This window comes from Vombatus ursinus, unplaced genomic scaffold (assembly GCF_900497805.2).
Source record: "Vombatus ursinus unplaced genomic scaffold, bare-nosed wombat genome assembly UNPS02014959.1, whole genome shotgun sequence".
Classification (NCBI taxonomy): Eukaryota; Metazoa; Chordata; class Mammalia; order Diprotodontia; family Vombatidae; genus Vombatus; species Vombatus ursinus.
The window spans coordinates 14703727-14775815 of record NW_020954737.1 but is presented as its reverse complement, the minus strand read 5'-3'; the positions used below and the strand labels follow the sequence as shown (position 1 = coordinate 14775815).

General features: G+C 37.9%; 2 protein-coding genes across 2 annotated transcripts; both read left to right on the top strand.

Moving 5' to 3' along the window:
• Positions 1–15699: 15699 nt before the first annotated feature.
• DBR1 (debranching RNA lariats 1) lies at positions 15700–24850 on the top strand. Its single transcript, XM_027845132.1, has 8 exons — positions 15700–16068; positions 17086–17210; positions 18212–18292; positions 18657–18742; positions 19533–19757; positions 21884–21961; positions 23016–23161; positions 23918–24850. The coding sequence occupies exons 1-8, from the start codon at positions 15872–15874 to the stop codon at positions 24609–24611; spliced, it is 1632 nt and encodes a 543-aa protein (XP_027700933.1). The 5' UTR covers positions 15700–15871; the 3' UTR covers positions 24612–24850.
• A 16464-nt stretch (positions 24851–41314) lies between these two features.
• Positions 41315–70968, top strand: A4GNT (alpha-1,4-N-acetylglucosaminyltransferase). The gene is made up of 3 exons (XM_027845313.1): positions 41315–41387; positions 65511–65948; positions 69796–70968. Exons 2-3 carry the CDS (start codon positions 65535–65537, stop codon positions 70420–70422), a joined length of 1041 nt encoding a protein of 346 aa, XP_027701114.1. The 5' UTR covers positions 41315–41387; positions 65511–65534; the 3' UTR covers positions 70423–70968.
• The last annotated feature ends 1121 nt before the right edge of the window (positions 70969–72089 follow it).

The following is a 72089-nucleotide window of genomic DNA, read 5'->3' as shown; positions in this document are numbered from 1 at the left end:
TTTTTCCCATTTGTTCTGTTTCTTCTTTTATGACATACCTAAGGTGGAAATATGTTTAACATGATTGCACATGTATAACCTATATCAGATTGCTTGCTGTCTTGGGGAAGGGGGAGGTAAGAGAGAGGGAGAGAAATTTGGAACTCAAAATCTTATAAAAATGAATGTTGAAAACTATTATTACATGTAATTGGAAAAAATAAAAAGCTAAAAAAAATTAAAACAGGAAACTGCACTAAGACTTTGGGACATCCTGTAGAGTAGAAAGTTTATTGGACTTGTAGTAAGGAGTTCCTTGATCTACCAGATAGATACTTGGGGATGGTCATGTCCCACTCCATACTCACAACCAATAAGTTTGAATGCTTTGATTTTCATTTGACAGGTGAAATAACAGACCTAGACCAAAAACAAACAAACAAAAAACCCAAAAGACCAAAAGTAGAGAACTGGCTAAATAATCAGTGGACACCCTTGATCAATCATGGTATAAAAGGAGATAAAGTGAATTCAATCTCTTAAAATCTTTTACTGGTGATTTTATTTTCAAAATTAAATTTTAAGGGTAAATTTTGTCATTCATTTTGAAGTAAGCCACTCCCTTCCATCTACGTTGCAACCTCCCCTATGACAAAGAATTGCAATTTAAGCAAAAAATGTCCAGTGTAGTGACCACACACTTGATTTTGTAAGGCTTTGATGGGGAATCTAGAAAAATTCCCATTCCCAAATTATCCTTTTAAATGGAGAGATTGGAGGAACTAAATCAAAGAACAGTAAATGGATACAATCTTCCAAACCAGAGTCACAAATTTAAAGTGGTTATATTACGGGATTGAATATCTGAAAGTTTTAGTAGAAATTGTGGAACTTTTGAACAAAATTATGACCTATTTAACTTTGACCTGTTATTGCAAATAGCCAATGGGTTAACAATTATGTCCATTCATAAATATGACATTTTGTAAGGGTGGCATAACTACAAATAGCTATGACAAATATTCATAAGAAGGGGCAGAACCTGGGAACTTCAAACCAATGAAGCTTACTTTCAAGTAAGGTGACCAAATCTATAGTAGAAAGCATACCACTGAACACAAGTATAAGTAAACTATTAAAGGAAATGTTTTCAGGAAATTTTGATACTTCCATGGATCTATGATCTCACTAATTGGGTACTCACTCTTCAGATCACAACACATCCAAGATTTTTCAATCTGTGTGAGTCTTGTCCATTCTTCTAGTGGTTTAAAAAAAGTTTTTTATAATTTGTTTTAATCAGCCAAGATCTGCCTTTTCACTCTCCCACCCAAATTGGCCCCACCACAGTTAGAAACATGAGAAAAACAAAATGCATTATAAAAATAAATAGTTAGCCAAAACAAATTTCCACATTAACCATATCTACCCTACACCCCCCCCACCCCAAGATGGTCTTATTCTTCATTCTGAGTCTTTCACCTCTGCATCAGGAGGTAGGGACCATGTTTTATCATTAGTCCTCTGGAGTCCTGATTGGTCCTTATGCTGATAAGAATTCAGCACGATAGTATTCCATCACATTTATATACCAGAATGTTCATCTATTCTGCAATTGATCCCTCAGATAATCCCTCAGCTTTCCATTCCTTCCACTTCAAAAAGAGCTGTAAATATTTTTGTACATCCTTAAGAGTTTGTTTTTCTTAGGACTAATCCCTCCCTAAATTGTCCCTCTGTCTAATTTTCCCTCTCCCCCACCCCCCACTTCTCTCCTTTTCCTATTTTCCTGTTGAATAAAATGTATTCCTTTATCCAAATCTCTGTATGTGTATGTCTGTATATATTCTTCTTTCCTTTGACCAGTTCAGATGAGAGAAAGGATCAAATGTTAGCCAGTGACCCACCTCATCCCCTCTTCTTGTATAGATGTCTACTTGTGCACCCTTTATTATGTGAAATAAATTTCCCTAATCTTCCTATTCGTCTCCACCCCCCCCCCCCACAGTGTATTCCTCTACCTTCTTTCCATTTCTTTTCTGGAAAATTGACAATCAACAACAGAACCACTCCCCAGCCTTGTTTAATTGGATTCCTTCTAAGAGTCCCAACTCTCCCATGATGATAGGGATCAAAAAGGACTCATATCATAACTCCCTATTTTAACATAAGCAGTTAGATGCACTCCCCATACCCAAGGGTACTGTGAAAGTTTTGGAGCTGTCTTTTATCTAATATTATCAATAACCTACTGTTCATATTCTCCACTGTTAGGAACCTGTGACAAGCATCCCATTCTACTTAACCACTTAACATTCATTAGATTTCAGAGGGGTATTTGCTTTGATGATATAGCATTAAAAAAGTACAAACATTCCCTCATGCATTCTCAGAGGCACACTCACCCTTGTACCACCTTAGTCCCTGAGGATAGTGGTCTCATATTTAGCATAATTTCTACATAACATTGGTCCCACCAAGTTCCTGTCTAGGTATGACATGATTGCTAGATGAGTCCTTGTCTCTGCTTCTGCTAGACTGGGTCGCAATGGTTACTCCTGATGGTCACTTCTTCCTTCTTGAGCAATTGATGCTCTGCCAGCTGCAAAACTTGACATTGTGATGTTGGGACAGCAGGAGTCCAGAAGTTCATTCTTCTTACCTTTAGACACTCACAATCTATTCACCTAGAATATAAAGGAACATTAGAAAGGCAAAAAGATTGAGAGCAGTTTTCATGGGACCACTTAGCCTTAGAGGGAGAAAGTGCAGGTCTCTTCCCTTAAAGCACTGTCTCTTACCAGACTCCATCAGGGAAGAGATCCAAAAAGAGAGGGCAGCAGAAGATAATACGATAGACTAACTGAAACTTTTTGAGACCCCCTTCCCTCAATTTTAGCTACTACAGACAATGGAAAGACTCCTATTCACCTTGTAGTTAGCAGATTCAAAGCAGTTACAAAATATCTAAACACATTGCATAGTGTCTCCATTATATCTCTCTGTCTCTGTCTCTCTCCCCTCTCTCCTCTCTGTGTGTATATGTGTGTATACATATATATATATATATACCCATATACATACACATATAAATGTATGTATGTATATATTTTAATAGACCTCAATCTCAGAATCAGTTTCCTAACAAACTTAGGCATTACGTTTGAAAGTAAAAGGTAGGTAATTAAGAAAGTAAAAGACATATAACTATAGTTAAGAACTATAAAGACCTAAAAGAATTCATGTTTTAAGATATACACTTCAAAAATCCTTTAGAATTAGGTTGTAGGGAGATCCTGCAAAGTTGAGTATTTAGGGTAATACATATTTTTCTTCTATGATTAATTAGGTTTTCATTTAAGAGTTTTCATAGGGTAATAAAAATAATCACAGTATTTTTGGTTAAATTTCTGAATGAAATAGCTGTGCTTTGGGGAAAAGAAATGATGGCAAAAAAATATGAGTGCATTATGAAAAGAGTATTACATATAAACAAAGAAAAAGCAGAAATAGGGTGAAGAATAAACAAAGATATGACAAATCTAAAATGAAGTTCCTAATACTTTAAAAAACTGTGGGACTTCTGGACAATATGGCTGCTAAATGGATGCAATTGTTGAGCTTCCTTACTATTCCCTCCCTGCTTCTACAAAACTCTGAAATATGTACTAGACTAAATAATGATCATGAAATACAATGAGAAAATATAATATGTGACTTCTTCCACCTCCAAACTGCACAAAAAAATCAGCCAGTAGCCCACAGGTTATAGAAACAGGGAACAGCAACCAAGATTGGGCTAATATAGGCAAAAAAGCTGGTAGCTTCTCAGATCAATCAGAGATAGGCCACAGACACTTGTAAATTATAAGGCTCTATGACTAGAAGCAGTAAGAATGAAGGATTCCCCAAGAAAGACTCACCATAGTCAGAATCCTCAGAGTTGTCAGAATCTCACTATGAGAACCTTGGAAGCCACCAGGGACTGTAAGGTACCTAGAACTCTGTCCTGAAATGCCATAATGGGCCCTGAAGATCTAGCACTCTGAATCTCAAAGATGTGAGGGTGTCTAATCCTTGCAGCTGAAGGCCGGAGCATGAACCCAAGTGACTAAGTGTAAGATGAGAAAGGGGTGACCATTCCACCTAAAAGTGCAGCAAAGGGTAAAATCTGGTTCTGCCAAAATTCAATAACTAAATTCAGAAACTAAAGCTAGAGAGCTGAGTAAATCAAAGAAGACACCAACCAATAGAAAATAACATTGTAGTTCTAAAATTTACAACCAAATATCCAGCCTAGGAGGGAATTTACTTTAAAACAACTGCAGGCAGAGACTCAAAGTGAAAAAAAAAAGGGGGGGGGGAGAACTTTCCACAATGACGTCATGAATACTTAGAAGAAATGAAGCAAGAGATAAAAAAAAGAAATAAATTTTAAGAAACCATAATTGAAAACTATTGGAAGCAGAAAACAAGGTGAAAACAGAAAGAACACATCAATTAATACCTGAAAAGAACTCCAAAAGGAAAAATACTAGGAATGTTATAGCCAAATTCAGAGCTTTCACAGCACAGCAAAATATTGCAAGTATCCAAAAAGGAGTTCAAATACCAGGTCGATTTTATATAATTTCACATATGTAACCTATATCTGATTGCTTACCATCTCAAGAGGAGGGAGGAATAGAATTTTAAACTCAAAACTTTAAATAAAAATATTTTAAAAAATCAAATATCGGGTCAAGTCCAGTCAGTGTCAGGATAAGAGAAAATGGGGCACTGAAAAAAAGGAGGCAAGACTTGGGGAAATGGTGGTCAGAATCAAAATGCTTGTGAAGAGGGACAGGGTAAAAGGAGAGAGAGAGAAACAGAGAGAGAGAGAGAGAGAGAGAGAGACAGAGAGAGAGACAGAGACAGAGAGACAGACACAGAGAGAGAGACAGAGACAGAGAGATAAAGAGAGAGACACGGGGCGGGGGAAATAAGATGGAAATGCAAAGTTAGTAATTATAACTGTGAATGTACATGGGATAAACTGACCAATAAAACAGAAGCAGATAGCAGAGTGGATTAAAAACCAGAATCCTACAATATGTAGTTTACAAGAAATACATCTGAAATAGATGCACATACAGTAAAGGTAAAAGGCTGAAGCAGAATCTACTATGCTTCAGCTGAAGTTAAAAAAATAAAAAAAGCAAGGGTAACAATCATAATCTCAGACAAAGCAAAAATAGATTTAATTAAGGGATAAGGAAGGAAACCACATTTTGCTAGAAGGTACCATAGACAATGAAGTAATGTCAGTATTGAATATATATGCACCAAATGGTATAGCACTCAAATTTATAAAGAAGTTAAATGAAGGAAGAAATAGAAAGCAAAATGGTAATAGTGGGAGACTTCAATTTTCCCTTTTCAGAGACAGACAAATCTAACCAAAAAATAAATAAGAAGTTAAGGAAGTGAATAAAATTTTGGAAAAATTTAATATGATAGACCTCTGGAGAAACTTGAATGGGAATAGAAAGAAATATACCTTTACCTCAGTGGTATATGGCACCTACACAAAAATTGACCATGTATTAGTGCATAAAAACCTCACAATCAAAGCAGAAATATTAAATGCAGCTTTTTCAGATCATAATGCAATAAAAATTACATTCAATAAAGTCCCATGAAAAGATAGATTAAAAATTAATCAGAAACTACATAATCTAATCTTAAAGACAGAATGGATCAAAGAACAAATCATAGAAACAATCAATAATTTCATTAAAGAGAATGACTACAATGAGATAATATACTAAAATTTATGTGATACAGCCAAATTAATGAGATACAGTACTTAGGGGAAAATTTATATCTTTAAACATTCATTATGATAAATTAAAGAAGGAACAGGTCAATGAATTGAACATGAAATTTTAAAAATCTAGAAAAAGAACAAATTTAAAATCTCCAATTAAACACCAAATTGGAAATCCTGAAAATCAAAGGAGAGATTAGTAAAATTGAAACTAAGAAAATTATTGAATTAATAAATAAATGAGGAGCTGGTTTTATAAAAAGACCAAGAAAATGGATAAACTATTGGTTAATTTGAGTTAAAGGAAAAGGGAAAATCAAATCACTAGTATCAAAAATGAAAAGTGAATTCACCACCAATGAAGAGGAAATTAAAACAATTATTAGAAGTTATTTTGCCCAATTACACGGCAATAAATTTGACAATCTAAGCAAAATGAAGGAATATTTACAAAAGTATGTGTTTTCCAGATTAACTGAAGATAAAATAGAATACTTAATAACTCCATCTTAGAAAAAGAAATTGAACAAGTCATCAATGAATTCCCTAAGAAAAAAATCTCCAGGGCCAGATGGATTCACAAATGAATTCTTTGAAACATTTATAGAACAATTAATTTCAATACTATATAAATTATTTGTAAAAATGGGTAATGAAGGAGTCCTACCAAATTCCTTTTACAACACAAATGTAGTGCTGATACCTAAATCAGAAAGAGCAAAAACAGCGAAAAAAAAAAAACAAAACTATAGACCACCCTAATGGATATGATACAAAAAAAATTTAAATAAAATACTAGCAAGAATATTACAGCAATACATCACTAGGATTATACATTCTGGCCAGGTGGTATTTAAACCAGGATTGCAGGGCTGATTCAACATTAGGAAAACTAGTAGCATAATTAACATATCTCTAACAAAACCAACAGAAATCATATGAGTATCTCAATAGATGCAGAAAAAGCTTTTGACAAAATACAATATCCATTCCAAGTAACAGCAGTACAGAGCATAGGAATAAATGTAGCTTTCTTTAAGATGATAAGTAGTTATTTAAAACCACCAGCAAGCATTATTTGTAATAGGGATAAGCTAGAAACCTTTCCAATAAAATCAGGGGTGGATCAAGTTTATCACCACTATTATTCAATATAGTACTAAAATACTAGCTATAGCATAATAGCAAAAATAAATTGAAGGAATTAGAATAGACAATGAGGAATTAAAGCCATCACTCTTTGCAGATGATATGATTGTATACTTAGAGAATCCTAGAAAATCAACTAAACAACTAGTTGAAATAATTAACAACCTTAACAAAGTTGCAGGATATAAAATAAACCCATATAAATCATCAGCATTTCTATGTATTACCAACAAAGTCCAGCAGCAAGATATAGAAAGAGAAATTCCATTTTAAATAACTGTAGACAATAAAAAAAATTTGGGAATCTACCTGCCAAGACAAACCCAGGAACTATATGAACACAATTACAAAACACTTTTCATTCACACATATAAAGTCAGATCTAAACAATTGGAGAAATACTAATTGCTCATGGGTAGGCTGAGCCAATATAAAATGACAATTCTGCTAAAGTGAATTTACTTATTCAGTGCCATACCAATCAAACTACCAAAAAAGTATTTTACAGAGCTAGAAAAAATAATAACAAAATTCGCCTAGAAGAACAAAAAGTCAAAAATATCAAGGGAATTAATTTTTTAAAAATGTGAAGGAAGGTAGATTAGCAGTAACACATCTCAAACTGGTAAAGTGGTTATCATCAAAACAATCTGGTACAGAGGCAGCTAGGTGACATGGTGGATAGAGCTCTGGTTTGGAGTCAGGAGCACCTGAGTCCTGCCCTCAGACTCTTGACTCTTACTAGCTGTGTGACCCTGGGCAAGTCACTTAACCCCATTGCCTCACCAAAAAGCAAACAAACAAACAAACAAAAAACAGCACAATCTGGAACTGGCTAAGAAATAGAGTGGTGGATCAGTACAATGCAAAGTAGTAAATGATCATATTTAAATAGTCATAAAGTCAAAGACCCAAGCTTTTGGGAAAAGAACTCACTATTTGACAAAAACTTCTGTGTGGCAGAAACTAGGTATAAAACAAAATCTTACACCATATACCAAGATAAGGTCAAAATGGATACATGATTTTGACATAAAGAGTGATACCATGAAATCTAGGAGGTTAGCCAGGTGGGAAATTATAAAAACATTTTTCCTGCTTCCTGAAAAAGGTGATGGACTCAAGGTACAGAAAGAAACACATATTTTTGGATATGGCTATTATTTGGATTTGATTTATTTAAGCATTCTTTTTGATTATGTAAAAGAAAAATGTTAATAGTATATTCTACATTTTAGATACAAGTCTGAAAGCAACATTTAATCTAATATTAGTATCTAAGCACTTTAGCTGAGAGACAGAGACATAGAGAGCAATAGAAGGAGAGAGACAAAGGTCCAAACTGACAAACTGACTTTATTCTTGTACGTGTCTCTACCCCAAAATTATTTGAGGTGTCATTTATAAAAATATTGAATAAGGAAAAGCTCTTAATATATTACAGTTTTGGTTAACATTCCAGAACAAGATTGAACATTCCAGAACAAGAGTCACTACTCAATTCCTTCCTTGACTATTCCACTCAAGGATTCTCCTGGGGTAATAAATGGGACCTTCTCATTTTAATCAATATCTCAATCCTTTCTGAAGCAGGAACTTCCCTTGGACAGGTTACAAGAAAGAGTGCTGATGCATCTTGGACCAGCTAGCAGGAGCCAATTGTTAATTTTTTTAATGTGAGCATTCACACCTCAGAAATCAAGAAATGCTACAGATCAGGGCTTGGTTTACTATTTTGTTGATTGTCTAGACTCAACAAAGTGATGGAGAAAATTCTAATGAAGTTGATTAAACTTAAAGAGTATCATGCATATTTCTTCCTTTCCTTTTCATTCTCCCCTCCCTACCCCTAGAACTGGTTGTGAAACAGTTACCAGCATACCCCAGATCACAGGCCAATTGCTTCAGGGGATAGGGAAGGCAATGATGAAAACAAGACAAAAGAAAAATTTGGTTAACACCACTAATCTACTTCCTCAAGATATTCCTTTTATTCTTGACCTAACTCACTTAAAAGAGATGTCAGGAACTTTTAGAGCAAAGAAGCAGAAAAGCATGGTTTTAATATGCATCTTCAATTCCTCCTTTCCGTGCTTCTCAGCACAATTATTTGAAGAATAATCTGTATTTATTAATTCTAGAATCTCAATTTTGTGCCTGCTAAGTAGAAAGATATATTACTCAAGTTGGTCCGAAATATGGACTTCTCTGGTCCCCCCCCTTTAATACAGAGAATGCAGCAAAAAATGAGATGACAAGTTTTTCAGATGTTGTAACAGTATGTCAAGTGACTAGCAGGCTAGATGGTATCATCTTGAATTGGGGTACAGAAAACAATGCAACAAGACTCAATGTTCAAATACACTTAAGCTTCTAGCCCTTTGTTTTTATATGGTAGCTAGAGGCTTGACAGATTAGTAAAGCTGTCTAGGATCAAGATGATTTAATTTAAAGGCAACTAGAACTTAGAAGCGACATTTTTTTGGTTATTTAGCCAGTCAGTAGTCTGATCCCTTTAGTAACAGGTATTACAGAAAAAGACTTGAATCTGTAAACAAATTGCTCCAATACAGCTATCTATAACTCATTTGTAGAATGTACTTCCTATTGTTTGTGAATACAACAAATCTTATTAAATATTGCAACTGCATCCTTATTTTGGATTTGTTTTTTGCACACTGCAACTTGATGGTTATAAAGCATAGAATGTATATAGCTGCCCTTTTCCATACCAGATATCTGGTGTTTTTCCGGAATCATTTACTAAGAATCAGGAAGGCTCCTCTGAGAATTTTAGATCTCACACATCATGATGGATTACTTAGTGTCTGAGCTAGGGCCCAGATTCTCTTCATGGGTAATGGGTATAAAAGAGACATTGTGAATAACTACACTCCTAATCTGAGAACCTCCAGGCATAATTCCAGGGGCAGAGGTCAGAAAAGAGTCTTAATTTTTTGAGCTGTCTGGACAATATCGACTAGTGAGTTCACCATTTATGGTCCATATCTTCCCCCTCAAGAAATTCTCAAACTCAGAGCTGGTTCTGTCCTGTTGGAGTATCTCAGCATGTTAGAGTCAATCTCGTTGATTAATGATGAGAGGTCTCCTCTAGTTGCCTAGTGCTGAAATCTGTGAGGCTCTCCCAAATCCACCTGGAGCTAATTCAATTAGACTCCTACTAAAGGATGGTTTTTCTAATTGTGTCAACTAGTGGTCTCTTTCTTGGCATTTATGTTCATTACAGATTGAAACTTCAGTTTTGGCTTTCCTGCAGAAAGTGTTTAATTAAATCTCCTTACCTCTCTGAGGTAGTAAAAACACAAAATTGGTAAGTTGTGTTAATAAGTCATCTGTGGTCTGAGAGGAAAACGTGTTAGTAGGAAGCAAAATGCTGTTTAAAGAAGGGATCATTCTAAAATTCTTGATATTGCATTTACAACCTTCTCTCCCAGTTTTCAATTTTGTAATAAGATAGCAACATAGTCCCATTCTCACTTAGAGACAGCCAGGTTGCATAGTGGATAGAATACTAGACATAAGGGTCAGGAAGATCTGAATTCGAATTTGACCTCAGAAACTTACTAGCTGAGCGACCCAGGGCAAGTCACCTAGCTTTTGTCTCTTTCAGTTTCCTCAACTGTAAAATGGGGGTAATAATAAAACCTAACTCCTAGGGTTACTGTGAAAATCAAATGAAATAATATTTGTAAAGTATAGTTTAATAATTGGCACTTGGTAGATGCTTAATAAAAAGTTTGTTTCCTTCTCTCACTAGTACCAGGAACCACAATTACACCTATTGCTTTACAAAATGGAGTGATAACAATATAAAAAAACAATATGGTTATCAATGGTAACAGTTAGTACATCAAACATTATAGATATTTTGTATATCAGTATGAACACTTAAAGAAGCCTTTTTAAAGCCTTTTTAAAGAATATATTTGTGGGGGCAGCTAGGTGACACAGTGGATAGAACACCAGCCTTGAAGTTCAAATGTGACCTCAGACCAAACACTTGACACTTACTAGCTGTGTGACCCTGGGCAAGTCACTTAACCCCAATTGCCTAAAAATAAAAAAAAAAATTTAAAAAAGAATATATTTGTGGAACTGAGTTACAATGTAGTTGGCAAAAGTATAAAATAGTAAGTGCAGCAGCCTGTTCCAAACAATTTCCCCATTCTCAGCTACATTTTTCACAGTTCCTTCCAGGAAGATATTCATCTAGAATTAACATATGCTTTTGTTTTTGTTTTCATCCTGGATATAGTAGACAAACTACTACAAGTTACAGTCATTTTCCTCTAGAGTGGCACATCCTCTTCTCCTGGACTGGGGGACATTTACCTTGTCCTCCTCCTCCAAATTTCATAGAAGAAAAAGTCCTTTTACAGCATAACAAACATGAACTCAGTCTTAAAGATCCTGGCTTTCAGCAGTGATTTGGTGTTTGACAGTAATCTAGTTATAAAAGTTTTCTAACATTTTCCCTTGTGACTGCCCTGGAGTCTACTTTGTGGTAGGGTAAACATCAAATTATTCTAAAAACATATATACTATAACAAGAACACATTCATTATTGAATAAAATTCAACATTGAATATAATCAACTTATGTGACAATAAGTATAATATTTCGGTGTAATGTGCCCTGAGAAAACAAATAGAGAGGTAGATCTATAATGGTTGCAAAATTTGAAGTTAGAATTTTTAAGTTAGATTTTAAGTTAGAAAATCCAGGGCTTGAATCCTGGTCTTTGAAGTTTTCTACTAGTGAAACTTTAGGTGGGACATTTCATCTTATTGGGCCTCCATTAAGACAATACATCCTGTAGTACCTACATCACAGGGTTGTTGTGAGGGTTGAGTAAGAATTTCTAATTTCCTTCAAAATTCATTTTGAATACTACCTCCTAAATAAATCCATTTGTAATTCTCCTTGTTGCTGCCATTCCCTTACACACACACACACACACACACACACACACACACACATTATACATTTACATATATGTATATGTGTGTGTGTCACATTTATATATGTAATAGGCCTTTGGAACATGTCCAAATAGCCTAACATGGATGTGCACCATGCTTCTCTATGTTCCCCTAGCACTTGGGTGAGAGTAGTCTCTTTCAAGCGACATGCAGCCAGAATAGTCTGAGTCTTTAAAACTGCAGCATTGGACTGCCTCACTCTCTTTTCTTCACGCTCTTTCCCAATGCCATCCAAAGGTTACTTTATCCGAATCCTGGGGGCTATGAACTGAATAGGGAAAAGGAGTTAATTTCTCCCCACTCCTCTTCTTTTACTTCATAGCTCTGAGAATTAAGCTGGGTTTTTTCCAGTTTCTGTTCTGTTTTGTTTCATTTGTTCTTATCAACTTCAAGTGCCAGTGGTAATCCCTATGGGACCGGGAGTGTGACCCATAGTTCGAGCCTAGAGTCAGGATTACAAGAGGGGTGTTGTAATGAGCCAGCCTGGCAGGGAAACCCTGAGAAGTCAAGGTGCCTGGGACTTGAACCCGAGAGTGGTTTTGGACTTGGAATCTGGGACTGTGCTCTATAAAACTGAACTAATCTATGAACCCAATCCTCTTCCTCTCCTAGAGACTGAGGGGGTAAGGGGTTGAAGTTATGCCTCCCACACATTGTGGAGTAAGTTTGTATATTTGGAATTATACCTTTGCAGTAAATGTTTGTAAAAGCTAATCTGACTGTTAAGTCATTAAATGGAACTGGGGTGGAGGGGACCCTTCTTTTACAATTGAGGGAACATCATGGGGGGATGGGCGGGGACTAGAGCCATTGGAAGAGAGCCTAGGCATCCCCAATTCCTCTTAATGGTACCAAAGAAACCTGGCTTTCATACCTGCTCTTCAGGCAGTGGGGGTCAGGGTAGTCATTGTTACATATGTTTTGTCTATATTCATATGTGTAGTAAGTACATTCTGTCATTCTAGAGTGAGGCTAGTTAATTCTCCTCCTCAAGGTTCTAAGGGTGACAGGAGGTTTCTCTTCTCCGATGCTGTCCACGTGATCCTCCACTGGTTAATAATAGTTAGCAGTTATATAATGTTCTAAGGTTTGCAAAGTGCTTTACAAATATTATTGCATTTTATCTTCACAGCAGTCTTAGGAGAAGGGTGCTGTTATTTATCCTCATTTTACAGTAGAAGAAGCTGAGGCAGACAGAGGTTAAGTGACCTGTCTAGGACTGCACATCTACTAAGTGTATGAGGCTGGATTTGAACTCAGATTTTCCTGTCTCTCTGTCCAGCACTCTATTTCCCCACCTAACTGATCTAAAAAAACAAACAAAAACATTGGTTGTATCTCCTCACATTGTTAGCTGCTAGTGAGTTGTGCCCTAGTTCCACTTAACTACTTAACATCAATTAGTAACAAAGGTATATTTATGTAAAAAAATAAAAATAAAAGCCCAAATATTTTTTTCCAATATCCCAGGGACACCCTCCCTTATACCATTTTGATCTCTGGGGAGAGTGGGCAGAGACTTAGCTGAGTTTTTAAAAAGGACCAGTCCCATCAAGTATGTGTCCAAAGGTTGACAAATGAATCTTAATGTCAGCAACTGCTGGGTTTAGAAGCCAAGGGCTCCCTGGGGCATCAATTATGAACTGACTGCACAGCCAGCATGGACTCACACACCTGAAATTTATGACATGGGGAGGCTTCCAGAGGCTCATTGACTTTTCAAAACTAACAAGATGATAGTTTCTGATCCCTTTACCTAAAATGGGAAAGAAGAAATATAGAAGCAAAAGACCGATGTGTTTCACAGGGCTACATCCAGGCCTCCGTGGGTACAGCCCAATGCCTTTCACTTTACAGCAGTGTCTCTCACTGTGCATTGTCAGTGAAGGAGTCAAACAATGAACGGAGATTCACTAGATCCACTAGCCAAAGAGAACCGATTAAGGCTCTGGTCAGCTAGTACTTTTTGAATGCTTCTATAGTCAAAAGGATCCTCTTCACCAGTTACCTGACCAGAACCAATTACAAAATGCTCTTACGTGTTCTGTTGTTTCTCCAAGGCATTTCCAGTAGGGAGAGCATTGGATCTAGAGTGAGGCTAGTTAATACTCCTCCTCAAGGTTCTAAGGGTGACAGAGGTTGTTTCATTTTTATGTTTGCATTCCCATGCACACCTCATTTACTATTCCTCCTTACGTTAAGGGGTGACTATCATGGACCCCTCCTGTATTGTAAGGGTTGGAAATATATCCCTATATACATTAATATTTATGCTAGTTATGGCTTTGTTTGGTGTGGCCTCCATCATTGAATACTCTGAAGAAACTGATTTTTCCGCTATGGGGGTGCCATAGAAGATTGCTTCTATTCAGGACTGACCCCCTTCCCAGTTCAGGCATTATAAGATACCATCCAGAATTTAGGCATTAGTTGAGTATATCAGATTTTCTATTATCCAGATACAAAAATCATCATGGAATAGTGGACTGGGTTGTTGAAGAAGAATAGTTGCCTAATTGACTCCACTTCGAAAGCTGCTTTGGACAACTATCCCACTAAAGCACTTTCTCGGTTGGAGAGACAACTTCAATAAAGCTTCAGTTTGTTGGATGACTACCTGGAGAGAATGAATGGATGATAAGATAGTCAATGAAGAGTTAAAGGGAATGGAAACAATGCTTCCTTTAGCATCCCTGACTACTTCGTGAAATAAAAATGAGATAGTATCTTTAATATCACTTTTGAGATCTTTGTGTACTCTTAGGAGTGATGGAGTCAGAGAATCAGATCAGAGAATTATAGATTCAGAGCTAGGAAGGACCTTAGAAGTCATCTGCTTCAATCCCTTAACTTTATATTTTATATTTATTTTATTTAATTTTATTATAATTATATAATTATATATAATAATTATTATTTAATTTATTTATATTCGTATATTTTATATTTATGCTTTGAGGCCCAGTTGGGTTTAGAGATTTGTCCAAGGTCACTTGAGTAATAAGAGGTGGAGCTAAGATTTAAACTCTGATCCTTGGACTCCAAATCCAGTGGTCTTTCCACTTCACCATGCTGGGTAAGAAGCTGCTCAGAGAAGGAAAGACTATCAAAAAAGAGCAAAGTATATCTCCCAAATGAATATAACCTAGAGATTATAAATAGACATGGTTTAGCTGGCCTGGGTAAGTTACTGGCCTCAACTCTAAAGGAGAGATTAGGATGATCCTACAAGAGGTTTATTTTATTTGACTTACAGCAGAGGAATCTTTCCAGATGAAGCTCTGACTATGGATGAGGCTCCCACCCGAGATTTTCTGAAAAGACCCAGGACTAACATGGCAGGGTAACAACACGTCTTTGCCCTGACCCCATCCATCAATAGCTATACATTTTGAGCTATCATCAGATCGAAGTCGTGATTCAGGACACAACTTGGAGCAGGGTTACACTGGACATTAAGAATGCTGATTTGGAGGACTCTGAATGGGGAGCTCAGACAATTCGGTGTACAATTCACTCAGGTTGCAAAAGATTCAGGCTATGTACTTGACTAGCTTGTTACAAAAAATTTTCTTTTCTTCTCTTTTCCCTTCGATGGGGTAGAAGTGGAAGACAAATGTATTTGTGTTAACTTTCAAGTAAATTAGGATGGTGGTGGGGCTGCTACAGATGTGGGGCGTTGCATGAGCTTTCTCCCTCCTCATCGCGAGACTTGCCGAGCAGGAAGTCCCGGGGCTTTTGTAGTGAGGAGGTGCGCCATTTCCGCTAGAGTTTGACTGGAACCGGGAGAAGGCGGTAGTCTGGCTGCTCCTGTCGGGGCCGTTCAAGGCCCGGGTGAGCTTCCGGCTGCGGCTTCTCCCCCGGGGTGGTGGACGAGGTCCCTGGCGCGTAGTTTGGTTGCTGGACGGGAGGGCGGAGATCGCAGATTAGGATGCGGGTGGCTGTGACCGGCTGCTGTCATGGAGAGCTGGACAAGATCTACGAAACGCTGGCGCTGGCGGAGCGGCGGGGCGGGGGGCCGGCGGACCTGCTGCTGTGCTGCGGAGACTTCCAGGCGGTGCGGAACGAGGCCGACCTGCGCTGCATGGCCGTGCCGCCCAAGTACCGGCACATGCAGACCTTCTACAGGTGAAGTCCGCCGCCTGCGTGGGGCGCTCCTGGGCCACCCTCCATCATCACCTGCTCACTCCCTCTCTCCTCCTCCGCCGCCGCCGCCGCCTCCTCCTCCTCGTCCTCCTCCTCCTCCTCCTCCTCCTCCTCCTCCTCCTCCTCCGCTGCTTGATCCTCTCGCTCTCCTCCTCTCTCTTTTTCTCTCCCCCTCCCTCTCCTCTCGCTCTTCCTCTCCTTCCCTCTCCGTCTACCTCCAGCCTCTTCCCCATTAGCAATTTCTGAGCTTTTCTGTCGTCTTCTTACCCGAAGATGCAGGTCAGATCGTTTATATCCCCTCCATCTTCCTCTCTGGCCAGAGAAAGACGTAATGACTTGTGCACTGATCACCCAGGTAGTCTGCGGGTGGCAAGGTCTTGTCTTGGATCAAGATACGGGGTCCGTCTGTAATCACAAAGATCCACCTTTGATTCCGTTTTTGCCTCATTTGTATCCCTGGTGCTTAGCACAGTGCCTGGCACATAGTAGGCGCTTGATAAATGTTTGAATTGAATTGAATTGTTGGACGATCATGGATAAGTCGCTTAACCTCACAGTCTCAGTTTCCTTATCTGTAAAATGTGGTTAATGATAGCATCTACCGTATTGGATTATTTTGAGGATCAAAAAAGATAGTGTCTTTGCAAAGTTTAAAAGGCAATGTAAACTTGAATTGTTTAATTTAACAAGCATTTCTTAAGTACCTTGTGCCAGATGCTGAGATTATAAAGAGGAAAACAAAAAATGGGCTTTGGCTTCCTAGAGCTTACGTTAATTTCACTCTATCCTTAAATGCAGGTTAAAATACCCTTAAAAAAACCACTTCCCATGTCTTCCTCTTACACACACTCCAGAATGACTTGTTTTTCATGTATAGTTGCTTAAGGAATGTTTGAATTATATTGCTATCATGGAAAAATTTCTAGTGTATTGGATCCATAACAAGCAGTCAATATGGGGTTATATGGTGTAATTGACAGATTTATACTTGTGTCATAGGTATTACTCTGGTGAGAAGAAAGCTCCTGTTCTTACAGTCTTCATTGGAGGAAATCATGAAGCCTCTAATCACTTGCAGGAGCTACCTTACGGTGGTTGGGTGGCACCAAACATATATTATCTAGGTATTTGCTCATTATTTTTTGTTATGTGGAATGGTGGGAATCATGCATATATCTTTATATGTACCTTCAGACAACAGAGTGTGTGGTGTTCTGTGAAATTCAAAGTAAGTCTGTATTCAATCAGTGATAGTCACCAATCTGGACAGTTGGACCCAGACATTGTAGTTCCAAAGATGAAAGGGTTAAAACTTTTTATGGGAAAAAACTTACATGTTCTAGCCGGTGGAATATTTATTTTGATTTGTATACAAAGGCAATTGGAAATATAGCTGGTGCTTTTAAAGGGATTAAGTTTTTTTTTAAGTTGAGCCGTAATATAACTGGAGGGGATCTGCTACTTAATAATTATGTTGTCTCAAATCCTTGATTTCCTTATCCATAAAATGGGAATAAAAGTAGTTGAGTAGTCTCCCACACAGGGTTGAGAGTCAAATGAAATCATGTATGTGCAAGTCTGCTTTTGGTAAATAAGTAAAGTCTGATCATTTCCCCAAGTAAATTTCCTGAGGGAGGACACCTTTTTTTTTTTTCTTTTTTTTCCTGTCCCTGACAGCCCAGCTGTTAAATAAGTGTTGGTTGATCTATTGATTTTGTTGTTGTTGAGCTCTAAGACAAATCAGTTCTAATGAGAATTCCTTAGAAGGCATCATTTCTTTTTCTTTCATATAAGCTCCAGAAGCTTTGTATTAGGGCAAGTTCTCACTTTGAACCCCAATCTCTGCCAAGACATAGACCTTGGGAATTTTATAAGGGGTTATTAAATTTTTGTTTTTCAGCAGATCTTGGTAATAATTTGCTTTATCTTATAATTCTTCATTATTGTTGCTGATTACTTTTCATTTTAAAGCTTATTTAAAGTAATTTTATCGTAATGAATTAATTGGCATTGTGAATTTAAATGTCATAAACATAATTAGCTCTTTTATTTAGATCTGAGGATATATTTCTGATGTGTAATATTGAAGCACATGGGGATTTTGCTTGCATGTATAATTTTTCAGGATATGCTGGAGTGGTTAAATTCCGTGGTGTAAGAATTGGTGGAATCTCTGGTATCTTCAAATCTCATGACTACCGCAAAGGTAATATGACTTCCAAAGTGCTACATAGAAACTTATAGGTAACATAGCATATTTCTTTGTTATTTTCATAGGTAACTTCTCTAAACTCTTATAACTTTAAAACAAGTACATACAACACAGTCCACAAATTACAAATCTTCTTACTCCACAAGTAATTCAATTTAATTTTTTACAGTAATTTCATAAGTCAGAAATGAATTTGTTATAACAATTTAAAAAGTGTCAGAGTCCCAAAATATAAAAGCAAATGTAGTGTAAGCAAACAACTGTAGTGTGTTTTAACATTTGAGAATTGTCTTGAAGAACAGGAAAGTATAATATTCTGATGATTTAAATGTGACTTATTTCACTTTATTAATTTCAGGACATTATGAGTGCCCTCCTTATGATCAAAACTCAGTAAGAAGTGTATACCATGTGAGAAATATTGAAGTCTTCAAATTAAAACAGGTATGGAAAAAAAAGTACACTAAAGCAGCCTTGGAAATAATTTTTTATAAAAATTAAAGTCCCTATAAATTTTTTTTGTAATCAGATTGGTGCAGCATCTCCTGCTGTAGTATTAGCTAAACAAACCTATTGGTGCTTACTAGTTTATGCTTTGTCTCTTCAGTTCTATTGCTAATAATGCCCTCCTTTTTTTTTCTGTCTATTCAAATCCACTCCAGCCTTATAGTTCATTTTTTCTTATTCCTAAGTGATCTCTTTTTTGATGTCCTTTAGTAATTATTATCTGTAATATGAATTGGGCAATTAATCCTACATTGTTGAAATCCTATAATTTTACTTTAAAATCTTAAAGTCTTGTAGTTGTGTTTATATGTATATATAATTTGTCTCTTCTGAACTTAGAATGTAAGTTGCTGATGGCAGGGTCTATATCTTAGACTTTTTTATATTCCCAGACATTTCCTAGCATGTTGCTGTTATGTAGAAGGTGCTCAGTAAGTGTGTGGCTATGATAAATTTCTAAAATAAATACCATAAATTTGCATTAGAAGTTGTGTGAAAGGCTGACTCAGGCTCCTCAGAACAAAGATTTCTATTTGCTTTGAACAGCTGAATAACATCTTCGACCACCTTAATGTTAGAGGGAAGATAAGGTCTTAATTCGAGCAGCAGTGGACAGAATGGCCAAATTGTTATGTGGCTAAGGGAGGGATTATGGAAGAGGAGGGAAGTGAGGGTCCTGATTTTTAGGTCAGGCTATCCTTAAATGTTGTACTGTTTTGTTTTACAGCTGAAACAACCTATTGATGTATTCCTGTCTCATGACTGGCCAAGAAGTATATACCATTATGGCAATAAAAAACAGCTTCTTCAAACAAAATCTTTTTTTCGACAAGAAGTCGAAAACAACACATTAGGAAGCCCTGCGGCTTCAGAGCTTTTACATCATTTGAAACCTACTTATTGGTTTTCTGCACACCTTCATGTGAAGTTTGCAGCTTTCATGAGACATCAGGTAATATATATCAAATATGTAGTTACTGTTGAGAAACATACTTACAAAGCCTTTTTAATGTCTCACTCCTAAATGGGCTTTCTCTCATTAATACTATAGCTCTTTCAAGCAGAAACTTTGTATTTCACTTATTCAGATTCGTTGGGAAAAAAAATAAATTAACCTAATTCCCTTGTTTCCTGGTGCTACTTTCTAGGCTGATTAATTGAATACACACTAATTATACACATCCCCTTGGCACAAAACTGATTTACTTGTTGTTCCCTGTACGCCATATTGCATTTCTTGCCTCTGAACCTTTACATAGGCTATTGACCATGCTTGGATGTTCTCTCTCCTTACTTCTTCCTCTTGGAACTTATGCTTGGCTCAAGTGACACTTCCTTCAAGAGGTTTTTTGTGATTCCCCAGGTTGTCATTCTCTTTCCCCTTGGTCCACACTTACTTTGATTATATTTGGCATGTTTCTTATAGTTTACTTTTCTTTGAACATGTTCTATCCCCTCAATTAAATATAATCTCTTTGAGGCAGATACCGTCTTGCTTTTGTATTTGTATCTCCAAAACCAGCACAGTGCCTGGCATATTGTAGGCACTTAATAAATACTTAATAATTTCTTATATAAATGGGTAATTATATGAAATAACCAGTGTTATCTGAGGATAGGGTTTTTTTGTTTGTTTGTTTGTGGGGTTGTTTTTTTTTTTTTGTGAGGCAATTGGGGTTAAGCGACGTGTCCAGAGCCACACAACTAGTGAGTGTTATGTGTCTGAGGCTGGATTTGAACTCAGGTCCTCCTGACTTCAGGGCCGTTGCTCTATCCACTGCGCCACCTAGCTGCCCCAGAGGGTAGGTTTTTAAGGAGAGTTTTTCCATGTTGTGCTACGGAAAGGTCAAAGTGGATGGTCCCTGAGAAAATGCCACTTCATATAGTGATGAATAGATCAATGGCGTCCCTTGATAGAGCAGTTTTAGTATTGTAACCTGGTTTGTCTCCATTACAAGGGGCAAAAGAAGTGAATGATGAGGAAGTAGAGCCATTGGATATAGATTACTCCATAGTGGAACAGAGAAAGGAGAAGAGATGGTGGGTTGAGATGATGCAGGGACTGAAGGAAAGTTTAAAGGATGGGGAATATCTAAACTTTGTCTTCCTAGCATCTAGGCACAGTGTTCTACTGAGTAGGCTCTTAATACATTTTTGATTGTTTTTTTAAGCTTTCTACATATACCCAGTTGAATCTCGTAAGATCTTCCTAGTTCTAAGGACCCAGACTGAGATCTTTTGTCCTGCCCTCAATGTCCATTCCCAGAGACTCCAAATGTTCATGCCCTTATTTCATATACTTCTGTGATTCTTTTCCTGTACTACCTGATTCCTGGTATTCCCAAAAGGATGATTGAAACTGGGATTACAGAGCTAGAGGGAGAAGCCATGTTATAAGAAAGGGGTAAATTTCAGGGGGACAAGGCAGCTTGGGTGGGAGAAAGGAGAAGAGTCCTGAAATGCACCTTTTGGTAAAGTAGGCAGCCTTTTTATTCTGAGAACTGTAGAATTTTTAAGACAAGAATGGATCTTAGACATGATCGAACTCCACTTCCTTACTCTAGAAGTAAGGAAACTGGGGCTTATATTTTTTACATCACCTTCATTTCTGAATGTATCCTTTTCCCCTTCTCTAGTTAGCAAACCATCATTCGTGACAAAGAATTTTAAAAGAGAGAAGGCAGTTCAGGGAAATCAACTGACCAGTAACATCAGTGGAGTCTGACATTAGATGAAGTGTTTCCTACCCGTAATCCCACACTTCTGGAAAGAAGAGAAGGAAGTGCATTTCTCAGTTCTTGTCCAGGGCTAAAATAATAGTATTCAGCTTCAGTTTTTTTGTTCTTCTTACATGTAATGTTGTAGACATTGTATATTTCTAGTTCTGCTTGTTTCACTCTTCCTTAGTTCATGTAAATCTTAATGAGGCTTATTTGAATTCATGTATTCATCAGTATCAATATATCATTCAATATGGCTCAGAAATATAGTTACGTCCATGTATCATAGTTTATTTAGCCATTTCTAATTAATAGATGTCTGCTTTTTAACAGTTAAACCATAATTTATGTTTTCTAGGCCAATGATGGACAGCTCCCAAAAGTAACCAAATTTTTAGCCTTAGACAAATGTCTGCCACACAGAGACTTCCTACAGGTAAAAATGAAATAAGATGATTGTCTTTTGTAGTGTTTATGTATTCAGAATATAAAAAGAATTTCATTCTTCTAATCTGTTAGTTTTTCCTGTCAAGAGTACATTTATGTCAGTTATAGTCATGCTTATTGGGTACATGATCTTAAGCAAATCATAACTTTAATTTCTCTAAGCTTCAGTTTTTATAATTGTAAAATACTTGTATTACCTGCTTCACAGTGTTGTTTAAGAAGAAGTTTTGTAATAATTTTAAGGTGAAAGTATATAAATGTGTGTTAATAATATGTATACTTTTGTGTTTATGTGTGTTTTGTCTATCTTATTTCTCTTTTTTCAAGTCCTTTGTTTTTACATCACAGTTATTTCTGGATATACTCCTCTTTCCACCATATTGAGCCTTCCCTTGTAACAAAGAAAAAGACATTTAAAATCAACATTGATTGTATCTGGATGGTTTAGTGGTTTTTCTTCTACAATTTCAAATGGTTTTCTAGAATAGTTGGACTAATTCATAGTTCTGGGAACAATGTATTAGTGTGCCTAAAAGATGAAATACAAAATTCGAACCTTTGGGGACAGTGACAAGATAGAATAACAAATTCTAAAAAAAAATTATATTTGGTGACTCAGGCTTAGATACTTTGTAATTACTATTATTTTAAAATACCACATACTATCATCATCATCCTCTTCTGTAGGGAAGAAGCATAGGTGATTGAGAAGCTGGATAATTAAATTGGAAATTATAATTATTACAAAATTTTGGAAATTAGAATTGTTGTTTTAGATAGTCCTAAAATAAGATGTTGCTTTAGGTAGCCAGGATATTTTTTAAAATGTTAGATAACTCTGTTACTGTGTAGCACATCTCTGCACCTTAATTTCTTATTTTTGGGTAATTAATCCTGAGGTCAGATAATTGATTTCTTCCTTGAGAACGTAAATATGGTTTATTAAGTAGTGAAAATAGAGAGCATACTATGTTTAATTTTAATGGCAATAATGTTAAAATGAATAGATCTTCCTAAAAGTATCCTTTTTTTTTTTTACATAGATAATAGAAGTAGAGCATGACTTGAATGCACCAGACTATTTGGAATATGACCTTGAATGGCTCACTATTCTAAAGGCTACTAATAGTCTTGTAAATGTGTCACGAGGCTCATGGACTATGCCTGAAAATAATGGCCTTCACACAAAGTAAGTCAAATCAGGTGCTATATTATTTTGTATTTATATTTTATATATGCTTATCTGTGTACATGATATTCCCCTTTTCCTCCACTCCTTGAAGTTTGGGCCTGTTTTTGTCTTTTTAATCCCCAATGCCTAGCACGCTTTAGGGATTCAAATGCTTGTTAAATAGGTATGGTTTTATTGAAAAAAGTTTTTCTCTTTCTGCCAAAAATGGAGGGAAATTATTCTTGAATAATCATCAAAATAAATTGAATTTTCCCACTGACTAGTATAAAAAAAAGAGCTACTGACATATAGAGTAGTCTAGAGACCTAAGAGCTTATCACCTAAAGGGAAAGATAGGAGATGACCATCACATGTATATTTTAAAAAGTGCCTTATTGGGGCAGCTAGGTGGAGCAGTGGATAGAGCACCGGCCCTGAAGTCAGGAGGACCTGAGTTCAAATCTGGCCTCAGACCAAACACTTGACATTTACTAGCTGTATGACCCTGGACAAGTCACTTAACCCCAATTGCCTCACCAAAAAAAAAGTGCCTTATAACTAGAGCATTCTGGAGGAAAGACTTTGTGTTTGGAATAACATGGACTTGTCTTTCATCAGTTAGAGATAGCTTTCTGGAATAAATTATTTTTAAAATTAATTATCTTTACAAAATTGAATGTATTTTCTATTTGTGAACCTAAAATTAATTTTTAATTAATGTTTAATTTTACCAAGATAAAAATAAATGATACTTTTTTGCCCAAACATTTCTAGGTGGGATTATAGTGCAACAGAAGAAGCAATGAAAGAGGTATTGGAAGAAATGAACCATGACCTGAAAGTTCCTTGTAACTTCAGTGTGACAGCTATATGCTATGATCCTAGCAAGCCCCAGAAACACATGGAGTTAGTTCATAGGATCAGTCCTCAGACCACGGAGTTTTGTGCCCAGCTTGGCCTCACTGATATCAATAATAGAATTCAACAGGTGATAGAAGAAAGTTCATTGCGTGGAGATTATGATGAAGAAGTGGACAGTAATGGATCAGGAGAAGAACCAAGTGAATATAACACAGATAACTCTGTTCTGTCTTCCTCTATTAATCCCGATGAAATAATGCTTGATGAGGATGATGAGGGTGAAGATAGTATTACAGGTCTACATGGTGACATCAGTGCTCCCTCAGTGGAGCCCTCATCTGAGCATCGCCCTCCTGATTTTTCAACAAGCTTCTCTGATATTAGGATCTTACCAGATTCTATGGTAGTATCTTCTGATGATACAATGAATTCCACAAATGAACTGGAGAAATCTAGTGAAAATCAGGAATCAGAAGGAAAGAACTTAAATGAGAAACCCTTTAAAAGACTAAGTGATGAAACTGGAAATGGAAACCACTTACAAAAGAAAATTAAGAGAAGGAATCAAGCTATCTATTCTGCAGAGGATGACAGTAATGTAGAATGAAAGAAATAGGGAAGACTACATAAATTTTGTTTTATACAGAATAAATTGTAGTAAATATAAGCAGTTTACTTTTTGTAGTCAGATGTCATTGAATTTGACTGTTTGTACTGGACTTAACCCAACATTTGTCAATGGAATCAACACAAGAAATCTCAGCATTTGCTTCTGGGGGTGGGAGTTTGTCTGTGTATGTGTTTAACTTCTTATGTATTCCAGATTAAATTCATTTTTTCTGAAAGCAAAAATATATGAACAATTTTTTTTTGCCATACTCAGTTTACTAAACTTTAATACATTTGAGCTATGCAGAAATAAGCTTATTTAACTGAGTTGAAGAAGCATTAAGAAGAGGGTTAGGTTAAACTGAAGAGGTTAGATCATTTTTAGGGCGATCTCATGAACCTGAGAACCATAAACATTAGACGTAGGACTAAGGGTGTAGTAAAAAGAGCATGGGATTTGCATTTAGGATACTTGAAGCCTGAGTTTGAAGTACTATTTGTTTGTGACTGTGAACAACTCATGTAGCATCTCTTAGCCCATGTTCCCTCACCTGTAAAATGAGGCTAGCACTTGTACTATCTGAAGTTGTTTTAGAGGAAAGCATTTCATAAACCTTCAAGTGTCTCTGGCCACTGCTAGTGGGGCCCCTGTCTCTGCTGCTCCAGGCAAAGTGCTCCTCCTCTGTGCTGGGGGGCTGTGTGCTGTCTCTGATTCTGTCACTACTGGGGCCTTAGCTCTGCTGCCCAGTGCTGGACCAAACGTTGTCCCCTTATTCTGGGGTCAGTAAACACTTATTAATCACCTACTATGTGTTAGATACTATGTTAAGCATTGGATCTAACTGACATGCTGAGATAGATTGTTATAGGCCTGAGATCTGTGGCCCTGCCACTGCAAAGGCCTGACTATTTTGCTCTGCCATACCTAACTCCTCCCACCCACCCCCCAGCCATGTGGAGTTTCTGCATCCCTGTATTGCTACTACCTTCCTTTTCCTGGCAGGAGTGCTGTGATAGCCTTACTGTCTTTTTATTGGTGGATGCTGCAGAGCAGAGTATTATGCCTTTAATGGTTCCTTGTACTTGCTGACGTTAGGAATTACTATGAGATGGTTCAGGCAACTCCAAAGGAACCTGGCCAATCATGTCATAGCATGAGTTCTTTTTCCTATCAGTCATTCTTTCCAGTGCAAGAAATTCCGCTTGCCAGTTGGCCCCCACAGAGGAACTCGAGCACCTGACATCTTACTTCACATGACTACCCCAAGACAAGGTGTATATAACTCAGAATTGCAACCACTCTTTATGCCCCTCTTCTCCTCCCCTCTATGTTCAGTGAAAGACAAAGCCAGAACCTCCCTTAGGCCAGTACATGTACAAACAAACTGTTTCTACTGGGATGAAGGAGAGTGTCTGGGGCACAGGCTCTTTAGTGGTCCCTCACTGAAAGCTGAAGAGAAGAGTTCTCTGTTTGAGAGAGAGTGGAAGCTTTATAAACTGATGCAGTTTAAACTGCCTGCCCTCAGCAAATTAACTGGGTTCTATTTGTGACATTTCTCCCTATTCTAACTCCCAGGTTCAGCTGCCCCAAAAAGCCAAACCAAATTGTCTCTCCCCATTCACACAAATATGACTCCCTTTAAGCTGAGAGAGACTTTCAGTAGGCTTCTGTTGAGGCAATTAGGTGATGATGACCCTCAATCTAAAGGCATCCAATCCCAGTAAGGGAAGAACAATCACTTTTCTGTATTTGTCTAGTAAGGAGAAATCTCAAACCCCATTCCTCCCCCCCGCCCATTCAATCCCTCTGGACTGCTTTGAAGGTAAACTGAATTCTGAAGAAATCCTCTAGCCACACTAGAGGATTAAAAAATAACTGAAATAATAACCATCAAAGTTGTAGAGTGTAAGACAAGTCCAGTTTGTACAAATGTGATCTATTTTACAGTTGAGGAAACAGGGCTTAGAGAGGTTTAAGTTCTATGACTAGCTCAGACTCATACAGCTGGTAAGTGTTAGAGACAAGTTTCCTATGCCCGTCTCCTAATGAGTTTAGCATTGTGCTTTGTCATATGGCCTCTTAGGATTCTGGTACTCAGTGAAATTAAACGAAATGGGTAAGAGTGTCAAAGCTTAGATCTGAATCCAAAATCATCTTCTTTCTAGTGAGTTATGCTTCCTCTACTTTCCACCCCTTCCTGCTGCCTGGGGACATGAGAGAGGTGAATAAGGTTTTGGTCTCCTCTGTGTTAAAGTTTGTTGGGGCTTAGAGGTTTTTACTTATAAAAACGTAGAGAGAAGGAACTGATGTTCATAATGAAACTGTGAGGATGGAGCCTCATGAAAAGTGGAACTGAATCCCAATTCTAAAGGTTGATAGAGGAAACACAGGTTTGCCTTGCTGCCTAGTAAGATAGTTGTGAAGTTGTCGTAACTAGCCAGCACCTGCCCAAATTACCTTGGCCCAGGGTCCTCAAGGGTTGATGTAGGATTTTATAAAATTCATTTGCATGTAAATTGACAAATTCACCTTGTACTTTGCTCCTACTCTGATCAAATTCTGGGGAAATCTCTATATATAACTCATTTCATTTCCCCAATTAAGTTCTTATCTCTCTCCTGGAATAGTATGATCCAAAAAGAAAACACTCACATTATAGTTTAGGCTCATTATTGCAAGATACTGAAAAATAATAGAGTACAGGATGATGACTAAAACAGAGAGAGACAGAGCACAAGACTTGGAATCAATAAGATCTGAGTTTGAATCCCATCTCAGACACTACCTGTGTAACCCATGGAAAGTCAATCAATCGGTCATTAAAGTTAAGTCACTTAACCTTTCTGTGCCTCAGTTTTCTCATCTGTAAAATGAGGATAATAGCACCTAGCCCACAGGGTTATTGTGAGGATCAAATGAGTTAACATATGTCAATTGCTTTGCAAACCTATAGTTCTATATAAATGCTAGTTATTATTATTAATGATAAATGTGGGAATCAAAATTTTAAGTCCGATTTTCCAACCTCAAGTCTTCCCACTATGCTGTGCTTGGAGTGGACCTCTACTAAGACACAGAATATGTCATTCCAGGGCATTTTGAAAACCAGTGGCAAGAAGTAAAAATTCAGGCCTGACTAGTGCAGGTTATCCTAGCCAATACCACCCCAGGTGGGTATGGAACCCAGGCCAATTATATTGTGTATTCTTACCCTCTCCTGCCGCTCACTTTTGTTCCCTAATAGTTTTATATGAATGAAATCAGACTAAAGTGAATATCAAAAGCAGCTTTGAAGGACCAAAGAAGGCAAAAAAGGGCAGTCTCAAGAGTATATACAGGAGAGGTTAGGAGGCCTGACTGCTTTGCCTTACTGAATGAAAGAGCATTTATGTAGTGTTAGCAGTATGTGAAGCCCCATGCTAAGTGTTTGGGGGTTATAGATTAAGCAAAACAGTCTTTGATCTCAGGGAACTCACATTCTAATGGGGGAGACAACACATATACAAAGTTTCAACTGCAGGTCAGATGGAAAAGGCCCCCATGCTCCTTAGGGTGTGGCAGTAAAACAGATGGCAAAATATCTTGTTCCGCTTCCCACTACTTAAACCATATCCATTTCTGATGATGAACGGCTTAACAGTGTCAAGCCTTCTGGCAGTGAGAACTTTCTTTTCTGGGTCTTCACTCACTATGGGGGCAGAGGAGGCGGTGGCTGCAGCATCTCCATCTCTACCAGGGTTGATTTCCTGGATGATGGCTGTGAAGGCTGGGCTGGAAGCAAGGCTGGTGGTATGGGGGATGCTGCTATTTCTGAGGCTTTTAGGTTCATGATGCTGGGCTATCTCCATCCTGGTCTGGATGGAGATAGTGGTCAACATAGTGGTGGAAGTTTGATTTACCTGGCACATGTCATGCCACCTCCTGTCTCTTCCTCAGGGTACTTTGTTGCTTTAGTAGCTTGCCTGCTCTATGGGTAACAGTTGGTTGGTAGTCAGAGATGGCTGGCCCTCTTCCATAAGGGTTCCTTCTTTGGATGATGACTTTATAACTGACGGGCCTCAAACCTTTTGGTAAGTTGGGGAGATGTCTACCCCAAGCATGTGAAAACTTCTGCTGGTGGAATGGGAACAATCTGTTCCAACAGCCATGAAGGTGGCTGAAGGAGGCTCTGTGGAGCACTTAGAGCTTGATCAGGCATCCAAGACCCCAAGGTTATCCATTGAATCATAGGCCATCATTAGTCGTCTTGACTTTTGTCCTGCCACTGGACTTGGATGACTGGAAGACAGCGGGAGACTGATGACTTTGTGCAACTCTGCCTTCCTTAAATCCAGTTCACCCGTGAGTCAAGATTTCACCCGTGATGTCATCAGTCCTCTTCAAAAGCAAAGGACAAACAGCAAACAACAGCAGTGGGGGCTGGGCCGGAAGCAGGACCAGTGATCTGAGGGCGTGGGGATTACTGCTATTCTTCAGGCTCTTAGGTTTACCTTCTCATCAATGGCAGTTGGGCAGCCGATGGCGGTGGTGGAGTGGTGGATCTCTTCCCCATAGTGACTATTCCCCTTGATGATGGCTACAAGGCCAGGCTGGCAGCAGGGCTGATGAACAGAGGGCACTACTTTTCCCTGGGCTATTTACATCAAGATCTGATGAGAGGTGGTCAAAGTGGTAGTGGTTGGACTTGTCAAGCACATGCCACCATGTATGTCTCTTCTTTAGGGTGCCTTGCTTCACTAAGCCTTGTTTGCCTGCTAGAGTACTATGAAGTTTGGTTCCTTTCTGGCACCAGCTGATAGGAATCACCTTATTCAGCTTACCCAATACTAAGGTGAGTCACTGACCATTCCCAGCAGTACCAGGTCCCCCTAAAGCAGTGCTTCTTAAACTTTTTCCACTTGCGACCTCTTTTCACTTTTCAATAGCATTTGTTGGCATCGTGTGGCCTGAGGGCATACGCAGTGCAAAGTGTGCATGCTTTGTGTTCAGAACCAAGGCTGCAGTGAAGTTTTGCAATGCAGCACAGGTGAGTGCTGCCAAAACACTCAGATTCATTATGCGTTTGATTTTGAATTAATTTTTGGTCTTTGTGTGTTCAGAAACCTTTTACTGTTGCTAAATTTTCCCCATTCACGACCCACAGTTTAAGAAGTGCTGCCCTAATTAAAAAAAAAAAAGGTGCTGCCCTAAAGCATGAGACCTATGACTATCATTCTGATTTGTTGTATCCTAAGGACAGCTCTGATGGTATTCTTAGCTAAGGTCACATAAGTGTAATTTACTTAACAGTGAATATGTTTGAAATTCCCTCACATAGGTCTTCAAGGGCCAAATGGCCATTTATTAAAGAAGTTATAAATGAGATTCCTATATAGGTATAGATTTGACTACATGGTCTTTGGGGCCCCTTCCTATTCTGAAATTCTGTGATTCTTTAATTAAACAATTTAAAGTTTAGAGTTATGTGTAAGAAAATGATGATTCATTTTGAATAAACTTTTTCCATTTTGCCTCCCTCCCAAAAAAAAAAAATCCCTCACATAGACGAATTTCTTAACCAAAGGAACAGAAAGGAGAATCAGAATTTACTTGGTTTCTTTTAAGCTCATTGCTAATTTATTTTCATGTCAGTCTGATTTCCTTTCAGATCCCAGGTGTGTTGATACTTTATAGTAACCTAGGCTTCTAAAACCAGAAAATGTTCCATGGCTCATTTGCTCTAGAAAAGATGAAGCCAGAACTTGCAAAGTTCCTACCAGGAAGGAAAACCCAAACATTATGTTTTTTTAGAAAACTAGCAAAGTTCTTAACCCTCCCCAACCTTTCCCCTGTAATTCCATTGATTGCACAAAGGACTTTCATGGTATTTACTGACAGATCTACAAGGGTTTATGCATAATCATATTTCCTCATGTGTTCTCCCTATTATGTGTTCCTCCTTCATCTTTTGAGGAGGAAATATGTAATACCTTTTCAAAACTTGTCATTGAGCTTTTTGAGGTTGAGCCGAGGGTTAGATTAAGCTTCTGAATGTGGCAGCTGAGTCCTATGAATAGTCTTCTGGGACCACTTCTCTGCCTTCCTATCCCTACTCTTATTTTATCATACAAGATATTCTTAAAAAGCAGAATAATGTGTGAACCAATACAGCCATCTCATGTGCAAACACCAGCTACATTGGAGGTTTTGTAAATAAGGTTACAATAGACTGGTGGTATAATAAAGAAGAGGAAATGGTGGGATCCTGGAGAATTAGCAAAGCTATTAATAAAAGAATGGAATCATTTCATCTCAGTGATGGAAGGTAGCATGGTATAGGAAGGGACCTCAAAAAACATCCAATTCAATAGTTTTCTATGCAATTTTTGTAAAAAGAACTGGGCAGATGGGGTTTTAGTTCTGTCACTGACTGTATGACCTTTATCCATCCATTTTTGCAGTGCTTCAGGGAAGGGAATCATTTTTCATAGATTCAGAGTTGGAAGGGACCATTTGGAAGTCAACCAATCCAGAAGTTTCCTATGAATTACAACATATGTGAAATGTGTGAAACGGTGAATAATAGATACTATGAAAAGTGCTGAAAATGAAAAGGTTCCACATCTGCCAAACATTGCATAACTAGCTGTTTTCATTTAAGATATTACGCCATGTAGTCTTCTTTAATGTAAACTAAACACACCACTCTTTGTCTTAGCATCTGACTTGAGGTAAAGTGAATAGGTGATATGGATAAGATATCATGCTGGATGTTTGTTTTGCCCTGTTAATAACTGAATACTGTAACAAGTGTATCAGTGTTTCTTGCTTAATGAGCATATTGAAAACCGGATCTATAGTGCTAAAAGCTTTAAAGGTAAATAGAGCAGTGTTGAGTCTTTCAACTCTTTAAGCAGTCTGAATTCAACAAAATTACCTTAGAGGTCACTTTAGCCTTTCCTTTTTCATACATCCTAAACAAAGCATGAGATGCTGCCATTTTAGGTTGGGTTATCTGCCTTTTGGAAAAGTATGTTGAAGTTTCCATTTGGAGCTCTTGACTGCTTTCATACTATTGCTGTAGCTTTTGCTATATTACATTGCTATTGTGAGAAACAATGAGCTATTGTTAACTATTGTCTCCTCAAATCCAGGAAGGTTATAATAAAGCCCATGTCTGCTGGAACCAAAAAATACAAGACATTCTAATTCTTTGAGGTGTTAGGCTTTGGGATATGCAAGAGTGTGGAATATCTCTTAGTAGTTTGGGCATTATGGTTCAGTGGCACAATGCCACCAATTGGTTGGCTGCTTAGGAGCAGTGAATTGTTCTTTGGGTGGCAACTCTCAGCCCAGGTACTATACCTGGGTTCTAATGGGCTGATCTCAATGATCAGCAGGCACAGGACAATGACATCTATCTTTCTTCATGCTGGTGGGCACTAGAAGACGCATGGGGGTAGTCTTGCTCTTCATCAGCCATTGTTTCAACATTTTTAGATACTCAACTTTATGAATATTGAGACTGGACTGCTTTGGGTATTAGATCAAATTGAAACATTTCAAATAGCTTTTGATGACATCATTTTATTTTACTTTGTCTTGGTTGCATATATCTTGGAAACGATCAGACATGGGGATATAAGGCAAAGTAATAATAATAGCTGATATTTCTATAGTGCTTACTATGTGTCAGGCACTATGCTAAGCACTTTACAATTATTATCTCCTTTGATCCCTACAATAACCTGAGAAGTACTATTATTGTGCCCATTTTACAGATGAGCAAACTGAGGCAAACAGAAGTTAAGTGACATTCAGGGTTACAGAGCTAATAAGTGTCAGAGGCCAGATTTGAACTCAGGTCTTCCAGACTCCAGGCTCAGCACTCTATCTGCTGAGTCACTTAGCTGCTGTACAATACTTATCCATATCCTCATATAAATTTTTCAAAGAGGATCTACCTATGCATTGTACTAGAGACAATTCTCTAAGGCTTTTAATATTTTGTTGACAGCAGTGCAATGCTGGGCCTGTGTACCAAGAACATTTTTGGTACATGGCCATCCCATTTTTTTCTGGTTATATATGTCCTTTAACACCATTCCTTACACATAAGCCACCACTGGTGATAGACCTCCTATAACTTATTTATACACACCACACATCTCTCCATTGTCCTTCTGGGCACTCACAATTTTGATTCTTGAGATTGTGATATAATGGCATCTTTGATGCTTACCTTTCTGACCTTTTGAAATTCCTAAGATTCTTCCACTTAGAATGGGAAAGAACAAATGTAGAGAGGCCGAGGACAAAGGCCATTTGGGGAGAGTCACATGGCCTGGGCAAAGAGAAGTTCCCAAGGCCACCCTTCTTTAAGCATTATCTTTTATTGGACAGAGTCATTGGACACAGGATGATTTAAATCATCAGAGGGCAGCTTCAAAGGACTAGACTAAGGCTGACTGAGGCCTTTTTGAAGATGCATCCTTGCCCAGTTCTGGTAACTCAAGTCAATCCAAAAGGCTTCTTATAATCACATAGTTAACAGAGCAAAACCCGTTACGGAATGTCTACATATGCTCCATTATCTCTAAGGCAAATCCATCTCATGTAATCATAACTCTTCCAGAAGGGGTTTCTCTCCTTCTCCATGTGGGGAGGTGCTGTTAGAAGGTGCTGTGCACATGCTCTTAACTCCTGTAACCTTGATGTTCCATGCTTTATATCAATGAAAGAATATTAGTGTTGAAAAGATAGGCTTTTGTGTCAGGAGCATCTTAGAATCACTGAAAGCACTGTTTTTCCTTTAAAAAAAAGTCTTATTTAGTCATGTTTTCTTTTTACATTGGATACCATGTCTGCAGATTTCTCTTTGAAAGATCCACCTAAAATTCCAACCACAACAACAACAACAAATTGTTTGCTATGGCTTATTCTTAGTGACCCCATACTGGCTACTTTTGATCACCATGTTTTTACAAATCATGCATTTAATAAGATTACAGAATTTTGACATGGAACAATATCAAATTTATAAGGCTACAATTTCTTTCTCTTTCAGTCTGTACTTTCCAACTTTTGAAGATTGGAAGGTATTTGGCCAACTTTCATCTTCTATTACTTCTCCCATCCTCCACAACTCTCCAGTATGAATAATAGTTCTGTAAATATATTTGGAAATTATTTCAGGACCTTGGGAGATACTGAAGCATCTTTACCTCTACTTATGGCTATTTTTTCACCCTATTATAGACATATCTTTCAGAGACGCAGTCCCATAAAATTCCTCCTCCTAATCCTTAGTAAGAAAAACTAAAGATCATAGTCCACTACGGTGGTGGGGATGATTCCAGGTAGTATCTCTGATCCATTTAAGAAATGGCGGGACCTGTATTTCATGTGCTTTGGGCACTTGCACCTTAGTAGTGGGAGCTGGACCCTAACCAATCTGAGTGTTACTTGAGGTTGATAGTCCCTCAATCCCACTCTCCACCACCCCTACTCCCCCAGCTCTATTCTGAAGGCCAAGGCACTGTCTGGTCTTTAGGTCTTTAGTATTACATTAGAGCAGAGGGTCAAATAGGCAGCCTTCTGGTCATGTGGCCAACATTCCCAAGTGTGGCTGAAGTCAGATTAAAATGTAATTGGGAAATATATAATAAAATAAATGAAAATACAACAAAACATAGATAACATTACATTTTAAAGTGAAGTCAAGATGCAGTAGCAGGGATTCTTATGCATATCTTCTACATGGATTAGTGGCTCTTGTTCCTATTTGAATTTGACACCAAGCAGTAGAGTGTTCATCTTGTGAGTTGAAGCCAGAGAAGATGCTCTATTTAGACCAGCTGTCTTCCAACAGGTAATACAGATATTCTAAGTAGAAAGACTTGAATTGGAGTGGGTATGACTGTTCTTTTTTATAACTATTGCCTCTGTGGGGTTAATTCTTTTATGCTAATTAATAGTTATGGAAACTTTTTTTATTAATTTATTTTGATTTATCAATAATCACTTCCATATGCTTTGGAGTTTAAAATTTTTCTCCCCCTTCCTCCCCACCACCCTCCCCAAGATGGCACACAATCTGATATAGGCTATACATTTACATTCATATTAAACATATTTTCACATTAGTGAGGTTGTAAGTAGGAATTAAAACCAATAGGAGGAACCATCAGAAAGAGGAAACAGAACTCAACAGAAGAGAAAAAAATTAGCAATTGGACTTCCCTAGTTCTTTTTTTGGATGTGGATAGCATTTTCCATCACAAGGCCTCTGGAAATGTCTTAGATCCTTGTATTGCCAGGAAGGGTTAAGCTTATCAATATTAGTTATCACACAATGTGGCTGTTATTGTGTACAACATTCTCTTGGTTCTGCTCACTTCACTCAGCATCAGACCATACAAGTCTTTCCAGGTTTTTCTGAAGTCAGCCTGTTCATCATTTCTTATAACACAATAGTATTCCATCACATTCATATGCTATAACTTGCTCAGCCATTCCCCAATTGATGGGCATCCTCTTAATTTCCAATTCTTTGCCGCCACAAAAAGAACTGCTATGAATATTTTTGTACATGTAGGTCCTTTCCCCATTTGTGTGATCTCTTTGGGATACAGCCCTAGAAGTGCTATTGCTGGGTCAAAGGGTATGCACATTTTTATAGCCCTTTGAGCATAGTTCCAAATTGCTCTCCAAAATGGTTGGATCATTTCACAACTCCACCAACAATGCATTAGTGTTCCAATTTTCCCACATCTTCTCCAACATTTATCATTTTCCTGTTTTGTCATGTTGGCCATTCTGATAGGTCTGATGTGGTACCTCAGAGTTGTTTTGATTTACATTTCTCTAATCAATAGTGATTTAGAGCATTTTTTCATATGACTATAGATGGCTTTAATTTCTTCATCTGAGAACTCTCTGTTCATATCCTTTGACCATTTATCAATTGGAGAATGGCTTGTATTCTCATAAATTTGACTTAATTCTCTATATATTTTAGAAATGAGGCCCTTATCAGAGAGAGTGGTTGTAAAAATTCTTTCCCAATTTTCTACCTTCCTTCTAATATTAGTTGCATTGTCTTTGCTTGTGCAAAAACTTTTCAATTTAATGTAATCAAAATTACCTATTTTGCTTTTCGTAATGTTCTCTATCTCCTGTTTGGTCATGAATTCTTCTGTTCTCCACAGGTCTGACAGGTAAACTATTCCTTGCTCTCCCAGTTTGCTTATAGTATCAGCCTTTATATCTAAATCATGAACCCATTTTGACTTTATTTTGGTATATGGTGTGAGATTTTGGTCTATGCCGAGTTTCTGCCATACTCTTTTCCAGTTTTCCCAGCAGTTTTTTTTTTCAAAGAGTGGGTTCTTATCCCAGAAGCTGGGGTCTTTGGGTTTATCAAATAATAGATTACTATAGTCATTGACTACTGTGTCTTGCATATTTAACCTATTCCATTGATCCACCACTCTATTTCTTAGCCAGTACCAAGCAGTTTTGATGATTGCTGCTTTATAATACAATTTAAGATCTGGAATGGCTAGGCCACCTTCCCCTGCATTTCTTTTCATTAGTTCTCTTGATATTCTGGATCTTTTGTTCTTCCAAATGAATCTTGTTATTATTTTTTCTAACTCTATAAAATAGTTTTTTGGTAGTTTGATTGGTATGGCACTGAATAAGTAAATTAGCTTAGGTAGAATTGTCATTTTTATTATATTAGCTCAGCCTACCCATGAGCAACTGATATTTTTCCAATTATTTAGATCTGATTTTATTTGCGTGAAAAGTGTTTTGTAATTGTGTTCATAGAGTTCCTGGGTTTGTTTCAGGAGGTAGACTCCTAAATATTTTATAATGTCTACAGTAAGTTTAAATGGAATTTCTCTTTCTATCTCTTGCTGTTGGGCTTTGTTGGTAATATATAGAAATGCTGATGATTTATGTGGGTTTATTTTATAGCCTGCAACTTTGCTAAAGTTGTTTATTATTTCAAGTAGTTTTTTACTTGATTCTCTGGGATTCTCTAAGTATAACATCATGTCATCTGCAAAGAGTGATAGCTTTGTTTCTTTGCCTATTCTAATGCCTTCAATGTCTTTTTCTTCTTTTATTGCTAAAACTAACGTTTCCAGTACAATATTGAACAACAGTGGTGACAATGGACATCCTTGTTTCACCCCCGATCTTATTGGAAATGCTTCTAGCTTGTCCCTGTTACATATTATGCTTGCTGAAGGTTTTAGATAGATGCTATTTATTATTTTAAGCAAGAGTCCATTTATACCTATGCTTTCTAGTGCTTTTAATAGGAATGGGTGTTGTATTTTGTCAAAAGCTTTTTCTGCATCTATTGAGATGATCATGTGGTTTCTGTTAGTTTTGGTGTTGATATGATGAATTATGCTGATAGTTTTCCTTATATTGAACCAGCCCTGCATTCCTGGTATAAATCCTACTTGGTCGTAGTGTATTATTCTTGTGATAAGTTGCTGTAATCTATTTGCTAATATTTTGTTTAAAATTTTTGCATCTATATTCATTAGAGAAATTGGTCTATAATTTTCTTTCTGTGTTTTGACTCTTCTTGGTTTAGTTATCAGCACCATATTTGTGTCATAAAAAGAATTTGGTAAGATTCCTTCTTCACCTATTTTACCAAATAGTATGTATAGTATTGGGATTAATTATTCTTTAAATGTTTGATAGAATTCGCATGTAAATCCATCTGGCCCTGGAGATTTTTTCCTTCATCAATGGCTTGTTCAATTTCTTTTTCTGAGATGGGGTTATTTAAGTATTTTACTTCCTCTTCTGTTAATCTGGGCAATTTATATTTTTGTAAATATATATTCATTTCACTAAGATTGTCAAATTTGTTGGCATATAGTTGGGCAAAATATTGATTGTTTCTATGATTTGTTATTTGACCCAAACATTTTTTAGGATTAGATTATTTAGTTTCCAATTATTTTTTAGTCTATCTTTCCATGGCCCTTTATTACATATAATTTTTATTGCATCATGATCTGAAAAGGATGCATTTAATATTTCTGCCTTTCTGCATTGGATTGTGAGGTTTTTATGCCCTAGTACATGGTCAATTTTTGTGTATGTGCCACATACCACCAAGAAAAGAGTATATTCCTTTCTATCCCCATTCAGTTTTCTCCAGAGGTCTATCATACCTAACTTTTCTAATGTTTTATTCACCTCCTTAACTTCTTTCTTGTTTATTTTGTGGTTAGATTTATCTAGTTCAGAGATGGGGAGATTGAGGTCCCCCACTAGTATAGTTTTGCTGTCTATTTCTTCCTGTAACTCCCTGAACTCCTCTAAGAATTTGGATGCTATACCATTTGGTGCATATATGTTTAGTAATGATATTACTTCATTGTCTATGGTGCCTTTTAGCAGGATGTAGTTACCTTCCTTACCTCTTTTGATAAGATCTATTTTTGCTTTTGCTTTGTCTGAGATCAGGATTGCTACCCCTGCTTTTATTACTTCAGCTGAAGCATAATATATTTTGCTCTAGTCTTTTACCTTTTATTATATTCCTTGGCATTTTCAATTTGGGATCTCTTTCAGGCGGGGAGAGGTGGATTCTTTCTAGTTATTTTACCTTCAGGTTCTAAGACTTCAGGGCAGTTTTCCTTTATGATTTCCTGAAGGATATTGTCCAGGCTCTTTTTTTCATCATGATTTTCAGGTAGGCCTACGATTTTTAAATTGTCCCCTCCTGGTAGGTCAGTTGTTTTACCCATGAGGTATTTTACATTTTCATTTATTTTTTCATTTTTTTTGTTTCTGTTTGACTGATTCTTGCTCTCTCATGGAGTCATTAGTTTCCATTTGTTCAATTCTAATTTTTAACATATTGTTTTCTTCTGTTAAATTTTGTACTTTCTTGTCCAATTGGTCAATTGTGTTTTTTAGGGACTTGTTTTCTTCAGTGTACTTTTTTGCCAATTGGCCAATTGTACTTTTTAAGGACTCCTCTACCTCTCTCATTTGACTTTTAAAATCCTTCTTGAGCTCTTCTAAGAAGGGTTTTTGGGCTTCAGACCAGTTCATATTCCCTTTTGATGTTGCAGATGTGGGTTTGATGACAATGTTGTCCTCTTCAGAATTTCTGTCTTGATTTTCACTCTTCTCATAATATGAATCTATCGTACCTTACTTTTTACTCATGGTGTTTCTTTATTCCCTGGCCTTTAAAGAGATTATGCTCTCCTGCTGGGTAGCAGAGGGCACTGACCCAAGCTTCTTATGTTGGGAGCCTAGGTCTTAGTCACTAATTTTGCATGCGCCTCTTACGTTGGCAATTGGAGGCTCTAGGGTTCTGGCAGCTTACCTGGTGTTAGGCTGGAGTCAGAAAGGCTGGGACTTTCAGGCAATCTGGGTTGCCTGCTTTTCCTTTCCTTTAGCTTTGTTCAACTGCTTTTATATGGATGCTGCCGGGTGTTTATCTGCCTGGGGCCCCTTGCAGTGCTGCCTCCCTTAGTTCTGTTTAGGCACTGGGAAACTCCTTTGCTGTAGAATGCTGAGGCACCTGGTGGTTTTCTGAGCTGGTTTCCACCAGTTCCCCCACCCTCACTGAGGCACTCTGAGGTCCAGCTGTTGGTGTTCGCCTGCTCGACCACCTGGGCTTCGGGATCTCCTTCTGGTTGGCAGTTGGAGTCTGTAGGGTTCTGACAGCTTACCTGGTGTTGGGCTGGAATCAACAAGACTGGAGCTTTTGGGCAACTCTAGGTTGCTTTCTTCAGCTCCTTTCAGACAAATGCTGCAGGGTGCTTCTCCACCTGGGGCCCTTTGTAGTGCTGCTTCCCTTATTTTTGCTGAGGCACTGGGAGATCTGTTTGCTGTAGAATGCCGAGGCACTAGAATCTCCTCCTGCTGTGCAAAAGTGGGTCTTTCCACTAGCTGGCTGGGTGACTCCTGGTTCCTTACTGCTCCCCTTCCCCCAGGTTAAGAGGGGCCTTTCCCGTTAATCCCTCTTGCTTCCTGGGCTACTGCACTGCTGCACCCCGTCTTTCTTCTGGTTCAGCTGCTCCAGGGTTTTTTCAGGGGTGATATTTTCTGGGTTTTCAGAGGTTGATAGGGGAGGGTGAAAGCGACTACCTTTTTACTCCGCCATCTTGGCTCCTGGAAGTGGAAGTCAGGAAAGACTTGCTAAGCACCAATTATGTGCCATGCTCTATGCTAAGCACTTGATAAATATTATCTCAAGGGAGAGCAGCTGAAGAGAATTCTGAGGCTCTGGTCACTAGTACTTTATCTATGGAAACTTTTAAATCAATTACATTATTACCTTTAGTCACAACTGGTCACTTCTGAGCAAAAACCTCAGCTCACAATTGGTTAGCTGGGAAATGACTGTGCTACTGTGGTAAGTGCTGAAAATAGGGAGAGGAATGCCGTGTTAAATCCACTAGTCAGGTCCCCACATGTTTTTAGGACTCTGTTATCTTCCCTAATCTCTAGCACATTGCTTTGCATACAATAGACACTTCAGAATGTTACTTGTAGTTTATTTCAATCCAATGCCCTGTCTTCAAAGATGAGGAAATCTGAACCAAGAAAGGTTCTACAACTTTCCCAAGGTTGCTATGGCACAGGTAGAAAGTAGCAGACTTAGAATTCAAGGCCATGCCTTCTGACTCTAAGACCAATGCTCTTACAGTGACTGCCGGTGAAAGTCCAACTCTCTTGTTTGTGGATCTATGTAGGCACTTTGAGTTTTGCTTTCCCTCAAGAACAAGATTGGCAGAATTGTGGGATTGTGCTGGTGCCCATGTTATAAATTACCTGGGAAGTCTTGCGTCTGCATTCCAAAGGAAAGGTCGGGGATGGAAACATATGCTAGGATCATCCTTAGTAGGACTGTTCAGTCAGTGCTTTGTTAGCATGACCTTCAATAATTTAGAACTCTGAGCTCACTGACAGTAGGTACTGGGTCTTTTTTCTTCTGCCTTTCTTTGTAACTCTAGTGTTTAGCATATAGTAAGCACTTCGTAAATGTTTATTGATTGACTGACCTCTAATACCCAAGGAGACTTCAGAATTTTGTTGAATTCAGGTCTGTATATCTGCTTCTGGTGGGGAGAACAGGAACCAGACCAGCTAACTGTGGGGCAGCTTATCCCCAGAAGTCTGGCCATAGGGTAATGAATATTTTTGGCCATAGTAACTAAATGAGTAGGAAAGGGATTTCCTCAGGTTGAATAGTTAAGCCAATAGGAACTTGACATACATGGAAAAGCAATCAAGCACCATGTTATTGTTAAGTGTTCTCCAGGCTAAATAATCTCAACTCCTATAACTATTTCTGGCAGGTCCTGTAAAGATTTAATGATGTTTTCACCTTCATCTTCCACTGTCATAGAATGTTAGACCTGGAAGGGACCTTCTCATCTCTTCCGGCTATCTCATTTTATAGAGGAAGAATCTGTTTGAGGCCTATAAAAGGGAAGTGAATGGCTTGAGGTCACACAGCTAGTAAGAAACAAAGGCAGATCAGAAGCCAAGCCTGACTCCAAATCTAATACCCTGTTTCAGCAGACTGTGTTCTGCCACCTTGGGAAAGGGAGGAGCATAGAGGGAACTTCTGTATTTAGCTAGAGACTGCTATCCCGGATTTGTTTAACTAGCTTTATTTCTTTGAAACTTTGGGTAGTGGCTTATCAGAAAGGAGAACAGGAATAAAAACTGTTCTCATTTTCAGCAAGACTCCAAATTCTGACAGATTACACATTCCTGCTTTTGAAGGTAGGTGCTTGTTTTTTTCTGATCTTGCTTCTTTCAGGGTCTTATGGTATGGAATATAATACAGAGAGCCTCAGAGGACTAATGCTCCTGCTGTTCCTGAAGTTAGCCACTTGTGATTTCTGTAAACTTTATTGATAGGGTATAGCTTTTGTCTAATTTAGATAGGAGATATTTGACTATTTGATTCATCTAGATTGAAGTGATATCTAATTCTATAGAACCACAGAATCACAGAATATTAGAATTGGAAATAACTAACCTCTGGCCCTCCCTGACCCATTTTACAAATAAAGTCAGTTTAAGGGTTTGCAGATTATTGATAGATTTCATTAAACCAATTCTGATAAATTCAAATCTATGTCAAAACACTTTCTGGAGGTTGAAAGTTGTTCAAAAAACAATTAGACTTCATAGTCTTTATTCTGCTTTTCTTCAGGAATATCAGTTCAATTTCATTTATATAGGCACATCACTAAAAAGAAGGAAAGTCAAAGCTTCTCTAGAGCTAATGAATAGATTATAAAACTGATAGAAAAGTCAAAATAGTCTTCTCTAGACACTTTATTGTGCTAACTAGTAAAATCTTAAAATGAGAGGAAAGAGGACCAGCAAAATTAAGATCTTCAAACAAGGGAGAAAATATTCTTAGATAATCATAATTATAGTTCACAATTCTATAGTTCATTGATGTGCTTTCTTTTCAAAAACCCTTTGAGGAAGCTAATTTTATAGTTAAGTAAACTGAAGTTCTCTGTCACATAGCTAATGGTAGAACCGGAGATTCAAACTCAAGTATTGTCCTCTGTGTTTTTTCTACTAGCTATGTGATTAGGGCAACTTAAATAGTCTCTTTGAACCTCTTTCTTTATCTATAAAATAGTACCACATATTTCACCAGATTGTTTCAAAGAGGAAATGAGATATTTTGTAAAAGGTATCTTGAAAACCTGAAAGCTCTAAAACAAATATGAGATATTTAAATATGAAATATGAAAACAAATATGAGATATTTAAATATAAAATATGAAAACAAATATGAGATATTACTGTTACCACAATTATTACTGTTATCTTGTTCCCATCTTTTTTGATGGAGTTTTGACCAAAACAATTCAAATATGTCACTATCCAACTATTATTTTTCAATGTTTAATGTTCTGTGAGTGATTGCACAAGGGGATAAAAATGGCTACTTTTTTTTTTTGGCAGTTGAATAAGAGCAGTGGAATTTAAGCTCATCTTCTGTAGAATCATTGAAAATATCCTTCAGACAGGGGCAGCTAGATAGCACAGTGGGTAGAGCACCAGCCCTAGATTCAGGAAGACCTGAGTTTAAATCTGGCCTCAGACACTTGACACTTACTAGCTGTGTGACTCTGGGCAAATTACTTCACTCCATTGCCTCGCTCCAAAAAATAATATCCTTCAGACAAATCTAATAGCAGACAGGGATAACATATACCTTTTTCCTTTATCTACCTAGTTTTAATTTCTTCTGCTAAGTTTCTATATTTTGATATTTTTTTTAATGTAATTTGGAGATGATGAATAGTTGGTTAAAACTATTTTAGAATGTTGATCTTAAATTTTGATGGATCAATGTCATGTGTGACAGTTGCAGGCAATAGCTCTCTCTATAATGATCAGCTGGCACTGGAATTTGTTGAATTCATAAGGCATAAGGTATAGGGATTTTCTTGCATTGCTCTGATTTCTGTTTCCAATTTTTCCTCTATCTCTCTTACTTGATTTTCAAAATCCTTTTTGAGCTCTTCCATAGCCTGAGACCAATTTGTATTTTTTTGAAGGCTTCGGATGTAGGAGTTTTGACTTTGTTGTCTTCTTCTGAATGTGTGTTTTGATCTTCCTTGTCACCACAGTAACTTTCTATAGTCAAGAGTTTTTTTTTTTTTTCCATTGTTTGCTCTTTTCCCCAGGCTATTACTTGACTTTTTAACTCTTTGTTAAGGTAGGGCTCTGCTTCCAAGGTAGAGGGCGCACTGTCCCAAGCTTCAGGGTTTTTGTGCAGTTGTTTTCAGAGACACTTCTAGGGACTTGTAAGTTTCCAGTTCTTCCAAGGTGGTATGATCTAAGGCAGGCCTGCACAGTATTTAAGCTGCGGGCCGCTTATGGCCCACACTGCTTGTGGCCCGCCAAAAGATTTTGGGCAGCCTTCGACAAATGAAGATGATGTAACTACAGCTCAGGTCATCCTCAGGTCCCAAACCTGTTTTCAGACAGAGCTAATAAGGCTCACTGGCCCTTGAAGAAGAAGTGATTAAGAGGCCTAAATACTCTTGGGCAAACCTGTATAACATACTGCCTGCCAGCTGTGGGCAGTGTGTTGTGCAGGTTTGATCTAAGGAGAAGTGTTTACTACTCTCCTGGCCTGTGCTCTGGTCTGTGAGTGACCACTAGCACTCTTTTCTGTCCTGGAACTGTAAGGAGGGTTCCCCCTCCCTTGTGGCCACAAACTCTGCTATGCTAATGTTCCTTCTTGCTCTGGGACTGCCACCCAGGCCTGCAACCCGGATCCAAGTATGGGCAAGACAACAGAGTCCTGTCCCAGCGCTAGCCAAAAGACCTCTCTAATCTCTTTCTGACAGTAGTGTCTGTGGGCTGAGCATTCCAGAAGCAGCAGCTGCCACTGTCATTGCTGATTCAGTCACTCCTAAGGCCTGCTCCTAGGTTTGCTAGGGCTGGGGCTGTGCTGGACTGCGCTCCACTCTTACCCAGGTATGATACACCTTTCCTGCTGCCCTTCCAAGTTGTCTTTGGTGTCTGTGGGCTGAGAGGTCTGGAAATAGCCAACACTGCCTGTGGTTCAGTCGCCTGGAGGACGGCTCTGGGTTTGCTGTGCTGGGTCTGTGCCGGTGCACCCTGTACTGAACTGTGCTTCTCTCTCACCCTGGTGCAACAGACCTTTCCTGCTGCCACAGACCTTTCCTGCTGCCACAGACCTTTCCTGCTTTCCCTTCCAAGTTGTCTTGGGCTGGAAATTTGTTTCACTCCATCTTTTTGTGGGTTATGCTGCTCTAGAATTTATTTAGAGTCACTTTTTAAAAATATTTGGAGGGCTTTGGAGGAGAGCTCAAGCAAGTTCCTGCCTTTACTCCACCATCTTGGCTCCATCCTACCATCCCCACTTTCACTTGTTTTCAGCCTCTCCCTGCCTACTGGTCCATTACCTACTGCCTACAAACATGCTGGTGTCTCACCACCCTGGAAAAAAAAATACCCTCACTTGATTATTCCATCCCCTCTATTGTCCTATGTCTCTTCTGCTCTTTGTAGCTAAACTCCTCAAAAAGGCCATCTGGTAATAGGTGATTCCACTTTCTCTCTTCCAATCTCTTCTCTTTTTTAAAAAAATTAATTTATTTATTAACAAAATTTCCCCAGTTACATGTAAAAACAATTTTTAACATTCATTTTTAAAAGTTTGAGTTCCAAATTCTCTCCCTTCCTCCCTCCCCTTCCCTCTATTGAGAAGGCAAGCAGTTTGATATAGGTTATACATGTGAAGTCATATAAAACATATCTGTAATAGCCATGTTGTGAAGGAAAACATAGACCAAAAAAAAAACCTCAAGAAAATAAAGTTTTAAAAAAAAGTATGCTTCATTCTATATTCAGACACCATCAATTCTTTCTCTGGGGATGGATAGCATTTTTCATTATAAGTCCTTCAGAATTGTCTTGGATCATTGCCCTGCTGGGAATAGTTAAGTCACTCATAGCTGATGATTTTACAATATTGCTGTTACTTTGTACACAGTACATTTAACTTTGCATCAGTCCATTCAAGTCTTTCCAGGTTTTTCTGAGACCATTCTCCTCATCATTTCTTATAGTACGATAGTATTCTATCATAATCACATATATAAAAATAACTTGTTCAGCCATTCCCCAGTTGATGGGCATCCCCTCAATTTCTCATTCTTTGCTGGAAATGAGCTACTATAAATATTTTCATATACATAGGCCCTTTTCCTTTTTTTTTTTAATCTCTTTTGGGATACAGATCTAGTAGTGGTATTGCTAAGTCAAAGGGTATGCATGGTTTTATAGCCCTTTGAGCATAGCTCCATATTGCTCTAGAGAATGGTCGAATCAGTTCACAACTCCACCAACAACCAGGCATTAATGTCTCATTTTTCCCACATCCCCTCCAACATTTGTCATTTACCTTTTCTGTCCTATAAGCCAATCTAATAGGTATGAAGTAGTACCTCAGAATTGTTTTAATTTGCATTTCTCTAATCAATAGTGAGAATATTTTTTTTCATAAGGCTATAGACAGATTTGATTACTTCACCTGAAAACTGATCATATCTTTTGATCATCTATAAGTTGTGGAGTGGCTCTTGTTTTTATAAATTTGACTCAGTTCTCTATATGTTTGAGAAGTGAGGCCTTTATCAGAGAAACTTGCTTCAATTTTTTTTTCATAGTTACAATTGCTAACTGTATTTCCCTCCATCCTATTCCCTCCATTTTCCACTCTCTTCTTAACTCTTTACAATCCAGCTTCCAAATCGAAACTGCTCTCCCCAAAGTTACTAATGCTATCTTAGTTGCCAAATCCAGTGGCCTTTTTTCACTCCTCATTCTTGATCTCTCTGCAGTCTTTGATACTTTCACTCTTTCCCCCCTTGATATTCTCTTCTCTCTAGTTTTTCCTCCTACCTACATGACCACTCCTCTGCCTCCTTTACTGGATCCTCTTCCAGATCACACCTTCTAACTATAGGTGTCCCTCAGGATTCTGTTTTGGGATCTCTTCTTTTTTCCCTAAATACTACTTCATTTGGTGATCTCGTTTGGAACTGTGGGTTTATTTACTATCTCTGGGCTGATGATTTTCAGATATATCTATCTTGCCCCAAATACTCTGCTGACCTCCAATCTCACATCTCCAGCTGTCTTTCAAACATCTCACATATATGTCCCTTTCTTTCCTCTAACACTGCCACCACTCTAGTGCAGAACTTCATTATATGTCTGAATTTTTGCAAGAACCTGCTGATGGGTCTGCTTGCCTCAACTCTTTGCCCACTCCAATTTATCCTCCACTTAGCTCTACAGTGATTTTTCCTACAATGCAGATCATGTCATTTCTCTTACTTTTCGACAAATTCCAGTGGCTTTCTGTTGCCACTAGCACTAAATACCAAATGCTCTGTTTGACCCTCAAAGCCTTCATAACCTAGCCTCCTTGTACTTTTTCAGCCTTTTTACACCTTACTTCCTGACATGTACTCTTCAATCCAGTGATACTAGCCTCCTAGTTGTTCCACAAACAAGACACTCCATTTCTCAGGTCCCCGCATTTTATCTTACTATTTCCCATGCCTTGAGAAATACCCTCCTCTCTGACTTCTGACTTCCCTCGATTCCTTTAAGTTCCAACTAAAATTCCACTTCCCCCAACTCTTCTTAATTCTAGTGCCTTCCTTCTGTTATTTTCTCCTATTTATCTATATATAGCTTGCTTTGTATATTTCTTGTCTCTCTCTTTAGATTTTAAGCTCCTCGAAGGCAGGAACTATATTTTGCTTTTTTTATGTCCCTGGCACTTAGCACCATGCTTGGCACATAGTAGACATTTAATAAATGTTTATTGATTGATTGATTCAGTAGATTCTAAATATTTGCAACCTGAAGTGATATGCTATAAAGTCTCTACCATTTCATTTCATCATTATAGATTATCTTTCTGTAATTTCTAGTGGCAGTGATCTGATCTTAAATCTCAATAATAAATTCTAGCATTTCTATTAATAAACTTGCTTGACTCAGCCATTTGTTTAACACTTCTTTTGTTTTTTTTTCTGTTTGTTTTTAGGCAATTGGGGTTAAGTGACCTGCCCAGGGTCACACAGTTAGTAAGTATCAAGTATTTGGTCTCAGGCTGGATTTGAATTCAGTTCCTCCTGACTTCAGGGCTGGTTCTCTATCCACTGCACCACCTAGCTGCCCCTTAACACCAATATGCCCCTTAAGGCATATTGGTGTCACTTTTTGATTCCACTTTTGAATTTTAGCCATATCATAGTCTCCATCTGGAGATAAACCACCTCTCACTATATTTGGTTAATCCAGTGGCATATACTTGTTGACAACCTTTACTCCTGCTTTGGGAAGTGAGACCTGTTTGTTCCAAATATTTGAAGACTACATGTGTAGAGCTAAATTTCAAGTGTGAATGGCATCAGGGGTGGTTCTGATGCTCACACCATGGTTATTCAGATCTGGTACTAGAATGAAAAGAGGCACTCAGTCATTAAATAGTTAGCAAAAGGAGGTGTACTTAGCCCTGGCATAACAAGGATATTCAATCAAATACAGTAGCACTTAGCCTTGGTAAACAGAAATCCCTTTGTTTCCATATCTATACAAATCTTGGCATCAGGGCAGGGTATGGTGACATTTAGTTTTAGGACATCCACTGAAAGTGGCCAATCCCATGTGGGTGGGACCATCAGGTGACCAGAAAGCCACATTAATATAGCCAAAGGCCACCAGAAAGGTGCTTTGAGGGAGGCATAGCTTGAGCCCTGCCCTAACCCTTCGTCAATCAAGTCCTGACTTTGTTGCCTTTTGGGAAAAGTCTAGCCTAACCTATGTTGGGAGTGGTTAGTAGGATGGGAAGGGAAACCCTGATAGATAGTGGTCCCATCACATAGCATTTCATGGTGGTAAGGTCCTCAGGAACTTGAAGATGACATTTTACCGCTTCAATGTCTTTACTGTATAATCTTCCTGGCATAGACATTAGTAAAGGGAAAAAGAAAAAGAAAATTATAGTACCTCCCCCAAAGGAATCATTATGAAGAAAAAGAAGAAAGAAAAAAGAAAAAAAAGGTGGAGAAGAATAAAATCCAGAAATCTTAGTCTTTTTCTTCTCCTGTTTGGAAGGATTTGGTCTCAAATTTCAGTGATCTGGTCTATGTGGTGAGTGATGTCATATCTTTTCTGTTCATCATGGGTCTCCAAATGGCAATGACAATAAGTTGGAGGAATATAAGGGACACAGCAAAGATGGTGTTATCTCCAGAACAGCCCAGAATCTCCTCCTGATATGTCAGTGATGATGAGCAGGAGCAATACCAAGAATATCAGGGACATAACACAGACGATAAAATTTTCACCATAGTCAATAATTCTTCAATATGCATCAGGGTCACCTGTAGGAGATCATTTCTTGCAAGTAATCTGTTCTGGGACTTAAGCTGATACCTAGTCTCTCCCAATACTACTACTCCCTCAGTAGCAGTACCATGGCTCACCCACCAAAACCTTCCCCTCCTTTAGAGGGACATCACCCTTCCTCCATAGGTACTAAATAAGTACTCTTCCATACCCCATCCAGGAACTCAGAATTATCACTGAGTCAACTAAGGTATCCCCTTACAGTCAAGTAAATACACGTTCACCATAGTTGTATAGCAACAATTTTAACTCTTCCATGTTGTCAGAAAGCAAACCACATTCCAATAATACTTCCCTTTGGTCTCCCAAGCTCTTTCTCTGAAATAGTGCTTTGAGGAATCCCAGAAGAAAAGAAGGTTGTGAATTGGGAGGTGTGGTGGAAGGAGGGTAAAAGGATACCTGGGTTATTTCTCTGGGGCATTCCAAGACTTGTAAAGGGACAAGAACCTCGAGGCCAAGGCAAGTCTGTACTGTGGAAGGAATAAGGAAGGACTGGATGTCCAAAGGCAGTCTATTACTATTAAGTAAGTCTTTCTAGAGACTTGATAAAAGAAACCACTGGACTAGAGAATCTTTCTCCTTCCTAGGGTGGCATTGATTCATCCTAGGCACAAATTCTGGGAGATTGGACACTTGAACTGGGCAGTCAGGTGTATGATTATGCAGTTGATGATTACCGGGTACAATCTGCTTGCCCTGAGCTGGAAGAGTACCATTTTTCCAGTTGGGGAAAAGTTGAGAGCCACTTGAGTTAGATGGGTGCTCCAGTTGGTAAAAGGAGTCTAATTAGGCAGGAATAGCTACCTTGCCTTTAGTTATGAAGATAATATGGCCCCATATCCAGCAAAACATGACATCACTATCCCAATGTTCCTGTTGGCGATGGACCTATTTTCCAAACTGCACTCTCCTTTTTTTTTTTTTGGCATATCTTTGATGGATGCCCCATAACATGACATGCCTCATAAACAACTGTCTGCAGTGGAAGGCATTGGCAATATTCCTTCACTGATCTTGACACCAAAGAGGAGAACCTTTGATTGTCCAGTTAAGTATTCTCCAGGCCTCATGCCACTTGCTTAGACCCATGGCCACTACCCAGGAATTAGTGTAGATTAAAATATTTTTCTCCATCTCTCAATGCTCCCTTACATACCAGTCATATAGCCTAGAGCTAATCCCTCTGGGAGGATTTGCCAGGATCCTCATTCCCTAGTATATCACTGTTACTTGGGTTAGTGACTGCTGAAGTCATATGCCTCTTTTTTTTTTTTGCTTTTTGGTGAGGCAATTGGGGTTAAGTGACTTGCCCAGGGTCATACAGCTATTACGTGTCAAATGTCGGAGGCCAGATTTGAACTCAGGTCCTTCTGACTCCAAGGCAGGAGCTCTATCCACTGCACCACCTACCTGCCCCTATATGCTTCTTTCAAGGCAGATAGAGACATTGTTAATCAGGAAAAAGGGCAGTTGTCATTTGCTAGGTTCTTATAGGTGAAAGGCCTATTGGGTTAGAAGAAGATGCAGGGTTTCAGACCCAGGACTGGAAGCTTCAATCTCTGGCATGGTCACCACTTCTTTGTGAAGGACATTATACTGAAAGGATCTTAGCAAGCATAATTTGAATGTACAATTTTCATTCAGCAGTTGAAGCCTCTTGTGCCTTACCTATCTTGTTAGACGGACCACCTTGGATCATCTGTTCAACTGGGTAGTGCAGTGGAGAGTGCTGGACCTGGAGTCAGAAAGACCTAAGTTCAAATTCAGCTTCACAAATTTACTAGCTGTGTGACCCTGGGCAAGTCACTTAATCTTTGTTTTCTTCAGTTTCCTTAACTGTAAAATGGAGGTGATAATAGCACCTACTTCCCAGCGTTAGAGGATCAAATGAGATAATATTGGTAAAGCACTTAGTATAGTACCTGGCACGTAGTAAGTGCTATATAATGCTTATCCCCTTCTCCTTTTCTCCTCCCCACTCCCAGCAGCAATTAGGGTCCAGTAAGAAGAAAGCTATTGCTTTTCAAAAATATTATAGTAAGTGGCCACTTCGGGGAAACTGCAGCTCCTGAAGGCTGACAGTGGCTTATTCTTTCCATTCCTTGGTGGCTGCCAAAGAAGCTCCATTCAGCCTGGTCTTTATAGGCTATATGGCCTGTAGCATCAGAAGTACCCAAGGGGAGATAGTCTGCTTCAGATCTTCTAGCTGTGTGGCCTGTGCTGGGCCCCACTTTAAAGAGACAGGCTTGTAGGTGACTTAGTCAATGAGGATCACCAGGATGTCCACATGAGGAATGTTAGTTCTATAAAACCTAGAGTCTGATAAGTCTTTAGGCTTCCTTTTAAGATTGTAGGGGAAGTGAGTGTCAGTAGCTTATTTCAGACAATGTCTGGAATCCTCCGAGTTATCTCTACCCCAAAACTTGACCGAGAGAGCTGCACCCTGGATTTTCTTAGTATTGATTTCTAACCCCTTGTCCCTTTTATGGATCACCATCTAATCTAGAGCCTGGACTTATGTGACTAGGTCAATATTATATCATCGATGTTGTGGTGTCCATTAATACTTTCAAAAAGGGAGTCCTTTTTCAAGTCTTTGGCTAGTGTAATGTGGCAGCATGAGAGAGCTCAGGCAACCCTGAGAAAGGACAGTAAAAACATACTGGCTTTCTTCCCAGATGAAAGCAAACTGTTCGTTTTCAGGTGGAGAAATTAAAACTATCTATAGTCATATGAAAAAATGTTCTAAATCACTATTGATTAGAGAAATGCAAATTAAAACAACTTGGACATACCACCTCACATCTATTAGATTGGTTAATGTGACAGAAAAGGAAAATGGTAAATGTTGGAGAAGATGTGGGAAAATTGGAACACAAATGTATTGTTGGTAGAGTTGTGAACTGATCCAACCATTCTGGAGAGCAATTTGGAACTATCCCCAAAGAGAAATCAAACTGTGCATACCCTCTGATCCAGCAATACCACCTCTAGGTCTGTATCCCAAAGAGATTGTAAAAAGGGAAAAGGACCCACATGTACCAAAATATTTATAACACATCTTTTTTGTGATGGCATAGAATTGGAGACTGAAGAAATGCCTATCAATTTGGGAATGGCTGAACAAGTTGTGGAATGTGAATGTAATTGAATATTATTGTGCTATAAGAAATTATGAGCAGGCCAATTTCAAAAAAAAACCTGGAAATACTTACATGAACTGATGCCGAGTGAAGTGAGCAGAACCACGAAAACATTGTATGCAGCAACAGCAGCATTGTGTGATGATCAACTATGATAGTCTTAGCTCTACCAATGATCTTAAACAATTCCAAAAACCTCATGGTGGAAAATACCATCCACATCCAGAGAAAGAACTTTGGAGTCTGAATGCAGATTGAAGCATACTATTTTCACTTTTTTTTTGTTTTTTTTTTCTTTCTCATGGTTTTCCCCTTTTGTTCTGATTCTTCTTTTACAACACGACTAATGTGGAAATATGTTTAATATCATTGTACTTGTATAACCTATATCAGACTGCTTACCATCTTGGGGAGGGGGGAGGGAAGAGAGGGGGCAAAAAAATTTGGAACTCAAAATCTTATAAAAGTGAAAACTATGTTGAAAACTATCTTTACATGTAATTGGGAAAAAAGTACTATTATGTGAGGTAAAAAAGAGAGTAACCTGCTCCTGACTAGTCTTAGCCACAGGAATAGAGAGGAAAAATATTGGGCAAGGTTGATAACTCCATGCCACTCATCCTGGGTCTAGTCAATAACATATAACAAGGTCAGGAACAGCTGTAGCAATGGGCATGATGAGTTTGTTCAGCTTCCTGTTGTCCACTATAAGCTGCTAAGTGCTTTCTGCTTTCCTCACAAGATTATCGTAAGGGGAGATCATATAACAAAATCCTTCAGCTACTTTCATCTTTGACACGAGAACAAATATCTTTCACCCCTCTGGGGACCCAATATTATTAGATGTTAACTACAAAAGATGGTTTGAAAAAGTCCAAGGGTTGCCATTTTACTTTTCAAACAATCACTTGCCTAGAAGTTGCTGAAAGACCCACAAGTATACTGATACCCAAGAGCTCATTCCTCCTCCTTTAACCCAAAGAGCCCCCCTCTCCATAAGAACCTAGCTCTTGGCAAATGCCATTTTGCTTGATTTATTGATGTCTTCTCCCTCTGCTTTGAGGGAGACATATGCAACTGGACTTCAGCAGTCACTAACCTAGGTAATAAGGAATACTTTAGGGAATTCGGATCCTGGGAAATCCTCCTAGAAGGCTGAACTCCACACTACATGGCTGGCATATAAGGGAGCAGTGAGAGATGGAGCAGAGATTTTAATCTACACTGATTCCTGAATGGTGGCCTTGGGTCTGGGCAAGTGGTCTCAAGCCTAAAAACTACCACGGGTAGGGAACCTTCAGCCTTGAGGCCACATGTGGCTTTCTAGGTCCTTGGGTGTGGCCTTTTGTCTGAGTCCAAGTTTTATAGAACAAATCCTTTCATTAAGGGGATTTGTTCTAAGTTTGGATTCAGTCAAAGGCCACACATTTGGATTCATTCGAGGCCACATGTTCCCCACCCCTGAAGACAATGAAAGGCTTTCCTCTTCTTTGTAAAGATCACTGGAGCAATTCCACTGACACTTCTCACTACAGATAGTTGTTTGTGGGGTATATTAGCATCCATCGTATCATATCCAGATATGATAAACAAGGAGTGTAGAGGTTGGGGAGTAGATCCATTGCCAATAGGGACATTGGGGTAGTGTTGCCATGCTGTGCAGGATATAGGATCATATGATTCCCATTCCTACCTAACTAGGCTCCTTGTGTAAGTTGGAGTACCCACCCAACCCAAGTGACTCTCAACTTTGCCCTAACTGCCAAAATGGTACTCTCCCAGCTCAGAACAAGCAGTTTGCCCCTGTTAAGCAGCAGTTGCATGATCATGCATCTCCATGGTTCACCCCTTGTAGCTTCCTCTAAGTGATCCAAATGAGGTGGGATCTTTTGCTGTTGCTGCTGTTGTTCAGTTGTATTAGTCATGTCGGACTCTTTGTGACCCCATTTGGGGGTTTCTTGGCAAAGATACTAGAGTGGTTTGCTATTTCCTTTTCCAGCTCATTTTACAGTGAGGAAACTGAAGCAAACAAGGCTAAGTGACTTGTTCAGGGTCACATAGCTAATAAGTATATGAGGCCAGATTTGAACTCAAGAAGATGAGTCTTCCTGATTCTAAAGCCAGTCATCTACCCTCTGTGTCACCTAGCTGCCTGGCAGAAGCTTTACAGGATGCCTTAAGGTGGGGTGAGGATGAAGGTCTCCTACTTCCCTGATGCTGAATTTCCCTGTACATGTCTACTAGTACTTTAATAGACTGGCCTTCAATTTCTTATCAACCTGATGTTTTAGGAGTCACACACAAAACTCCTGTCAAGAGAGGGTGTCATCGCCCTCTATCCACCTAGCAGGGCAGCAGGCTCCATGTCTCTTCTAATTGAGGAATGACACTGATGACTTATTTTCTCTAACAACAGTATTTGCTGTCCTGATCTGTTGTTCTAATTTTACCAGTTGATCAGCCCATGCTTATATAGTTGTGTGCCAGGGGAAACCCATAGCTAAATCTGAAGCCATTTGGGGCTCCATCTGGAAGATGGATCTAATTTTTCCTACGGCAGACTAGTCATAAGCGTGGCAGGTTGTGTGTGTGTGGGCGCATGTGTGTATGTGCATGCAATCTCTCCAATCTATAAAGCCCATTACCCTTAGGAACTTTATCCCATCCCTTGTAAATCCCCACAAGGCACCTGACTGCATCAGGAATTCATCTTTATGTGGGTATGAATGAATAAATTCCCATCACACCTACCTAAAAAGTGACAAAGTTCAGTCTTTATCTGGAGATTCTCATTGATTTAGTTGACTCTATAACAGTAAGTTCCCAAGCCAAGTTCAATACTTGGCAGAGAGAGTGAAAGCATTGGCTCCATGAGACCACACCCTCAGAAGCCATTGTTCCAGTGATTTATCAGGTTTCTGTTTGAACTTTTCATGCAACCTCCCCAGTTCCTAGATGGTAAAACCCTTCCATCCCCTACTTTCTCATTGGAGAAAATCACCCTCCTCCTAGGAGTAGTTTTAAGAGAAACCTGGGGCTTTTCTATTAATGGTGGGAGTTTGCAGCAAAACTTTTTCTTGAGAGACCATATTGTGCAATGAGTTAATGGCTTTAGTCTGTCATGACCACCTTCATCAAGAGAGGTACTACTTTAGGTTGGTTGGGCACCACCTCCATTGGGTGTCTCTTCAGCCTTAATCAAAAATTGGAAGTTCTGTTTTTAGTGATTGAATGTACCTGGTCAGTTTATTTTCAATCTTATTAGACTGGTAGTCCAACTTCCATATGGCAGTCAGCAAGCAGAGAATGGTGGTCTTGGTGTTTTTTTTTTTTAACCCTCCCTGTCAGCCTCAAAGTTACTTTTAATGAACTTTCTCTAATTATTAGTGACTTGGAACATTTTTTTTTCTTTATGGCTATTGATAGCTTAGATTTCTCCCTTAGAAAACTTTCTGTTTATGTTATTTGCTATTGTTATTTGGGGAATGGCTCTTATTCTGATACATTTGAATAAGTTTCTTAATATATCTTGGAAATGGGACTCCTATTAGAGAAACTTGCTGCAAAGATTTTTTTTTGTAAATAATATTTTATTTTTTCCAATTACATGTAAAGATAGTTTTCAACATTCATATTTTACAAGAATTTAAGTTCCAAACTTTTTCTCCCTCTCTCTCATCCCCCCTCTTCAAGATGGCAAACAATCTGATATAGGTTATATATCTGCTATCATGTAAACATGTTTCCACATTACTCATGTTGTGAAAGAAGAATCAGAACAAAAGGAGAAAGCCATGAAAAACAAAAATAAAAAACCCCCCAAAAGACTAAAGAAAGTGAAAACGGTATACTTTGATCTGCATTCAGACTCCATAGTTCTTTCTCTGGATGTGTACATCATTTTCCATCAAGAGTCTTTTAGAATTGTCTTGGATCATTGAATTGCTGATAAGAGCTAAGTCAATCATAGTTGATCATTGCACATGTTACTGTAACTATGTACAATATTCTCCTTGTTCTGCTCACTTCACTCAGCATAAGTTTATGTAAGTCTTTCTTGGTTTTTATGAAATCATCTTGTATATCATTTCTTATAGCACAGTAATATTCCATTACGTTCATGTACCACAACTTGTTCAGCCATTCCCCAGTTGATGGGAATTCCCTCAATTTCCAATTCTTTGCCACCACAAAAATAGCTGCCATAAATATTGTACCTATGGGTCCTTTTCCCTTTTTTATGATCTCTTTGGGATACAAACCTAGTAGGGGTAATGCTGGATCAAAAGGTATGCACAGTTTGATTGCCCTTTGGGCATAGTTCCAAATTGCTCTCCAGAATGGTTGGATCAATCCACAACTCTACCAACAGTGCATTTGTGTTCTAATTTTACCACATCTTTTCCAACATTTATCATTTTTCCTTTTCCATCAGATGGTACCTTCGAGTTGTTTTAGTTTGCATTTCTCTTATCAATAGTGATTTACAGCATTTTTTTCATATGACTTTTTCATACGATAGCTTAAATTTCTTCATCTGAAAACTGCCTATTCAAACCCTTTGACTAATTATCAATTGGGGAATTGCTCTTATTCTGATACATTTGAATTAGTTCCTTATATACTTTGGAAATGGGACTCATATCAGAGAAACTTGTTGCAAAATTTTTTCAAGTTATATTTTTCTTTTCTAATTTTAGCTACATTGTTTTCATTTGTGCAATTTTTTTTTTACTTTATGTAATCAAAACAATATTGTTCCTTTTATCTCCTGTGATCCTCTCTATCCTTGTTTGGTCATGAACTCTTTCCCTATCTATAGATCCAAAATATTATTTTTTTCCCAATTTGTTCATGATGCCACTTTTTGTGTCTAAATCATGTATCCGTTTAGTCATATCTTGTTATATAGTGTGAGTTGTTGGTTCATATGTAGTTTGTCAGATTGTTTTCCAGATTCCCTAGCAGGGCTTTTTTTTTAAAGTGAGTACTTATACCAGTAACTGAGATCTTTGGGTTTATTAAATATGAGATTACTCTGTTCTTTTGCTTCTATATATTGTATACCAAATCTGTTCTGATGATCTATCTCTCTATTTCTTAACCAGTACCAAAAAATATTTTTATGTTCACTGCTTTGTTGTCTAATTTGAGATTTGGTACAGCTAGGCCCTACTAGTTTTTTCTGACTTTTTAAAAAATTATTATTTCTACTGGTATTCTTGATCTTTCCTTCCTGTAGATGAATTTTTGTAATATTTTCCCTGGCTTTATAAAATAATCCTTGGGTAATTTGGTGTGGCATTAAATAAGTACATTAATTTAGTTGGTATTATTATTTTTCTTACATTGATTTGGATTACTCACAATTAAAATTTATTCAATTATTTAGATCTGCCTTTATTTCTGTAAAGAGTATTTTGTAGCTGTATTCATATAGTTCTTATGTGTATCTTGGTAGGCAGACTCTCAAGTATTTTATATATACTATACTTATATTACATAGACTTTTTCTTTCTATATTTAGTTATCACATTTTTAATAGGTTTCAGATGGAAACTATCTTGGGACAAGTCAGCTGTCCTATTTTTTAATTTTGAATATTCATTCTCCTAGCTATTAGAGTATTGCACAGATGGATAAAACAAATGCTTTTTGTGCTTAAACAATACTAGTATTTAAGTTCAATTTATTATTGTCACTATTAATTCATTCTTATCATCTTTTTTGTTCAGAGAGAAACAGTTCTGGGACAAGTCCTTATAATACTATTATTCCTTTATATTCAATTTTCTATGGATAGATAGGTGGATAACATAACTTTTTTGTAGCTGAATAAAAATATTAGGATGTAATCTTATCCTCTGTTGTTGTTCTGTCATGCCCAACTCTTTGTGACCCCATGTGGGGTTTTCTGGGCAAAGATACTGAAGTGGTTTGCCATTTCCTTCTCCAGCTCATTCTATGGATGAGGAAACTGAGGCAAACAGGATTAAGTGACTTGCCCAGAGTCACACAGTTGGTAATTGAGGCTGGATTTGAACTCAGGAAGATGAGCCTTCCTGATCCCAACCCAGTACAATATCCACTGAACCACCGAGCTGCCCCTTAGCCTCTGTAGGTTCACTGGAAGGATCCCCACTAAAACTCCAGTAGTAGACAGGATAGACAAAAGTGATGGTATGAACCTTATCCTGTTCCCACATGGTATTGATCTCTTCAACTAAGTCCTTATATTTTGAAAGTTTTTTCCTCATATCCCTCGGAGATTATGAGTGTTTAACATTTTAGCCAATAATTAAAAGCATTATTCTTACATTTTCATGAATCAATATTATATTTGAGTGACTGTGAGCAGCATTTGTGTATATGATTCAGATCCAGTACAGTTTATTGGTTGAGCTCTTCAAGATATTTTGAGTTCTGTATTTTAAGTATGGGTATTTGCCATCCATCAGCCCATGAAAAATAGCACGCTTCCAAAGTTTAATTTTAGCCACCAGGTTATGTCCTGCCAGATATTTTGGAAATGCGAAATTTTTAGATCTTGAAATGTTGTTACATGCTTGCCACCATTTCCTTGAATAATGTGCATTGATCTCTAACTCCAGGTACCTGAAGGATGACCCTGCTGTAGTTTCTGGTTCCAATGACCTGATCCTGATTAGATATAATGAGCCCTTCCTTGGGACATGCAGACCTGTTTGGCTTAGTCATTGATTTGACACTTCTTGGTCAATGTATTGTTGGCTGAGTTGATATGGATGTTCCCCAAGGAGGCCCTTTTGGATCTTACTTGTTTCAGAGGCACCATCAAATGCAAAGATTTGTACCTTGTTATCAGCCTTTGCTATTGTTTAGTGAAATGATATCTGCTTATTACAAAAGTACCTCAGTAAGTTTTGTACATTATTATTATTATATTGTGTAATATAATAATAATAATTCTTATTATTATGCTATAATTCTCTAATATTTAAAAGAAGTTAGGGAGATACGTCAAAACAATGTAGCTTCAAAAAGAGAGTCTAATATCAGAATTTTCTTTTATGTATATTCTATCTTATTTTCATGTTATACATGTATCTCTTTAGCCCTTCTTTCTTTCCCATAATATATCCCCAGTCTCTATTTCTTCTCCTCCTTCATTCTTGTTTGATACCAAATATACCAGGCTGAATTTAGTAATAAAACCTCTGCAACAGGCTCCACCTACATGATTAATTATAGGTGTCTGTTTGAGATATTGTAGAATTTTAGAGTAGTCATGGCAACATGGTACAGAGCAAAAGGTATTGGATGTGGAGCAACAGAATCTGAGTTCAAATTTTGCTATTTATTATCTGTGTGGCCTTGAAAAAACAGAGGCCTCAATTTCCTCATTTGTAAAATACGACAATTGGACTAGATGACTTCAAAAGTTCCTTCCAACTCTAAATCCATGAGCATATGGAGCTTTTGGATGAGAATTCTAAAATTAGAAAAAATATTGAAGATAAAAGAAGAGTCTCATAATATTGCAAAAGGCTCCCAGCCTTTGCTATGACTTAGTCAATCAATGAAGTTTGGCAATAGAATCTTAAATCTAGAAAGTGGCTTAGAAGGCTACTGAGTCCAAGCCCTGTCCTAATAGAGTAGTGCCCTCTGTGATGTCCCTCAAAAAAAAATTGCTCAAAAATATCTGGTGATATCACGTGATAATAGTTCAATTTTTGAACAGCTCTTATTACTCAGCGTCTTACACAGAGTGAGGGCTTAATGAATCTTTGTTGAACTGAATTAGAAGGTGATACTATTTAGGTATTTTATATTATATTATTTTATTTTTGTTTAGACATTTTAAAGGAAAACTATTGCCCCAAGTATGTGATAAGATATCTTCACCTGTTTCTCTTAGTCTTTTTTACTGGAAAAAAAAAAGAAAAAGGCTTCCAATTAATGACCAATAGTAACACCACTGGCTAGTATTTATTCTTTCATTCTTATTACTTCCAACAAGTTACACTTTTTATAACATGGGTTGGAGACCTGACAGAAATAAAAAAGAGACCAAACTTGAAAGATTTTTTTAATTAAAAAAAAATTTAATAGTGGGGAAAGCATAAAATTACCCAGGTCCATAGAGAAAGATTGACCTTGCAACAGAACAAGGAAAGTTGTTTAATTTATTTCAACAATGTTAAATGAACATCCCTTATGCCCAGCTGTCCCAATTTCCATTGTGAAGATTGGCAGTTTCCTCTTTTCAGATTTCTTTTAACTGTAATTGCCCTTTCAATAAAGGAATGCTGCCACCAAGTGGTAGGAGAGTATCTTAAATTTACAGTATCTTTTGCTATAGAAAATTAAACAGGATTTTAACTGGTTCTATCACACCAGCAATGCAGAAAAGATAATTTTCTTCCTGTTCTCTTGAAAGATAAGTTGGTAAGATTTCATAACAATCATGCTGGAAAGAAAACAATGACTGCCATCTTGCATCTTACTGTCTTTGGTAAATTTTCCTAGACAAGACTAATATCTCACATTCATATAACACTTTAAAGTTTATAAAGCACTTTCCCTACAACTCTGTGAGGTAAGAAGAGCAAGTATTATTATTTCTCTTTTATAGATGAAGAACTGAAGCTCAGACAACTTGTCCTGGGTTCCACTGCTAGTGTCAAAGGCAGAATTCAAATACAGATCTCTTGAATACAAGTCCAGGACTCTTTCCAATCTATTATACTTCAAACAGTAACATTATAAAACTTCAGAGTTAGAAAGGACTTTAGGAATTATCCAGTTCAACTTCTACCCAGTCTATGCATGGCTCCTCTTTGCAGTATCCACAACAAGTGGACTTGCATTTTTCGCTTGAGGATTTCTACTGCTGGGGAACTTGCTGCCTTCTAAGGTAGCATATCCCATTTTTGGGCAACTCTAATTACTAGGAAGTACTTCATTCTATTGAACTGAAACCCACCTCCCCATAACTTACACCCATTGGTTATGATTCTATTTTCTAGTGCCAAGCAGAATATGGTGAATCCTTCTAATGATAACTGTCCAAATATTTGAAGACTGCTATCATGCTAGTCCCAAGTCTCTCTAGAATAAATACTCCCAGTTCTCTGAATGGTGATTACCCTCAGGATGTGATCCTAAGACTGAATATTATCTCTTTTTATAAGCAGTCAGGATCACAAGATATCAAACAGAAAAGAGGTTTTATTTATACAAAAAAAAGAGCACAAAAAGGATTTTCTAAGACAATAAACCTATAAAAGTCGAGTTCCTTTCTCTTTCTAGTGGGAACCCCCTTTCCACCAACCCCAGCAGAGACCTGTACTTTCCCTGTGACTTGCAGTCTTATGGTGGGGCTCCTCTGGTGTGTGTGTGTGGAATGGGGAAGAAGCACAAGTTCACTGCTATTCAGCTCTGTCTGAAGATGAACTTATTCCTTCTTTTAGTTTTTTCTTTTCTTTTCTTTTCTTTGAGGCAATTGGGATTAAGTGACTTGCCCAGGGTCACATAATTAAAAGTGTCTGAGGCCAAATTTGAACTCGGGTCCTCCTGACTCCAGGGCTGGTGCTCTGTCCACTGTACCACCTAGCTGCCTCTTATTTCTTCTTTTAGGAAATGGTGCTAGACTTTTGGCAGCTGGATTTGGAAAGACTATTTCATAGCTCTTTTACCACTAGGATATTATGTCAGTTTTCTAGCTAATAAGAGGCTGATAGTAATTCATGATTAGGGATAGGTTGACTTTGGGTTATTTTTTCTATCTGTTCTTTAAAACATGATTCCATAGCCCAACCCTAAAAAGGAATTGTGAGAACTTTTCTATGTGCTTTGTGCAAAATAGTCTTCGTTTTATTCCTTTTAAAATTAAATATGTATATAATATACACTTTGTTTTTATATAATTTTTATTTTTGAAAATATCTCTTCTTCTTTCTTTACTTAGTGATGCATCTTTTAAAACAAAGAGTGAAAAAGAATGGGAAAAGCAGTTCAGCAAAACTTAGCAACACGTCAATTAACAACATATCCATAATCCTCATAAATCTCTGCAAAGAATGGAGGATTTTGTCTTTTCTCATCTCTTTTTCAGGACCAAACTAAATAATTCTAATTACATCATGTTTTGTTTCTTTTTCTTCGTTTCCCTTCTTTTCCTTTCTCTCCTTTTCTCTTTCTCCTTACATATTTATAATCATATATATGTATTCTTGGTTCTGTTTACTTCAGTTTGTTTGTTTAAGTTTTCCTGTGCTTCTCTGAATTCTTCATAGTTATCACACATGGCATAGCAACATTCCATTATTTATTTATTTAGTAATTTCCCAGTTGCTGACAATCAAGTTTCTTTCCAGTTCTTTGATGCTACGAAAAGTGTTCTCTATGTATTTTGGTTAGGGCATAGGACCTTCTTTCCATCTTTGACCTCCTTGGGTTGTATTCATAAGAGAAGAATCTTTGGGTCAAAGTGATATTCTAAGCACTTTTCTTCTTTAAAAGCATAATTCAACATTGCTTTTGTAGGATGCACTGACATTTCTAGCTCCACCAACAGTATATTAATGTGCTGGTATTCATGCAACTCTTCTGACCTTGATTATTCCTATCTTTTGTTATTTTTGCCAGTATTGGAAGTGAGGTGAAGCCTCAGAATTGTTTTGATTTGTATTTCTGATTTTTAGTAATTTGGGACAATCTTTCAAATAGTTGTTTAAAAATGAAAAAAAAATCACCTCTTTTTTTTTTCTTTCTGTCTCTATAGAGATATATATCTTTCCTTCTCTTTTTCCTTTTACCCAGAGAACCATCTTTCGCAAGAATAATAGAGAAAAGAAGCAATTTAGTAAAACTAAACAAACATAGCAAGTGAGTCTTAATATACAGGCAGTGTTCTGTACCTGTCATTCCCTAGCTCTGCAAAGAGAGGAAGGTGTGTATGCATACACCCATACACAAACACATATCTATGTATATATACATACACAGATATACACACATATATATACATACATATTCATTCAAACATATATTTTTTACTTCCTCTTTGGAACCATATGGTTTGTTAATAGTATACAATTCTTCTTTCGAGAAATGCTCATCCATATCCTTTGAATGTTTATTTCTGGGTCAGGTCTGACTGAGACTGACACCTTGTTAGTTCAGATTTGAGGCTGGGGTGAAATGAGGAACTTACAGTTCATTGAATAGTTAACACAAGGAAGTTTACTTAGCTCTGACGTAACAAGGATATTCAATAAGGTAATACTTAACATGAGGAGATGCACCCCATCCCCATATAGGGTAACTAGGTGGCACAGTGGATGGAGCACTGGGCCCAGAGTCAGGAAGATTCCTCTTCCTAAGTTTAAATCTGGCTTCAGACACTACCTAGCTGTTTGACCCTAGCCAAATTACTTGACCCTATTTGTCTTAGTTTTCTCATCTATCAGGAAGTGGGTAGTATTATTTATTACTGGGCCTCTGGAATCATGGTTGGTAATTGCATTGATCAGGTTTCTTAAGTGGTGGTTTTCCTTTTAAAATGTACTGATATATTCTGATTTTATGCAATAGACACTTCTCCTCAAATCCCCAAATACTTACTCCCGATATCTTACCTAGTAATAACTACACAGAACCAGTGATAATGAAATAATTATAACTGATGGTTCAAGTTACTTTTCAGTTTTGTAGTTTACCAGTTGTTATGGGAAAAGAAGAATATATGTTTTCAATTTAACCATTTGGCACCAACACTGTCCATTGTCTTTTATTTTAGTTTTGTTTCTTTTTGGTGTTGCCTTTGCTTGTATTGTTATAGTCAATGTAATATTTTTCTTTTGACTCTTCTTTCTTCACTCTGCTTTGTTTTCATATAATTCTTCCTGTGCTTTTCTGAATTCTCATATTTGTCATTCTTTGAGGTACATAAACTTTAAAAATGATTGATATAATTTATTTTGATACTATAGACACTTCTAAAAGTCTACCCAAACACCAAATTCCTTACCCTTTTCCATTCTTCCCCTTCCCCAATATATTCCCTGAAAACAGATAATTTATCGACTGTTAAAAAAGGAGAGATATGTCCGTTAACTTGGACAGTATGGTATGGTTTGTATTTGACTGGAATTTTGTTGCATCTCAATGATGACTTTATTTATACTGTTGGGATCATTATGTGTATTGTCCTCAATTACATTTGATGAAAATTGAGAACTTATGTGCGAGTTATAGTAATATGCACTGAGATAGAAAAGCAAAAATGAAATTGTTCCTGTCCTAAAGAAGATGATATTCTTTTGGCTCTTTTTTTTTTCAGGCAATTGGGGTTAAGTGTCTTGCCCAGGGTCACACAGCTAATACGTGTCAAGTGTTTGGTCTGAGGCCAGATTTGAACTCAGGTCCTCCTGACTTCAGGACCGGTGCTCTATCCACTGCGCCACCTAGCTGCCCCCATTTTTTGATTTTTTTTTTTATTAAAGAGACCATCCCTTGACTCACTTATTCTTTTTTGGGGGGGGCAAGACAATTGGGATTAAGTCACTTGTCCAATGTCACACAGCTAGTAAGTGTCAAGTGTCTGGTCTGAGACCAGATTTGAACTCAGGTCCTCCTAACTCCAAGGCCGGAGCTCTGTCCACCATGCCACCTAGCTGCCCCTTTGGCTCTACTTTCTTCATGTTGTATCACCTCATAAGAGTCTTCCCATGTTTCCCTGAATTCTTCATATCTGTGGCTCCTTACAGTATATTAATATTATATGACATTGATATATCTTAATTTACTCACCCATTCCATAATACTTTTGGCTCTAGCATTTTCTGTTCACAGACAATGCAATAAATGCTATCTTGTCAATGATTTCCTTGGAGTATAGTACAGCAGTTAAAGAGGGGAAGGAAAGTGGAAGGGAAAGGGGGAAGGAATAAACATTTATATAATGCCTACTATGTGCTGGACACTATGCTAAGCACTTTTATAAATATTATCTCATTTGATCCTCACAGCAACCCTGGGAATAGGTGCTATTATTGTCTTTATTTTGTAGTTGAGGAGACTGAGGCAAATAGAAATTAAGTGACTGCCCAGGGCCACAGAGGTAAGTATCTGGGGCTAGATTTGAACTCAGGTTTTCCTGATTCCACGTTTAGTGCTCTATCCATTACATAACTAGTTGAAAAGAAATAAAGACAGAAACAATTCATTAACTTTTCTTCCATAAATAAGACCTGTTCTTAATGAACTCATGCTTACAGTTAGTGATTATTCAACAGCTGTAAATAATTCTTCAGCAAAAGGACTTTAAAGAATTCTAATGTGTGAATTTCTTTACTTCATTGAATAAATTAGAAACTTTGTGGATTTACAAATATGTAATGCTCTCTCTTGGGAGAGTATTAGAGCATAGGAACATAGATTTATAGCTAGAAGGTACCTTAGAAGTTGTCTAGTAGACCCCTTCATTTTATAGATGGGTAAACCAAGGGTTAGGTTAAGTGATTTGCTTAAGGTCTCTCTCTCTCTCTCTCTCTCTCTCTCTCTCTCTCTCTCTTTCTTTCCACTCTTTCCTTTCCCTCTCCTTCCTGTGTTGCACACAGACCTTGTATGGCAGGATTTTAGCCCTAGTCTTCCTGACTTTAAGTCCTATACGCTACCCATTCCTCCATGCTGCCTCTCGGATGATTGAGATGTTAATGGTTTCTAGGCCAGTACCTAAAATAATTTTCATTTTTTTCCAATTTGTTTTCTCATTTTAAAGAAAAAGATCTATGAAGAAAAAACAATGCTGAAGGAGTTCCAGATCTCCCTTTCAATCTTTTTTCTGTTCACTTGTGGATTCCTGTATGAAATGACGCTGAAACCCAGATGCTTCTTTTCCTGCACACCTGCATACAAGGCCATGATGAAACCTGAGGACATTTTGAGACATAGAAGAAACATTGTATTCCTGGAGACCACTAATCGCCTGGAACCTTCTCCCTTAGTTTCATGTGCTGTTGAGTCTGCAGCTAGAATATATCCAGAAAGGTCTATTATTTTTTTAATGAAAGGACTGGATAATAATTCTACCCATTTGCCATTAAATGCTAGCTACCCGGGCTTCTCCCTCTTGTCAGCAATTGAGAATGTCTTCTTTTTCCCTCTTGTTATGGAAACATTGCTGCAAGAGACACCCCTTTTCTCGTGGTATACTCAAGTAAGTGTTCAACAGGTAAAAAACAAAATAAAAGTCTTGTGTCAAAGACTCTCTCTCTTTGGACCCAGAGACATTTTGGGGGGATTTTTTCCTCCTCTGGCTGATCCCTGAGCAAGGCTACATCTTTCCCTCTGGTTTATAGGGCTGCCCCTGTGGTGTTGGGTCCATCTTTCTAATGTCATCTTCTTGAACCTTCTCTGTGGCATCCTTTCCAGTATCAATCACTAGTTACTTTTAGTATCCCACTCATGATTGATTGAACCAGTGATTAGTACTCCAGTATCATTTAACAAATTAACACCAAAAAGCTTTTCAAACATAGGGATAGTTGCTGAAGAAGATGTAGCAAGAACAGAAGTACACACATCCCTTTGAACCGAGCACATATTCTCCCCTCTGCCAGCTCGGTCCCTGGAGAGAATGGGCTCAGATTTAAAGCATTTGCAATAAAGCATTTGCCTAGCCAAGTTTACTTTTAAATGCATATAGCAAAGTTGCTCCAGAAAACAGTGTCTCAGTTGCTGTTTTGATTTGCTGGTTGGCTTGGTGATGCAAGTGGCTCCTTGGGGCTGCACCGGTGGCATACTCTAGTCTGGACTCCCATTACCGTACCTTTTTAGATCTCACAAGGTCATGACCTCATCTGTCCTCTCTCCAATGTGCCTTCATTTAAAGGTAGGAAAGAGTAAGCAAACACAAAGAGGCAAAGAAACAGGGGTGCCATGTTCTTTTGTGGCAATATGTGGGTCTTGGCTGGGGAGATAAGCAACTGCTAACAGAAAACCATTCTTATGACTGTTGCTGCCTCTCTTTCCACTTATAGGCTTATAACTGTCCTTGCCACAAACATCACCAGCAAGAGACAGGCTTGCCCTAGCTGTTTAGTGCTTTTTGAATGCACACTCAGTTTTGACTGAGCAGACAATTGAAAGCTCTTTTCTTTTCTTTTCTTTTCTTTTTGGATGGGGCAATTGGGGTTAAGTGACTTGCCCAGGGTCACACAGCTAGTAAGTGTCAAGTGTCTGAGACTGGATTTGAACTCAGGTCCTCCTGACTCCAAGGCCCGAGCTCTATCCACTGTGCCACCTAGCTGCCCCCCAAAGCTCATTTCTTCATCATGAAATTAATGGGCTAGAAACAGTCAAAAATACCTACGTATACTTCAAAATGGAGAGTAAGGCCCCTTCATTCCACATCATTAGGCACTTCCAGAAGTTGATTCACTGGAAATGATTGCTCCCACAACTGAGCCCTTATTTGCTAGTCTCTCATTACACTTACACGTCTTCTGGAGGTGCTTGAGGTACTGCCCCAAATCTCCCTGTGACTGTCTCTTCCTCATAAGTCCTATATAGGATGGTTGCTCTCTATTTCCTAGTGCTTGAGGATAGAGAAAAGGGAGAGATAAGGGAAAATTTCTCTCTCTCCGTCTTTTTCTCTGTCTCTGTATCTATCTCTCTGTCTCTCCCTCTTTTTCTCCACCTTTTCCTCACTTTCTCTTTATATCTCTGTTTCTCTCCTTCATTCCTTCTCTTCTCCTCTCCCTCCCTCATCCTCCCTTCTTCCTCTCTCTTCTCCCTCTTCCTTCTCTTTGTCTCTGTCTTCTTTCCTTCTCTTTCTCTCTCCTCTTTCTCTCTCCTTTCGTCTTTCTTTCCAACTCTCTCCTTTTCTTTCTTTTCTCTCTCGCTCCCTCTTTTTCTCTCCTCCTTCCCTCTTTTTTCCATCTTTTCCTCACTGTCTTTATTTCTTTCTGTCTCTGCTTCACTCCTCTTCTCTTCTCCTTTCTTCACTCTCCCTCCTCTCTCTCCTCCCTCTTCTCTCTCTCTCTCTCTCTCTCTCTCTCTCTTTCTCCCTTTTATGCCCTTTCTTTCAATTTTCCTTTCCTTCTCCTTTCTGCCACTCCTAATGGCTCTGCAGTATAATCACCCTATCTCTTTATTTCTTGGTCCTAGTAAATCTTTATAGAGTCCTGCAATCTTTCCATGTCATTGATCTGGTGTAAGATGAGGGGAGAAAACCCTGCTCTCTCTCTTTCCTTCTTCAACTCCTTTCTGTTACTGACCCTGTCTATCATCATGTATATTCTATGTGGTAGGCAGGATTTATTTTTTCTGTTACTCAAATGGGAAAGGGAAGAAAAGGGGGCAAATATCTTGTCACTTGCTACAAAAGATATTTCTAAAACTGTTCTTTTCTTTAGTTTGTTTTCTTTTAGTCTCATTTTTTTAAAAACTGGATTTATTTTTTTATGACTGCTAGAATCTGGAAAGAATTTCTATATCTCTCTCAGGCCAGTGAGATGTCTTGTAACTCTAACCTTTCTTTTTTGGTTGTTGTTGTTGTTGTTTATTTTTTTCCATCTTGAGGACGATATATTTGTATCTTAGAAATAATTTACATAAGACAAATTTAGGAAGTATCAAGGGTTAATGCTACATGGTATCAGGTCAGACTATGAAATGACTAAGAAATTCTTCATGCTAAGGGAACTTAGGAATTTGAATCTCTCTTTGCTACTAGTAGTGCATGATAAATAAGTGAAATTTCAATTAAATTACTCATTTGCCAAACAATATTGTCCATACACATTCCAATAGGACATAGCTATAAATTACAATACTGAATTTCAGGCTTACCATTTTCTTGGATTCCAGGATTTAACAATAGTATGAGTAATGATAATTTTTAGAGCACTTTAAGGTTTGCAGAGTGCTTTACATATTCTCTTTCCTTTGGGAGGTAGGTGCTATTATTGTCCCCAATTTACAGATGAGAACGCTGAGGCTGAGAGAGGTTAAATGATTTGCCCAGTGTCACACAGTTAGTGTCTGAGGCAAAATTTAAACTCAGGTGTCTGAGTCCAGGACTTCAGTCATTGCACCACCTAGTTGTCCCTTGAACTACTGTTGCCATCCCCACAACTACCATGAATAAAATTGAGAGGAGTGAACATGATAATAGCAGACATTTATATGTAGTTCTAAAATGTGCAAAGTGCTTTATCATGTTAGTTAAGATTTAAAACAACCTTTGAAGTAGGTATTACAGGTTTCTATATCATTTTTACATGAGGAAACAGGTTAAGAGAGCTTACATTGTTTCCTCGGGGTAGGTCTAGAAGAAGCAACAAAAACATTGGCCATTTGTACCTATAATATGATGACAACCTCAGAGCAAGGGGTTGTATGAAGTCTCGCAGTTTCAGAGATACAGCCTGGCTAAACAGCTGAGAGAAGTACATGTTACCAAATGTCATTTCAAAACAAGTGTTTTGATAGAGATGACATCTGAGGATGGAAAGGATTCATGCTCTCTCCAATTGCATTACAGCTTTTCCTAGTTCACAAACATAGATCTCATAGGTTCTGCCAACTGCTGGTGACTCCAGGGTCTAATGCATTTTCACAGACAAACTAAGAACTGGGAAAGACCTTAATTTAGTCGTGGGCCATCACCAGTCATCCTGACCTTTGTCTCACCACTGGACTCCGACAACTCTGGAGGAGAGAGTGAGATTGATAACTTTGCACAGCTCTGCCTCACTTAAATCCAATTCGAGTGCAAGTCAAGGCATTAAGCTTGTGATGCCATTGGTCCTCTTCGTAAATGAAGGATAAACAACAACAACTGTAGGTCATCTCTTCTTGGATAAATTACATAGGCCTAGTTCCTTCAATGAAAGGTTTGGATGAGATGATCTTTTCAAATATAAAATTATTTTCTTTTGATTCTTTGGTTCTTTGAAAGTTGCCATTGTAATAATGGCACTCTGAGCCTGGTAATTTGTTTTTACTAAAAATTTTAGCTTTGGTTTTTTCAGAAGACTCATTTCTATCTATCCCTGCAGATCAATTCCAGTGTGGAAAAGAACTGGATCCACATCAGCTCAGATGCTTGTAGGCTTGCTTTCATCTGGAGATATGGTGGGATCTACATGGACACTGACATAATTTCCATCAGACCCGTTCCAGAGGATAATTTTCTGGCAGCACAGACTTCTAAATTCTCTAGCAATGGGGTTTTTGGGTTCCACCATCATCACTCTTTCATTTGGGACTGTATGGAAAATTTTATTGAGCACTATAATGGGAAAATTTGGGGCAACCAGGGTCCTGGATTAATGACAAGAATGCTGCGGCTATCATGTAATCTTACAGATTTTCGTGAGGTAAAAGACCTCAGGTGTCCAAACTTATCCTTTTTACATCCCCAGCGGTTTTATCCCATTGCATATCTGAAATGGAAACGTTACTATGAAGTTTGGGATATAGAACCAAGTTTCAATGACTCTTATGCCTTGCATTTATGGAACTACATGAACCAGGAGAAGAAAGCTGTGATTAGAGGGAGCAACACATTGGCAGAAAATCTTTATCGAAAGTACTGCCCAATAACTTACAAGAATCTCATTCAAGGCAAAGAGAAAATGGATCAAGGAGAACCAAAGGACACTCTTTCCCCCACCCCCCACTAAATAACAATATAGTTTCAATTCCTGTGGTTTAACAAATACATTAAATACTGCCTTTATTTAAAATACTTATTACTTTTTTTTTCAAGTATTGTTATCTTGTCCAGACTGGAAGAGAAGCAGCCACTCATGGCCCAAACCCAATGCTGTTTCAGTGGTCATCCAATTTATGTTTGATGAGCTCCAATGAAGGGGAACTCACTACCTCCAGGGGCAGTACATTACATTCCTTTTTAATGGCACAATAGCATTCCACTATATTGTTATGCCACCATTTATTTGGGCATTCCCCAATCATTAAACTTAAACAGTAGGATGCAGTAGAAAGAATGTTGAGTTTTGAGTCAGAGGACCTGGATTTGGAACACTTAGCTGATTTCTACCTATGTGAACCCGAACAAGTCACAGCCTTTCTGAGCCTTAAGTTTCTCATCTGTAAAAAGAGAGTATTGGATTGGAAGATGTCAAAGACCTCTTCCAGCTCTAAATTTATAATCCAAAGGCTGCTTTCAATTTTTTATTACAAATTTAGAAGTTATGAGTATTGCTGTATAGATAGGTCTTTTTTTTCTTTTAATGATATCTTTAGACTGTAGTCCCAATAATGGTATCATTGGGTCAAAGGTATAATCAATTTTATAACTTGATGTTGCTGGAATTTTTCCATCAAAACATTGCCTAAATTTATAGTTTTACAATAAATAGAGTATTTATGTACCCTTGGTCCTGTTAACATTAGATTTAAATAATTTTAAAATTATTTTGGCTAATTTGATGGTATAAATTACTACCTCAAAGTTGTTTTAATTTGTAGTTCTCTGATTATTAGAGAGTATAAACAATTTTTCAAGGGAATATTTATAATTTATGTTTCTTCTTTTCAGAAATTGTCTTTTCCTATCCTTTGAATTCATTGGGAAAGGGGCATTACTCTTATACATTTGTATCATTTGCTTATAGATTCTGGATGTCAGACTTCTATCATATGTTTCAGTAACAAAGTTTTTTCTTAGCCTATTTATTTTGGTCATTTTTTTGCACAAAATCCTTAAAAATTCTTATGTCTTCAAATCTGTCTTTTGCTTTTTAATAATTTATTCTGCTATCAATAAACTTTCTCTTCTTCACAATTGCATATTTGATTTTCTATATAAATTTTGTCATGGTTTTATTTAATTATGTTAAAGAACCCAGTGATATTTTGATCATATTGCACACTGGAACACATAAAAGATTCCAGGCATAGATGGTTTCAGAAAAGGGAGGGGAAATACAGGCAGGAAAAGGGGTTCTGTCCAGAGCAAGAACACCCTGTTTCAAAAAAAAGCTAGACTCTGAAAACCAGAATCTTTTGGTGTTACCACAACCTATTACATTCAAGGTATTGTGTTGTATGATAGGTACACAAAAGCAAAATTAAAAGCAGTCCCTGCCCATAAGTAAATTGACCTTTTCCTCTGTCTTCCCTGATGGCAAAGGCAGGGAGGTACCATGGAAGATGGGAATTTCTAGTATGAAAGTCTCAAATTATCAATGATTCTAGAAAAGGAAAGAAATGCTAGGAAGGACTGGAGAGAATGGATAAATTATGTTGACATATAGCTAAACCCCATTAGTATGAATAATGAATCCCATGAAATGGTCACATATATTCTGATTTGGACTATTTG

Bases quoted from the DNA above. Each gene is read 5' to 3' on its own strand.
- DBR1 (XM_027845132.1), top strand. From the start codon at position 15,872: ATGCGGGTGGCTGTGACCGGCTGCTGTCATGGAGAGCTGGACAAGATC. The intron at 19,758-21,883 runs GTAATATATATC...TATGTTTTCTAG, and splicing joins CAGCTTTCATGAGACATCAG to GCCAATGATGGACAGCTCCC. The intron at 21,962-23,015 runs GTAAAAATGAAA...TTTTTTACATAG, and splicing joins CACACAGAGACTTCCTACAG to ATAATAGAAGTAGAGCATGA.
- A4GNT (XM_027845313.1), top strand. From the start codon at position 65,535: ATGCTGAAGGAGTTCCAGATCTCCCTTTCAATCTTTTTTCTGTTCACT. The intron at 65,949-69,795 runs GTAAGTGTTCAA...CTATCCCTGCAG, and splicing joins TTTTCTCGTGGTATACTCAA to ATCAATTCCAGTGTGGAAAA.